General features: G+C 33.4%; 2 protein-coding genes across 2 annotated transcripts; both read left to right on the plus strand.

The window, feature by feature from the left end:
- The first annotated feature begins 21,256 nt into the window (after positions 1–21,256).
- Positions 21,257–28,469, plus strand: LOC112802439 (protein argonaute 1). The gene is made up of 22 exons (XM_025845661.3): positions 21,257–21,552; positions 22,461–23,134; positions 23,213–23,421; positions 23,507–23,656; positions 23,742–23,875; positions 23,952–24,061; positions 24,217–24,323; positions 24,407–24,545; positions 24,622–24,738; positions 24,945–25,052; positions 25,201–25,272; positions 25,798–25,920; positions 26,010–26,169; positions 26,259–26,518; positions 26,626–26,768; positions 26,887–26,949; positions 27,028–27,091; positions 27,174–27,309; positions 27,405–27,478; positions 27,591–27,685; positions 27,824–27,855; positions 27,975–28,469. Exons 2-22 carry the CDS (start codon positions 22,469–22,471, stop codon positions 28,184–28,186), a joined length of 3,174 nt encoding a protein of 1,057 aa, XP_025701446.1. The 5' UTR covers positions 21,257–21,552; positions 22,461–22,468; the 3' UTR covers positions 28,187–28,469.
- Positions 28,470–47,158: 18,689 nt separating this feature from the next.
- LOC112802440 (sucrose synthase 7) lies at positions 47,159–53,136 on the plus strand. Its single transcript, XM_025845662.3, has 15 exons — positions 47,159–47,393; positions 48,233–48,365; positions 48,450–48,604; positions 48,698–48,890; positions 48,983–49,101; positions 49,362–49,578; positions 49,837–49,932; positions 50,044–50,217; positions 50,298–50,414; positions 50,589–50,755; positions 50,862–51,086; positions 51,174–51,740; positions 51,892–52,030; positions 52,134–52,291; positions 52,808–53,136. Exons 1-15 carry the CDS (start codon positions 47,287–47,289, stop codon positions 52,968–52,970), a joined length of 2,730 nt encoding a protein of 909 aa, XP_025701447.1. The 5' UTR covers positions 47,159–47,286; the 3' UTR covers positions 52,971–53,136.
- The last annotated feature ends 18,953 nt before the right edge of the window (positions 53,137–72,089 follow it).

Here is a 72,089-nt window from a genome sequence, read left to right on the forward strand (position 1 = left end):
AATTAATTGCTAATCCCATGGTCAACTAATCGAGAGAAGAGGTAAATAACAGTTTCGATTTTAAGCCACACAATCTTCAAGAACTAGCACTAGCAGAATTATATGTCACTCATTCGAACTAGCTTTAGATAAGTGAAGATTGTGAGACGAATTTTAGGCTAATTCCGAAACTAATTTTCCCAAATATAAAATTAGAATCTAAGATATAATTAGAATATTTTGTAATAGTTCTAACCATTAGTGAGGAAGAATAAAACTCAATTTTGAAAAAGTAAATAAGTATAAGTTGAAATAAAAAAAACAATTACATTATTAATCCTTAAACCAAACAGAGCTCCTAACCTTCAACAGGGGAGGTTTAGTGACTCACGATAGAAAAGAAACTAATCTAATGATGAGAAAGGTGTGTGATCCGCCGATGGATTGGGATCCGAAGATCCTCCTCCCGATGCCTCTCTCTTGTGAACCTTATTCACTTATTTATATCCTAAGTTATATCTAAAATTTAAATTCACAAATTAATTCTAATCTTATTTTTAGGAAAGATAAGATAACTACCAACTTAAATTCAAATCAAATATTAACAATAATTCAAATCTAATCTAAAAACAAATCTTAACAACTAAATCTTTATCTTTCTAGAAGAGATTAATGATAACTAATCTCTTGAATCTTGCATCTTTGGATGAGATTAAGGCTTCTTATGATTTGTATAATTGAGATTGGTCTTAATAATGTTGTAGTATTGCATCTTGGGAGTTGAATCCTTAGGAACACTGGGCTTGCATCATCAAATTTGGGCATGGCCCAATTTATCCTTGTAGGAGGCATGTCGGGTGTGCATGTATGGCTACCAGGCTTGTGTGTTGAGCCGCCGGGTATCCATGTCTTGAAGGCTGGACGTTCGGTTTGATGCTTTTGGGCCTGGTTGGACTTTCCTTGAATCGTATTTGTGTTTTCTTATTAAAAAGGCTTTCATTCTTAGTTATTTGAGACAAAAATTTCTGATAATACAAAAATACTAATACGACTCCAAATACTTGATTAGTTATGAAATTTCACTATAAAATATAAAAAAAATTGATTAAAATCTAAGAAAAGAAATGAAAAAAACCTAAAAACTACTCAAGATGACGTGTCATCACAACACCAAACTTAAAATTTTTCTTGTCTTCAAGCAAAAAAAAAAGTAAACAGAGTTTATCTTAGGTGAAAAGAATTGAAGGTTTGCAAATTTAATTTCAAAAAGTGGGATTTGTAATAATTCTTATGGTTATATTCGAGCTTCTCTTATCTTTGATGAATTTTGCATACTTAGGATTTGAGAATTACCAAAAACTTAGATTCAAAATGTATTATGAGAATTCTTTTGGGCTTATATGACTTGAAGGTAGTTACTTCACATTTAATTCGGAAAAAAGATCTTTGAGACTTTTTACTCTAAGTGTTCTGTCACAAGACAGCTTTTGATGGACTTTCAATCGATAATCTCGGACCAATTGGCCCATGTTACCGGGTGATAAAGCACTCTTCGGATCTAATTACTCAAAGCCCTCCTTGGCACAATCACACCCCAAGCACATAATTAGGAAATTGTTGATCCAGACATCGATGCCTAGAGCATATTTGGATTCTACATGTTTTGTCTTAAGGCGACTGTTAATGTAGGTTTTCAATCGATAATTCCAAACTAATTGGTCTAAGTTACCAGATGATAAGACATCTCTTAGATTTACTTGTCCAAGTTTCTTTTTGAAACAAAAACATCATAAACACATAACTGGACTCTAGTCATTGGTACTCAGAACCTTATAACTTTTGATTTTTTTTATCTTGCCAAACTTTTTTTTGAACTACTTTAAGAAATTGATTTCATAATACGTCTTTAAATTTTTGTTTTTGAAGATTATCCTTCCATTTTTCCAAGATTCAAATATCTTAAGTTTATTAAATGTAACCATATATCTTTAAGCACTATCACTTTTGTTTTGAATTCATTATTCAATTTATTTTATGAAGATATCCTCGAAGAGCAAACATTCAAGCTTGAGCTTTAAAGAAAAAGAAAAGTAAACGGAATATGCACATATAAAAAAAAAAGAAAAAAAAAAAGAAAAAAACGAAAACAAAGGAAAAAGGAAATAACTAACCACCAAAAAAGATTACCATTTTTCATCTTTCTCATCACCTTAGCCTTTCTTTTTGTTATTTTCTTGTTGCGTTCTAAAATTTTTGTTTCTCTTCTTACCGCTAACATCGAATTTAAAAATTTATCAAATTTTTAAATTTAAATATTTTAAGTGGTACAAAAATGTATGTATTTACTTGGACAAGAAAGACGAAAAATAGTGAAAAAAGGACAAAAATAATGATAATCATGCATGCAAATCTTTTGAAAACTAATTTTAAAAATTAAAATCAATAAAAAATTATGAGTAAAGAGTAGAATCTAATAATATTAATTTTTGTTATTTTTTTAAATTTTTGAAAAACAACTTAAACAAAAAAAAAAGAGAGAATAAGAAAAATACAGAGAAACAAAAAAAGAAAAAAATGCAAGTATGGAATGTTTAAATGAAAAAGAAAAAAAACTTTTTTAATTAATTAAAAAAAAATACTTAAATAAAAAAAAGAGAAAATGATACTCACTAATTAGATTGTCTATCACATTTTTATTACTTCTTTATGAATAATTTTTTTTATTGTTGGATTATTTTTTTTTGTGTTTGCACTGAAAATTTAGAATCTTTTTTCACTGAGATTTTATACACGCACATAGTAAATTTATTCTCTTTGTGTTGTTTGAGAATGTCTTTTCTGTTAAATAAATATCTACTAACTTTTTTTCTTTTTTCTTCTTAAATTATTATGGCGAATTAGTTAAAATCTTTTTATTGGACACTTCTTAATTTAATGATGAATTAGCCAAATCGCTCTTTATAATTTCTTCTGATTTATTAAGACATGAACCCTTATATTTACTAAACAACATTTCTCGTAGTTATATATAGATTTTTGGTAATTCATGCTTGGAAAAAAGAATAATAATAGTGTCTGACATATAGAAAGAAGCGAGACTAATTTGTTTAGTAAAAATAAAAGAAAAATGTGCGAAATTTGGTATATAAATAGTGTCAATGTGAATGATATAACTTTTGATAGGAGTGATGAGATGATTGCATAACTTGTGTCAAGCTACATTGACATTGAATTCCTATATAAACAAGTTAAAGTGCTACGTACTTGGATAATTTCTACTAAATCTAAAAGGACTTCACTAATGTAAGGGTCGTTCAGTGTGGATTATTGTATGTATAAACCGAAATTTAAATTTATAATATTTATTTAAATTGATTCGTGAACTAAAAGTATAATTTGTTAACAATTCTTGTTATTAACTAAAAGTATAATTTGTTAGAAGTCGGATTATATATTTACAAATAAAATAACTAAAAAAACTATTGAAATATGTCTGTCCAATAAAAGTATAATCTGTACTAACCTATCTAATATCTCACGGAAAATGCGATAAAAAGTAATGATAAGTGTCCAACTGTTTGTTAGGCTTGTGGGGAGTTCATTAACTAAAAGACTAATGAGTTCGACAATTTTTATGGTTATGAACCTCGAGACAAATTTATTTTGGATGAGAATCAGTATTTTTTTAAAAAGGAAAAAAAAGTTTAACGACAATTTAAGTTATCTCTAACCTATTATATGCAGTTATGCACTAACCTCTAAATGAGATAATAATAATATTATTATTCTCGAATTAGGTTCTTCTGGATGTTTAGATTTCTGGTATATAAGGTAATGGTTGGAAGTTGTCTTTATAACATAAATACAAAAATATTGAAGATAATAAAACTTATTTTAGTAAAAGAAAGTAATACGTAGAGGAAAAAAAATATTTTTTCAAATAATTAACTTATATATTTTTTGATAATTCAAAAAGTACAAAAAACGAGAGAGACGAGACATTCAGACATAAATTTCTTCAAATAATATCCTTATAAATTTTTCATTTTTCTATTTTTCTATCTCCTCAGTTTTTCTTACATATAATTATTTTTTCAGTGAAAAATTTTATACCATAAATATTATAGAAATTAATCTTGATCTCATATCACAATATTTTATTTTATTTTATTTTATTTATTTTTTATATCTCTTACACAATTAGAGTAAAATTCTATATAAATTTTTAACTATTGAATTATAATTTTTTTATGTATTATATAAAAAGTAGGTAATAAAGATATGATTTGATAAGCACAGGATGTTATTAATAAATTGGCAAAATACTAAGATGAGAAAAAACAATTAGATTAATACACTCTTTGATATATTAAATTAAATTTTTAAAAACTTAATTAATATACTTAATTTAGATTTCTAAATATATGCACATTAATTTTTTTTATTATTTTTATCCTTATTACTAAATTTTTTGGCTCCATAATTGGTGTCACAGGAATTTTAAAAACAAAACCATTTTACGATTGATTTTTTTAATTTTTAAATTTTTAATAATTTACCCTTAAAATAATAATAATCATAAATAATTAAACTACCAAAAATATCCTCCAAAAATTTAGTAACAAACAAAAATATTTTTAAAATATATAAATACAAAGATATCCCAAAAAATTAAAAAATATAAAAAAAATACTGAGATAGATTATTTCAGCCATAGTATGGTTCTTTCATTTGTTATAAAGTAATATTTGGAAGAGAGACGGAGACTACAAAATAGAAACTAGAAAATAGATATTGAGAGGCAGAAATTTAATTAAGTCTCTGTATTGTATTTTTGGTGTAAGATGTACATGACTGAATTATATTTCAGTATTTTGTTTGACTCAAAATAAATACAGAGATTAAAATGAGTGAAATGACTAAATTACCCTTAGTTATTAAAATGAATACAGAACTAGAAATCCTTAAACATATCGCATCTCCCATCTTTTTCGCCCTTTTCACTCAAAGGTGCCAGAGTAGAGCTTCACCATTGGAGAAGCCCATCTCACCGGTGATACTCACCTTTTCTGACGTCGAGTTTACCTCCGACGAGGAAGGCTTGCCATTATTTTTTCATTTCTGCAAAGACGGTACTCTAACCTTTTCTTTCGTGTTCTCTATCGTAATCTGTCAATCTCTCTGTGGTCGTTGATTTCTTCTACCTCCATTCTCTGTTTTGTTCTTATTTGTCCTTTTTTTCATATGAGTTTTTTTCATTTCTTTTGTTGGTTGCACGTGATAGGATAGAATCCATGAGGCAATTATTGAATATTGACATTGAATAGAAGTAGAATATTGTAGGTGAGTTCTTTTGTACAAGAGATTATAGTTATGTATTGTGAACTATTGAGAATTTGAGTTGTTGATGATTTTCGTATGTCTTTTATTTGATTTTTTGGATTTAGTTAATCAAAGGTTGTGTTGGAGTGAACAATTGAATGGAATTAAAGTTATCAGAACAGATTTGAATTGAATAAAAGTTAGTAGAACAATCTGTCTTATTTCATATAATATTTTCAACTTCATATATTTGGCTAGAGTGAATATGTGAATAGATACGTTATTACAACAGATTTGAATGGAGTTAAAGTTAGTAGAATAAACTGTCTTATTTCATGTAGAGTTTTTCATATTTCATATGTTTGGTTAGAGTGAAGAATTGAACAGAATTAAAGTTATGAGAACATATTTGTGTTGAATAGTAGTATACTAAACAAAATTTGATAATCAAATGTGTGCTAGGACTAATTGATAAGTGGTTAGCTATCTGTATTTGGACTAACTCATACTAAACATGTTTATATTACTCTTTCTTGAATGTTTTTTTGAGTTTTGTCTATTCTTACAAGTACAACAGCCTATTTAATAATGACATCTAGAAATAGAATATTGGCAAGTGGTTCCTATGGTAGCGATAGTTCTAATGTCATGGGAGAACGTTTTGGCAATTGTGGTTTGAGAGCCTCGTTACAAATCTCAAATAGTGTTGCAAACCCAGGTAGAGAGTATTATTCATTTCCTGTTAAACGATGTGGATGGTTTAGTTGGGCTGGCCCGTCTTATCAATGTCAAAGTGTGAATTATACTGAAAGAGGTGCTAAAGATCGCTCTTGTGATGTTACTTATAAGATGAAGCTGAATGAACGAGTTGTAAAACTAGAGAATGAAATGCTATTACTAAAATTGTTAGATTGTTTTCTTATTTTTAGTTTTGTAGTTTGTATGCTTTTTTTATCATAGTCTTATTTTTTAAATTCTAATAGGTGATTTGGATTGTATTAAGCATATGAACATTATTATTGTAAAAGCTAGATTCTTCGATGAAATGGCTTTGTGTTCTTACATCTTATGGCTACGTTGAATAACCATTTTGTGTTTTAGATATTGCTAAGAGCAAATAGAGTAGTGATGGTACATATTTAAAATTATATGAGTATAAGTGTCTCCATGCTTGGAGTTACTGAATTAGTTAAACTTCATAGCTAATCAATAGCAGGAAGTCACAGACTATTTTAAGTGCATAAATTCTTGTTACATAATTCCATACATATTATTATTATTATATCAAGAAGTCAGAGATATTATGTGCGAGTAAACTACCAAAATTAATACTAAAAAATTAAAATGCTAACAAAACTAACCATATAAGAAGGAAAACTAACTTGTACCCATCAATGATGCCCTCCACGTGCTAAATCTAACCATTCCCTAACTAGGGCTGAATTTTGTTAATTAAGCATCCTATGTGTAATCTCATTGGTGATTTTAGCACTCGCTGATGTAAAAAATTGAATTAAAAATTTAAATTAAATAAAAAATATGAACACCATAAACCTACATGGTTAACTCGCCCTGGATTGTTTGGAGACCCAACCTAACCTTGCTATTGTGACCTAAATTTTATTTGTCTAACCACCTTGAACTTGATTCACAATGCCATATCCTTTAACTCTCTTCCTTCTCTATCATCTTCCAAACATCACTTTTGCCAGAAACATAATCTACTTGCAATCTTGTCTGATTCATAGTATCTTTATCTACATCCAATTGGGTACTTGCAGATTTTGATCCATATTTTTTCTACTCCATCTCCAATAACGCAAATGGGTGAATATTGCGCTTCAACTACTCTAACCCTGTTCCGTTACTACTACCACAACCCACCTACATTCAATAACAATAAGTCAATAACAATAACAACAGAGACGAGTGAGACAAAGAAAAAGTAAATTGAAGTTAGAAAAGATCAAATTAGAGGAAAAAAGAGAAACATTGACAGAGTATGTGTGTGTCACAGAGAGAGAGAGAGAGAGAGAGAGAGAGAGAGAGAGAGAGAGAGAGAGAGAGAGAGAGAGAGAGAGAGAGAGAGAGAGAGAGAGAGAATGTGTCGAATGAGGAGGGAGGGATAGATGGTAATGGCGGTGGCTCGTCACCCCTAACCTTTGTAACTTAATCACTATCCTTGTCTTCCACGACATGATCGGCATCAACCTCTCCTCCATCAATGCTAATGTCATCAATGGCACCACCTTTTTCAAGGTACCAAAGATCAATTGATCTCTCTCCATCAGACTTGCTTGATCTATTTTTTTTGTCTTTTTTTTTTAAATCTAAATACTTTTGTAGTTTGATTACTTTGCAGTTGTTGTTAAAGGATGAAGTAATTATGGTTGTGATAGTAGAGAATGAGGAAGATGGGACTGATGAGGTGGAACGACTGGAAATGATGAAAGTGGCATGAGGGGAGAAGGTTTGGGGTTTGGTGGGCTAGGTTTTGAATTTTGGATTTGATTTTTTGAATTTGATTGGGTTGATGACAAAAATATACTTTATCTTTTATTTAATTTAAGTTTTTAATTCAATCTTCCATGTCAACAAGTGCCAAATCACCAATGAGATTATACATAGCATGCTTAACTAATGAAATCCAACCCTGGTTAGAGAATGGTTAGATTTGGCACGCGGAGGGCATCATTGATGGGTATAAGTTAGTTTTCCTTCTTGTTTGGTAAGTTTTATTAGCGTCTTAATCTTTCAAGGTCAATTTTGGTAGTTTACTTACATAAGTTTACAAAGCATTAATATAGATGGCTGCAATAACTTGCTAATAGCATAAATGGTAGGAAACTATGAATTTGGCATATTGAACTCATCAATATAAATTCACAAAGAATTAATAATTGGTTTCATATCATAGTCTAATAATAACTTGTGCATACTTAACAAGTATTAAGAAGTTTCACCTAATATGTACTTGGATTTTGTGCATACTTAAATCATCCTATGTTCCAAAACCAAATCTTAGATCACATACTCAAATACACATGACTTCACAACTTGAGACAATCATCACTTATTCTACTTGAGAATGAATTGCACTAAAGCACTCTTTTGAGAATATGTTAAATCCATAAGCGCTTTTCCAGCTGTGGGTTATCAGAAAACATCAACATGACCTACATCACCTCATCATCACTGAATCCAAGTTGTTCATCCTTCTAATCGATCTTAAACTTCTCATTCACTCCAGAATTTCATTTTGCTCTCGCTTCTTTCCAGAATGCCTTCCGCTAGCTGCACCAGCATCAGAGTGTGAAGCTGCTGCTTGCCCTTCATCAAAATTTTGATTTGCTAACATTTCAAAATCGTCCATAACTGGACTATGATCTTTTTCCTTCTTATGAACTTGCTCCTGTGCGTCAAAACTACTGACTGTACCTGCACCCGTGGCTCTATCCTTTCTGAATATACCCTCCAGTCGGTTGAACAAAGGAAATGACTTACCAAGAGTATAGAATTTGGTCGGGTGTGCCTGTGATAAAACTTATAGAAGTTAGTATACATATTCTAAAGTGACAAATCAATTAACTTTAAGTAATTTTGTTAATAACCTTCATCCACACATCAAGAACGTCTCTATTGTCAATTTTTACACACTGTTTATCAAAATTCCACCCAAATATGCTACAAGTCAGCATCTCATAGCCATATTGATACTTCACCTTTAGTCACTTATGCTTATTCTTGTAATTCTTGGCGGTTAGCATACAAGTTGGAAAGGTCTTCAACATTTTTAATACTAGTTTTTCAAAAGTTTTTGGTCTAAATTATCCACAATCAGGTTTTAGACCATCAACAATAAACTCCTCCATAAAACAGATGCTTCAGTTTCTTCATTAGTCCATATGCATTTGTCCATTCTCACCTAAGAAGTGTAATGTAAATAAGTTGTACAATCCAATAACTTCAAACAACACGTCTTACAATAGAAGACAAACAAAAAATATCAAACAACATAATTGTAAGTCATATTGATACTTTAGAAACTGTTACAAATAAGTCTTACAATAACCATTTATAAATTTTAATGACTATGAGTTTAACGGCATAATAGAAAGTATTACAAACACAAATGAAGCTATTACATCACAAGTGCCATGCCAATTTAAATAATGAGATTCAAACTGGGTTTATAAGCTAATCCTATTCCGTACGACTAGTTCGACACTCTTCATACATCTCATTGCAATGTTGTCATGTCATCATGTTCACTCATTCGTATTTTCAACCACATCAATCAACTCTTCTGCATATTCCTTTCTAACAAGCAGAAATTCATCTAAGAGGCCAATTTACTCTTCCGGATATGTATCCATATTCATCCGAATAAAGTTTTGCAATAAAAAACAAGTAATTATAATCTGACTTTGTATTTTTAAAGAGTAAAAGCTAGGACTTCTTAATATTGATCATCTATTGTTAAGTAAACCAAAGCATTTCTTAATAATGTTCTTAGCAAAAGAATGCTTTTTATTAAAATACTCTTGGTAGTTATGAGGTGTGTGTGCTCTTTGGACCCACTCTCTAACATGATAGCGAGTGCCTCTATACAATTCTAGGGACCCAGGACTATTTGGTAACCAGCATCAACTAAATTATAATTATCTATAAAACATTAAACAGAAACATCATAAGCTAAACTACGGTGAACTAAAGCTCAATGTCAAAATCTAACTTGTGGCTTATAAATTAAGTACTACCCTATTGTATTTTAAGACTATTACGACGAGTGATTGCATCTCCGGGTATTCTTGAATTAGATACCGATCCCTCAAATCTACTAAGTACATAAACAAAGCTCATATTTCGGTTACACACTCCTAGGACTTTGGTATATATTTTACCCTTTCTTGTTCAATATCTTTGCTTATTAGACTTTGAGACTGTCACTTCTATATAAGTGTCGTCTAACGATCCCAAGCAACCGTATCATTCATAGAAAATTATGAATTTTAGATAAACAATCTTTCTTGTAACAACCTAGTTTTCTGCGAAACGAAACCTTTTCTGAAGAAACAGAGCTTTTTCAAAAGTTCAGTGAAGCAGCCACCTCCAAGCACCTCTACTGCTCATCAAGCACCTCAATGTATAACATCATTATGTCATCACTAATCAAGCACCTCTACTGAGTTAAGCTCCACGACGCGATTGCGGAGAACCTAGTTTTTGAGCCGTGTCCGTTAGGAATTTTAGATTCTAGTTTCCGTAATTAGTCTCAGTTTGACGAGCCGAACTCGATTCGCTAGAGAAGAGAAATAATAATATAATATTATTATTATATTAATATTAGATCTGCTTCAGTAATATTATAATAATATTTGATCTACTTTAGTTAAAAATAGGAGATAAGTTAAACCGAGCTTACAATCTACTGGTGCAGGTTAATACCAATACTCTTAGATGACTTTAGCAATGCTAATACCTCATCATATATCTTCTATTCTCATGATTATCATGTTACTAGTATCATTTTATTAGTAAAGTTCATGCTTATACTTTAGTAATGCAATCTAATGTATCTAGTTTTAGTAATTATCATCAGAATGATATTTTATAATTAAATTTTGATGAATCATCAGCTTATAACACATGGAGCTCCTAGGACCAGCCACCACATGCTTTCTTTCTTATTCTCTAAGCTAGGATTTTTTGAGAGCAAAGTAAGGAAATACTTGTGTTCTAACATAACTAATTTTAGTAATTATCTACCTGAGATATTTTTCAAACCACCTCCCAAACTGGCCAATCACCATGAATCACGCCTTTCCCTTTTCTCCAAGTCACTTTTTAGATACTAATTTCGTTCCTTCTTGGCCAAAAATCAAGAGAGAAGAAAAGAGAGAAAACTCCATGAACACTTGATTTTCCAAGCTTGATTTCTTTAACACCATAACTCAAATTAAAATTCTGAATCGATTAAAGTGATCCTCTCTTCTTCCTCTTCAAAACCATGTGATTTATCATGCCTCATATTCAGGTGAGATGGCTGCTCTCCCTCCCTCTTTGGTTTGGCTTCAAGAAGACTAAGTTAAACTTGTGTTTTCTTGATGTTTTTCCGTAGATCTCTTGCTTAGCTTGACTTGTGGGTTAAAAAACTTTTTTCAACAACTTTAAAGTGATGATAACCTTCTTATATGGCTGCTGACGTTTCAGTTAAGCATGCTTTATGATAGTTAAAGTTGTTCTTGATTGGATTTAAAAAGAAAAGTGAGCTAGAAAAGCTTTAATGTACAGCCAATTTTTGGAGCTTCAGAGAGAGATAGGTGTTTGATGAAATTAATCTTGATTAATTGTGTTTGAGTTTTGTGATTATTGTATGGTTTGGTTATGCTTGAAATTGATTGTTTATATGAGTGATTCTTGTTGAAAATTTGATGAAAATTGGTTGAAAATCAAGTTTGTGAGTTTGGTTTATAGCTGCTGGAAAAATGAAATTCCGGCCCGGGTTTAGCCTCAAATTAATGATAAATTTGTGCTGAAATCAAGTAAAAATCATGGGACTTTAATGGCTGCAAATTTATTTTGAAGAAAGAATTTGATAAATTTGTGAAGAACACAAAGAACACATTGAATATCACCAAGAACACTCAAGAGCAACTATTTGATCTTGTTAGGGGGTCAAAGTGCAAATATTTTTATGTTTTGGGGGAGCAAAGTATAAATATTAAAAGTTTAGGGAGTTAAAGTATAAATATTAAAAATTATCAAAATATAATTTAATAAAATTTTGGGTTAAAAATATAATTTTCGAAAATATATAATAAAATATTATTAAAAATAATAAAATAATGGTAAAAAGACAATTTTTCTTAAAAGTCTTAGCATGACAACTTTAAACTCAGAATTCTATAATTACCTTCATAAAACACCTAGGGAGTGATAAGAATATGTTTGCGAGGAGAAGATAAAAGAAAGATAAGATAAAAGAAAGATAAAATGTTGAAAAATAGATAAAAATCGAAAGAAAAAAAGAAAGTAAAGCTTTAAAGACAAAGATAAATGCCGATTAAGGAAGCAATCTAGGAGCAACATAATTAGTGCTTGATTGCGTTTGGGGCTAGGTATTATATGAATTTCTGAGATTTAGAAAGCATGATGAAAATGTTAAAATACATAAAAACCCACGAATTGATATTCATTGATTACGGGAATAACCCATGAACTATTGTATGTTGATCTCGGGGATAGTCCATGAACTGAGGATCGCTGTTTTGTTGTGTGTTGATCTCAGGGATAGCCCAAGAACTGAGAATTACTGTTTTGTTGTGTGTTGATCTCGGGGACGCTCACAAACTAAGGATCGTTGTTTTCCCTTATGCGTATATTATGGCCTCGAGCTTTGCGCCGACTGTCGGTAGTCACGAAGGAGCGGTATTCTTAACCACCTACACGTATGCATGAAAGATACAACGGAAAATCATATCTAGGACTATTTCTTAGGTAATGTCAGGCTGTAGGGTGTAAACCGTCACGTGGGCTCATAACATGCATAGGATAGACATGCATGATACTTGGTTGCGCATTCTCTCTATTATGATTGTCGTATGAATGTATGCTTTCTCTATTGTATTTTATTCTTTGTGTTTACTGTGTTCTATTATCTTGTATTTCTCTGTTTATATTCTGTTTCTCAGTTTTCTCTATTTATCTATTCTCTATGTTTCTTTCTGTTTACTGTAAAATATATTACTGACTGATAAGCACAACAAAAATGATTAACATGACTAATTAGCCTGACTCTACTAAGAACTTCTTAATTCTTACCCCTTCTCTCTCTTCCCCCTTCAGATGGAAGCAGAAGTATTATGTCGTGACTTACGAGTGATCGTTCTGCAAAGAAAATTCTGCTCTAGGTAGTGTTTTGAGTATAGGGTAAACTCCATTCTCTGTTTATATTAAATATTGAGAGATCAGCTAATGTCTGTACTCCATTTGAATACGAACATTAACCTAAATTCTTTGTACGAGGTTCCTGTTATGAGGCTATTTGATGAAATGCCAGTGAGTTGCCCTATGACAACGTATGATCGTGCAGAGGAGTAGTAGATGATATTCTGCCTTTTGATGGTGTTCAACCTGACCCAAATTTTGAAGAACTAGAACGTACTTTCCTCGCTTTCGTAGTTTAGAGGGACTAGGTGAGTATAGAGTCTAGGCTAGACTGGGTGTTAGGTTAGAGACTTTTTGAATACATCAAGGCCTAGGATTTTGTATGTATATATATGTATATAGTTATTATCTAGCTATTTCTAGGGGTGTTTTAACTAAGATTTATGCTCAAATAATGGCTGGATAATTGCATGTTATTTAATTGTTTAAGATGTATATAAGTGTGGTTGTTTATAACTGTTGTATCTTTTATTATTTGTGAAATGATTATGAATGATTCCGTTTAATAATCCAAATGTTTCAAAAAAATAAAAAAACTCACAAAATAACTACGCTTTTAACAACAACTCAGACTCATATAATAAATAATAGATCATAATAAGGAAGAGAAGTTGGTAGCACTCAGTTTCCGGTATGATCTAGACATACTAAAAATCGGGTCATTACATTTCCAACCGAAAAACAAATTACACACATAAACCATTAGCTATACCTTAAACTTTCTCCATGTTGGGTCTACGCAATTCTCTTCAACTAGTAAGGCTTTGGTAAACAACATGCTTTGGATACGTATAATAGCCTTTAAAGCCTTATTGAAATACTTATTAATTGTTTTCTTAGATCTACAAAATCTAACTTGTGGACTATGATTTCTCTTATCGTGCTCTAAGATAATTAAAAAACTTGCAATTTGCTCCGATAAACTATTTGGCCATCCTCTCGAAGTCCTCTTTGGACTTGAAGCAACTCACACAAATTAACAAAAGTATTTGTGTTTATTTTCAACTCCCAAATATAATTTCTATCACCATTGCCAATAATATACTTTAAAGCATCACATTTAATACTACTATTCATTCTTTTGCCTAATGACACTTACCTATTATCTCTATTTCTAAAGTACAGAAATAATATAAGAACAAATAATAACATAAAATTATTATGCCTCAATCTCATCATTTGATAAAAAGTAACACATTGTTTAATAATTTTCGAACACTTTATTTTTTCATATCAAAATAATTATTTCAGTCAAAATAAGTATAAATAATCAATTAAGTCTGCTAAAAATGAAATTCATAACATTCACTTTGACACCTATCAAGAACTATTCAATTACTATCATCTATAATTACTAATGCTTCTACTTATTCTTCTACAAGGACTAATGCAACAACAATAACAAATAACAACATGTCCTTGAGTCCCATTTTCCTTTTTTAAAATTATATTCAAATAAAGATTATGTTGTATGTCTTAGAAAATTATATTTTAACTTTCACAACTAAAATCCAAGAGTTTTTATTTAAAATGTCAATTGTAAAAACTAAAATGGCTCTCATTAAATTATTAAAAAAAATAGTTCATTGATTCTTTAAAATATGACATTGATGTTTTTAAAATAAAGTACAATGAAAATTCAATTAAAAAAGAATATAATATAGCATAAATAGCAAGCATCGGACATATTATTCCTAGCAGCAGCAAAGCACATCACATATTATTCCTAGCAATTTTGTCTTGTATCAGTAAAATAATAGTAGAAATAATAATAAAAACTCTATCAAGCAAAAATTTCATATAACACCTCTAGAAAAGACAAGTAAAAACTTGAACAAAATCGACAAGTAAGTAACTAAACAAAATAATAGTAAAAATTCATATAACACTTTTAGAAAAGACAAGCAAAAATTTGAATAGAGCAGTACAATTCTTCAAAAAATTTCATATAACTTCATATAACTTCGTATAAAACCACAACAAGAACAAACATAATCAGAGAAGACAAGTTGAGAAAGAGAAAAAAAAAAGAGAAGACAACACAAACGCAAATATGGAGGAGAAGAGAAGTGAAACAGAAGGTTAAGGAGGATAACACAAACTGAAAAATGTGCCTACAAAAATGAAGGTGCGACGACAACTAACCTATTCATTATGGGTCTGACGACGGCGACGTGGTGGTGGTTGGGGCAACAATGAGAGGGGCTAGGCTTCATCATGATCTTTTTGATGGTGAACAGCAATTGATATGACAGGGAGGTTAGAAAAATTGAGGATGCCTTAATTAAAATAGCACAAAAGATAAATTTGGAATTATAAGTTTGTATGAAGATATTTTTGGAAGAAATTATTAGTTAAAATTTAGTCCCTGTCCCCCAAAAATTTAATTCCCTTACATTCCCACTTTCTAGAGGTACTAAAGAGACCAAAATTTTGTGTTTTGCCACTGAAATTTTAGTTTTAGTTTTAAGTCAACAAACGTCGTATTTAAATTCTCAAGTAAGTGTTATGTATTGCTAGTGCTCATGAAATTATATTTGTTAAACTGTGAGTGGGACAAAGTCACTGTCTTCACTGTGGACAGGACGAAATCATCATCTCCAAATAATCACAAAACACTGAGCAAGTGAGACAAAATCACTATCCTTACTATACACATAATTATTTAGTTCTCATACTAAATATTTTTCTTAAGAGTCTTTTATACTCCTTTTTCTTTATAATTAATCTTTTGTCCTTATTATATTAGTCTTAATATTGATTATGTCCTTAATCTTTTATCTTGAGACTTTAAGCTTTCTTTAGTTATAATTACTATTTTGCCTTTAAAATTTTATAATTTGACCATTATGTCTCTTATTCTTTTAACACACATTTTTTCTCACTTATTACTTTTATACCCTCACTTCTCAATTTTATACATGTATCTTTATCTTCAATCTTTTATAATATGTTCTTTATGTCCTTAGTTTTTTGTAATTACTTTTTTACCCTTCCTCTTTATTCATAATTACTATTTTAATTTGTATCTTTAAAGTCTTTTAATCCATTTTTTCTCCTAATTACCTTTTTGTCCTTAAAATTTCATACCATGACTGTTCTAACTTTTATTAGTGAAAATGATCATTTTACCACTTATTGTTTTATTCTTATTTTATTACTTTGTTATACTTATACTGTTATCCTAAACTCTTCTAAAATTAATATTTGTGCTCGGTATTATATCCTAACTATATTTTGATCCATTTTTTTATATAATTATATTTTTGCTCCTAAGTATTCTATATTCATAATTTAAGATTAATATTTTGTTATTTATACTTTTAGCTTACTTTTATTTTAAATTTCGTTCGAACCAAGTTTGGTGCATCATACATTTTTCATAGTCCTAAACTTTGTGCTTATAATTTTCTTAGGCTCTTTTAACTTCTTTCTTTCAATCTTCTAGTCTTTTACTTGATTAACTCCATCAATTATCACTTTATGAGTCCTTATAATGGATTTAAATTTTTAAAATTATAACTTAATTCTAGGAGCATAATTATATTCCATTCTCATCATGAATGTTTTTATGATATTTTCAAGTCTCCTTAAAGTATTTTCTTATATTCTTTCATCCTTTTACTCTCTTAAACATTATAAGTATCATCTTATGATTTCTTCTCTTGATTATTGATTTTTATGAAGGTAAGCTCTAATCCCAAGTGCACATACAATTCGGCCATCATCATCATGATACATATTCATGAAACTATGAAAGATTCATATCAAGCACTTACAAAACATATTATTAACTCATCAATTACTCAATCATTTTTAAGAACATTCATATTCATCAAGCATCATCAAGACATCATCAAAACATCAATATAACATATTCAAATTTGAGACTTTCTAGTTATCCTAATCCTTACTTTTTTTGTTAGTCTTCTCAAGTTGCTTTCTTAGCCCTTCTAGTCACCAAGAATTTCCTAAATAAAAACAACACATCAAATAATTAAAATTATGCCTCATGGTCGAGACCTCAATGAAAGGAAAGGGAGTAATTTTTCACCCTTTTGAACTTGAATTTTGATATCTTAGATATTCCTCTTGAGGTTCCTAGTGTTAGCTTGCTACACAAGAAAATGAACAACATAAGTCCTTTATGAATGGGCATGAAAGTCGAACTTGCAAGGAGAGAAAGTGAAAGTATTCTCTTCACTAACCTTAAGAAGTAGATGAGAAGAATGGTATTTGCTTCTTTGTTGCTTGAGATTGATGTTATTCCTTACTCCTTAAAAGATCTAGAGATGGTTTCTTATACAAGAAGATGATTAAAACTATAAGAAAAACGTTGAGTACCGTCGAACAAAATCAAATGGTATAAACCTTATTGGTAAATGTATACTGTCAGAATTTTTTCGTCCAATAATAAGACAAATAATATACTTGTCATACATTTTGAGGTAGTATAAAAATATCTTAGTGCCTATATTTTCTGGTTACATTAACTTCAGTGATATCGTAGTCTTTATGCTTTCGTATTTTTTGTCGCAAACTTGAATCATACCATTTACATTTAAACATGCACACCTTGTAGGTAGTGCGACAGAAATACTAGAAGGGAGTGGCCAAACTTTATGAGAAGAAATTTGGGTGAATTTAGATTTCATTTTATCTTAATTTGATGAGTGGTTAATCTTATCTTTAGGTTAATTCACCACATGGTGAATTAATCTTGTGGTGGACAAGAAATGGTAAAAGAAGATGAATTTAATTTCTTTTCTCTTGTCTACTCTTGATCTTATCTCATAATTTTCTTACTTAATTAGCAAGGCAAAATTTAAGCATGGGAAGTTAAAGAAAGAGAGAAAGTGATTGGTTTTATGTGAGGAGAATAGTGAAGATTTTGTGTTTAGGTAACGTAAATTGGAGTAACATCATCATCCTTATCCATGATTAATTGATTATGTATAATGATGGTTGATTGAAAACGGTATTATTGGAAATTGGGATGAGAAAGGATGTATGACATGTTAATGTATTTGTAAATTAGCCATTTGATTGAGATGGGTAAAATGGTTGGATGGTAGTTTTGTGAATTGTGATAAAGTGTTAATGTGTGAGTTGAGGATGCTTGATGTTGATTTTGGTATATTTGATTGATTTCAAAAAGGGATGAAATTGGTATGTTTTGGCTCTATAACTGACAGATGATATCATCAGCCACTAGGACAGGCATGCATCATATGCATCTATGTGACATTGTTTGGGTGTGCATATTGTACTTGCTTCGCCTTTGTGATTACTTGTGATTAACTTCTAATTGTTCTACTTGCTGTAACTGCTTGTTTGTGCTTGAACTTTCCTAATTGTGTTTGCAACTGAGACTTTATTGAACTGCGGTGATTGGTTGCTATTTGGGTTGTTTGGGTCTAGAGTCATGGTTGATCATGAGGTGGGTTGAAGGCCATGTCTGGTTGATATTTCTGGTTTGGAAAAATATGAAAGGCTAATTTGGTTCAGCATAGATAAACCTTTTGAAAGGCTTTTAAGTTTTTAAGAATTGAACAGTGTCTCTTTCAAAAAAGGTTTTAGATTTCTCTTTATAATAAACCGTTATTTTTGAAAAGATACATAAGGCGATTATCAACCCTATTATAGTAATTCTGCAACCCTACGGTGAAAACCCTTTCGAGAATGATGTTCTCACCTCTTACAACTTTCCCATTTCAGGATATGGACGCGGAAGTCATGAAAAGCTTATGTAGTTGTTGTCTCGATGTTTTGTATTGCTTTAGTTATTGTTTATTGTTCCCTCGCCTTTATGTATATGTATTCTGTAAGAGAGATATGAATTGTATTGGTTAGTGCTTGTAGAGTTATTTAATATATATACACACACATATGTATGTACTCTTTGTGAGTTTTGTATGTTGTATTGTATGTATGGATGTACGTTACATAACAAAAGTACTTTTGGAGCGATATTGCGGTTTAAAGTTTTAAACATGCTCATATTTTAGTATTAAATAGTATAAGAGTCGTCGTAATGTGCGATCTACCAGAGTCGCGCAGCTGGAAACGTGAGCTTTGATAGTTAGAGTGTTACATAATTCATCACATAATGAATTAATATGTGGTGAAATACCACTTGTCATGACCATTACACCATCGCTATTACCTTTATTATATCCTCGCCATTAGAGTACGTTTGTTTTATGTGCGTGTCTATAAAAGATATAGATATAGATACACATGTACAATGTTTGGTTGTTAAGATACTGATTTTTTAAAGACATGGCAACATACAAACATATATAAAATACATGTATTTGATGTCCTTAAAAAAAGATGAGATATTAAGACACACTAAATAAGACACAAATTTTTACCATTTTATCTTTGATTATTTTTTAAAATACCATTCTTATCCCTTAATCTTAACCCCCTTTTTTCATCTTCTCCTTCCTCATTCTTGTTTTCAAATACTCCACCCTCCTCCTCTTCTCTCATTCTTTCTCCCTATTTCCTTTGTCAGTTCTTTTTCTCTCTGCCACCGCCACTATCGTCGCTGCCGCCGCTGCGCCCTTCTCTCTTCATCTTTCTTTCTCCACCACTTGTTTAGATCCAGATCCGTCTAGATCCGTCACTGTCGCTGTGCTCCACCCTAGTGAACTCATGCAGTTTTGACATGTCCAGAGGTCAGAGGCAAATCTGTTTAGACAAAAAAGAAGATACCATTGCTCCCATGGTCTAGATCCGTCACACCTCCTCCTTATTTGGTCTAGATTTCCTATTACTTTCGCTTTCTCCTTGCCGTCACCTTTCTTTCTTTTCGTTTTTACGGCTTAAACCACCGTCTCTTCCCTCTTCTTCTTCAGTCTGCCACTGCTGCTCTCTCTGATTTTGCTTTTTGTTCATTCTTCCTTCTTTTTGCCTCTTTTTTCATTTTTCTATTTTTTTAAAAAGGGTTCAATTGTTTTTATTATTCATCTCTATTTTTTTAATATTATTGAATTTGTGGATAAAATTATTGAAATTTTATGATATCTGAATCATTTATTTTTTGTTATATGAATGGTAATGGAGAAAAAAAATGAATGATAATAGAATAAAAATCTATGTGGTGATGATGATAAAGGTAGAAGATGTGAGTATTATAAACTTTTTAATATTTTGTGTGTCTTGTATATTTGTTTTGTCAAACACAATATATATATATATATATATATATATATATATATATATATATATATATATATATATATATATATTGTGTTTGTGTCTTCTTAATATATGTCTTAGTGTTTATGTTTATGCCTAAGATATAACATACTAGACTAAAATATTTTTTAAATAAAATTTAATTACTTTAGATAAATTCACCTTCAACCTTAATAATAATTCAAATAAATTATCTATGATTATTAGGAATATTTTTAAAATTGATTTGATTTAAAATAAATTGAATTGGAAATAAATTATTATATTTATTATTAATGACTTAAAATATGAATTAATTTGATTTACAAATTAATATAATAATTTAATTCTTTATTTTACAATACAATCTTTCACTATCACTGCAGGTGACGAAACTACCCTAAATAAAATATAAAATAAATTTAATTCTAAAATTAGATCAAATTAATTTCGATTTTATTATATTTCAAAACAGTGACATATGTCTCAGTTCTCAAATAATTCAGTCAACATGAGGAGAGACATACGCATATACCTATTGGCTATTGTTGGGAAGAAAGCCTTTCTAGCAAAAATTTTGCAGTCATCTTTTAAATTTTTCTGTTAAGTAAATTAATTACCGTCCAAACTCCAAAAGACCAAAAGAGTCAATTAATGATGGAAATTAATAATAGAATCTTGAGAAATTCATAAAAGAACAGGAAAGTAATTATACTATTTAATAAGAAAATAAAATATATTATAGCAAAATATAGTAAATAGATTTTATTTTTAATGCAAAATATATTTATAATAAAAATATTATTCTGTATTCTCTAATTGGGGAAGAGAAGAAAAGAGAAGAAAAGAAGATTGAAAGAGCGTAGGGACGGAGTGGTCATTTTCAAAGACCTACCCCATCTTTATAACAAACTCACAATGCCCATAGCTCGCACTGCTTCTCCTTCTTCTCTTTCTCTCTCTAACCGTTTTTTGTTTCTCCATTCCCTAAATTATAGTGAGAGAAACTCCCATTCCCTGCACTCTCTTTCTCTCAGTCTTCTTTATTAATTATACACACTCAGCTTCTTCCGCCAACACCTTCGTCTGCTCCAGCGCCTTTTTATTTTTCAGGTGAAAATTGAAATATGAAACTCGATCACTCTTTTTTTTATTCTATTTTTTTCGCCTAGGGTTTGGTTCTTCTGATTTCAGTGTATGATTTTCAGTTTGCCGTTTTCTCTGTTTTTTTTTCCGCTGTTTTTGCTTCATGTGTAGGGGTATTTGTTGTTTTATTTTCACGGTATTTGTGAAAATATGATAATTTATTTTATTTTTTTTCTCTTCTTTAGATCTAGTTGTGTGGACTGTGGTAGATGTTGCTGTTGGTGATTTTGCTTCTGATCTGATCTGCTTCTGATTTTAACGATTACCGTTTGTTATCTTGCGGGCTTAGCTTTTTTGAAGGTTTTCTTTATTTTACTTTTTTTTTGTTACTTGATGCTTGTGTTGTAGATCGTACTGTTGTTTATCTTTGGTTGTTACTTTCTAGGGTTTGGTGGTGTTGATTATGGTTGGGTTTAGTGGTTATCGCTGATGGTGGTGATATTGGGTTTGGTTTTAGTTGCAATGTGTGTACCCTGGATGATGATTTTACTGATCTATTTTTTGACATTCTCTCCATCTGGTACATTTTCTCCTTCTGGAAACCAGTGAATGACTGCTTAGGTTGCTTGCTGTTCTCTATCCTTGTGATACTTGAAGTATTCCAACTTGTAGAAGCTGCTTTCTTGGTGTTTTTTTGTGCTTTTATCATGAGTTGTTTTGTTTATTGTCATGAGCAGTATCCTCGATGGAAATCCCTTGAGCGCTGTACTTGATTTTGATGTTTAGGTTATAAAGTTGTTGGCATGTGTGATAATTTGATCATATGTAGCTCTCTATAAAGTGATTATATTTTGAGATGTTAGGCGTGCCTTATACTGAGGTGCTTATTTATCACTAGTCACAAAGTTGTAACGCTTTTTCCCCTTTGTGTGCAGTGTTCATCATGGTTCGGAAGAAGAGAACTGAAGCAGCTAGTTCTAGTGGGGGTGAAAGCTCTGAGGGCCAACAGCGCCCTGCAGAAAGGAGTGCTCCACCCCAACAGGCTGCTCCCACCAGTGGGCCTGGGCCACAAGGGGGAGGTAGGAGTTGGGGTCCCCAAGGAGGACGTGGTGGTTATGGAGGAGGACGTGGCCGTGGAATGCCTCAACAGCAGTATGGTGGCCCCCCTGAGTATCAAGGTAGGGGACGGGGAGGACCTCCCCAGCAAGGGTATGCTCCACGAGGTGGATATGGTGGTGGCCGCGGTGGTGGTGGTGGTGGTGTAGGAGGCGGTCGAGGCGTAGGACCTTCTTATGGTGGCCCACCACGGCCCCAAGTTCCCGAGCTGCACCAAGCTACCCCCCCAGTTCAGTATCAAGCGGCTGTGTCTCCTCGGCCTCCTCCCTCTGAGGCTAGTTCCAGTTCATCCCAGCCACAGGAGATGCCCCAACTGGAACAGCAAATGGGGCATATAACTCAGACAGAAGCTGCCCCTTCTGGTCCACCAGCTAGCAAGTCATCCATGAGGTTTCCCCTTCGCCCTGGGAAGGGTAGCTACGGCACAAAATGTATTGTCAAGGCCAACCATTTCTTTGCTGAGCTGCCAAACAAAGATCTGCATCAGTATGATGTAAGTTCCACCTTAAGTAGTTGAGAAAATCCCAGTTTGTATGTAACTTGTAACTTATATCAGTTGTTGGTTGCTTAGGTAACGATCACTCCAGAAGTTACATCAAGAGGCGTTAACCGTGCTGTTATGGAGGAGTTGGTGAGGCTTTACCGAGAATCCCATTTGGGGAAGAGACTTCCTGCTTATGATGGGCGAAAGAGCCTCTATACAGCTGGTCCACTGCCTTTCGTGTCAAAGGAGTTTAGGATCATGTTAATTGATGAAGATGATGGAACTGGAGCTCAAAGGTTAGTTTCATGTTTGTTTCCAACTTAATATTCAAATAAAAACTTTCATACTTTATCTGATTGTTTTGTTTGCTTATCATTGCAGGAGGGAGAGAGAATTCAAAGTTGTGATAAAATTGGCTGCTCGGGCAGACCTTCACCATTTAGGGCTCTTTTTGCAAGGGAGACAAACTGATGCACCTCAGGAAGCATTGCAGGTTCTCGATATTGTGTTGCGTGAACTTCCTACTACCAGGTCTTTGATATAGCTCTCTTCCTTTATTTGGTTTCGTTGTTATACCCAAAACTATTGGGGTATAAATGGAGTTTTGTTATTGTAGGTATTCTCCTGTAGGAAGATCATTTTATTCACCCGATCTTGGAAGAAGACAGCCTTTGGGTGAGGGGTTAGAAAGCTGGCGTGGTTTCTATCAGAGTATTCGTCCCACACAGATGGGACTTTCTCTGAACATTGGTACATTATGCTGTCTCTACATACCCACTTCATTTTCTATCATAGATTCCATAAATGCTAACTTTTGGATGTGCAGATATGTCTTCCACTGCATTTATTGAGCCATTGCCGGTGATTGAGTTTGTAACTCAGCTACTGAATAGGGATGTATCCACCCGACCACTGTCAGATGCTGATCGTGTGAAGGTAGATTTTGGTTGACACAAGCTATGCGTGCTTTCATTTGCATTTGCATTTGGCTGTTATCCATTTATGTGGCTTGGATTTTGGGAGACTGCTTGTCACCCTTGATTTAAAAGGAATGAGAAATTGACTTTTTTCTTTCTATTTTTGAATGACAGATCAAAAAAGCTCTCCGTGGTATCAAGGTTGAAGTAACTCATCGTGGAAACATGAGAAGAAAATATCGCATCTCTGGTCTGACTTCCCAGGCTACTAGAGAGTTGACGTGAGTAATAGTCACCTAACATTTATTCTTAAATGGAATGGGTCAAGTCTACTGCTCACTTTTTGGTTTGTCAATAATTTTAGATTCCCTGTAGACGAGAGGGGAACAATGAAGTCTGTTGTCGAGTACTTCTCTGAGACCTACGGGTTTCACATTCAACATACTCAGTGGCCTTGTTTGCAAGTGGGAAATACACAGAGGCCAAATTATCTGCCAATGGAGGTAAATGAGTTAATGAGTAGTAAGCTTTTTATTTTCATGTGAATGTACCTACTGAAGGATTGTTTGTTGGTTGCAGGTTTGCAAGATTGTAGAAGGGCAGAGGTACTCAAAGAGGTTGAATGAAAGGCAGATTACTGCTTTGCTCAAAGTCACATGCCAACGACCTGTTGAAAGGGAGCGTGACATAATGCAGGTCTGTAGAATGTCTTCTTAGCATAATAGTATCATATTCTAATTCTATCTACATGTGTAGTGTGTAGTAATGCATTTCATAGAGGTGTGGGCTTTTGTTGTCATTCTGTATACTTCTCCACAATATATTGATTGAATATATTCTATGTACTTTCATCTGTATGTTCATGTTGCTTCCCTCCTAATTCATTGTTTTTTTTTGTTCAGACAGTACATCACAATGCCTATGATCAAGACCCTTACGCTAAAGAGTTTGGAATCAAGATCAGTGAAAAGCTTGCTCAAGTTGAAGCTCGCATCCTTCCTCCACCCTGGGTATTTTTCTGTACATTATCCTTTGTATATATTTTCTATCCATATCAAATGTGTGAGTGAGAGAGAGAGAAGTGAGTGTGTGTATGGTTTCTTTATTATAAACTTGTAACTGGTCTTTTTAAATGTTTATTGACATTTTGTTCTCCAGCTCAAATATCATGATACAGGTAGAGAAAAGGACTGCCTACCTCAGGTTGGCCAGTGGAATATGATGAATAAGGTTAGAGATATTGTATAAAATGATTCCCTCACTGTTGACTTTATGCTTTTGATTTGTTATTGTTATCAATATTCTTTTTTCATACTTTATTGCCTTTTGATTTGTCAATTGCTTTCAATATTTTATCTGCATATTTTATTTTACTATTCTGCTTTGGTTGTGGTGATGGTGCAAGTATTTTTATTCCAGGGTTGTCTCTTGGGCCTTGCATCAGAGATAAAGATAAAATCCATCTTGAGTGTGTGCCATGCTATTTTTGTGTGAAAATTTAAAAAATTAGACCGAGCTAATCACCTTATTTTTAAAGTATTGATGTTATTAGTCTTAAAATATGCTGAGCTGGAATAGGTGGCATGCTTGTGAACTTGAAAATTGAGATGCCCTTCCCTCTTTTATGCGTATATTGGCATTTTAATATACTTTTAAATCAGATCAGAGTGATGTGATCAAAATTTTACACTGTTATTAATACTGTCCTTGTTGATTGAAACATCAAATAACCTTTTGCTATGGCTTTTATTTCAGAAAATGGTTAATGGAGGAACAGTCAACCATTGGTTCTGCATTAACTTTTCCAGGAATGTTCAAGATAGTGTTGCCCGTACATTTTGTTACGAGCTCGCTCAGATGTGTCAAGTATCTGGCATGGTATAGGTTCCCTTTGTAAATCCTTCTGAAAATATGATTTTGTTTGTAGTTTTCTTGCCATAAGTAATCCTTTTGTTGAATATGATCAGGCATTCAATCTGGATCCAGTAGTTCCCCCAGTTAGTGCTCGTCCTGACCAAGTTGAGAAGGTTCTGAAAACTCGGTATTATGATGCCAAGAACAAGCTGCCTGGAAAGGATCTTGATTTGCTTATTGTTATCCTGCCTGACAATAATGGTTCTCTTTATGGTAATGATTGGATGACTAAACCACGTGTCCTTCCTTTTTATACTCATAATACTACGGTTTATATTAAACTGTTATTTTTTGTGATGCAGGTGACCTGAAACGAATATGTGAGACTGATCTTGGGCTTGTTTCCCAATGTTGTTTAACAAAGCATGTATACAAAATGAGCAAGCAGTATCTTGCAAATGTTGCTTTGAAAATTAATGTTAAGGTTGGTGGAAGGAACACTGTGCTTGTTGACGCCCTTTCGCGGCGTATTCCCCTTGTTAGTGACAGGCCTACAATAATTTTTGGAGCCGATGTTACTCACCCACACCCTGGAGAGGATTCAAGCCCATCTATTGCAGCTGTATGTTCTTGAATTTGTCTAAAATTCCAACCTGTTCTATTTAAGTATCTTTTTTAAGGTATTATTTTTGACTTGATCACTTGAGTATTATCTTGTATGCTGTGTAGGTTGTGGCTTCCCAAGATTGGCCTGAGATTACAAAGTATGCTGGTTTGGTTTGTGCACAAGCACATCGACAGGAACTCATTCAGGATCTCTTCAAGCAATGGCAAGATCCTAATAGAGGACAGGTCACGGGTGGAATGATTAAGTACCCTCTCTTTCCCTCCATTTTGTGATGTTAGCTTGTTAAAGCACATATGTATAGATTCCATGCTCTTGTAGGTTTGAAAGATTAACTAGTTGTGATTTCTTATTCTTTTTGGCAGGGAACTACTCATATCTTTCCGGAGAGCAACTGGGCAGAAGCCACAGCGCATCATATTTTACAGGTAGTTTGATGTTTTCAAGCATGTGATCAGATTTTTATATTTATGGAACCTGGCAATTCTAAATTTTATTATTTGCAGGGATGGTGTGAGTGAGGGTCAATTTTATCAAGTCCTATTGTTTGAGCTTGATGCTATTAGAAAGGTATAAAGTTTTGCCAAATTGTTGACGTATCTGAAATTTTAGATGCTGTTTGTAACTTCTTCAGTCTAAATGTTCCTGCCAGGCCTGTGCATCTCTTGAGCCCAATTATCAGCCTCCTGTGACCTTTGTGGTAGTTCAAAAGCGTCATCACACTAGGCTTTTTGCCAGCAACCATCATGATCGAAACTCTATTGATCGGAGTGGGAATATACTGCCCGGTATTTACTAAAATTTTGATAAATTGTCCTTAATAAATGATAAGTTTGATGCCAAAATGAAAAAAACATAACCCGGAAACTGAAATTTTTTGCAGGTACTGTTGTGGACTCCAAAATCTGCCACCCAACTGAATTTGACTTTTATCTCTGTAGTCATGCTGGAATTCAGGTGAATTTATAGCTTATCATTGTTTTTAGTGTATACACAATTTGACGTTTAAAGTGTGATCCTTGTGTTAAAAAATGTTTAATTGGGTTTTTATGTTGGAAAATGTTATCAGGGCACTAGTCGTCCAGCTCATTATCACGTTCTGTGGGATGAAAACAATTTCACAGCTGATGCTCTTCAGATGCTTACAAACAACCTGTGCTACACGTAAGTAGTAAAAAACACGGTGGAATTTCCATCTTTTTTTTTTTTTCAAGTTGTGTTTGCCACACCTTTTGATATCTAGTACCATCTTTACCTTACCTGACACTTGATGTGTGATGTTCTTTAATGTAATTTCTTCAGCTATGCCAGATGCACCCGTTCTGTTTCAATTGGTGAGTCTTCTCTTAATGCAAATGTTGAGTTTGGGGGATTTGTGTATGTTCATGTTTGTATCAATGTATTGCATGTGTCTAACAAGTTGGTGTTTGTTTTTTGTATGGTGCAATTTCAGTGCCTCCTGCATACTATGCGCACTTGGCTGCATTCCGAGCCCGTTTTTACATGGAGCCCGAGACATCCGACAGTGGCTCGATGACAAGTGGTGCTGCTGCAGGTCGCGGTATGGGTGCAGGACGCAGTACGCGTGCACCTGGTGCCAGTGCTGCTGTGAGGCCCCTGCCATCCCTCAAGGACAATGTCAAGAGGGTCATGTTCTATTGCTGAGTAACATTTTAAGGCAAGGACTATTATTATTTCAAGTCATGTGGAGGACCCCTTCTCTATGTTTTATTTGTTTGTTGGTTTTGTTCCGACGTTGTTGAGACATTGCGAGTGCTGTGTGGTACTTTTAATTATATTGTTGTTGGCAACCCTACCTATGCTAGACCTTTCTACTTTGGAATTTGAGCTTGAAATGGCAGTAATTTGTTGACTCTTGTCATGTCGTGGATTGGCAAGATCTCTAGCCCTGTTTGGATATATGCGTAACTTTATTATCATTTTAACATCTTCCTCCTAGTGTTTTATTATCAATTTGAAATTGTTTTTTGTTTTGTTGGGGATGTTTTAAGGAGTTAAACTCATTTGGTTAACTTGTAATTTCCTTGGGAGGATGATTAGAACTTAGAAGGGCATTTTTGTAGTCAGGGAAATATATAAAGTATGCATAATTATCTGGGGTGATAGGTTTATTTATATCTTCGTAAAATGGATTTTGCATGTAGTGAAATATTAAGAATACATATTATGGATGCATGTGGTGATAGGGTTATAAACTTGTAATAGATGAGTTGAGATATATAGGATTCTTGACGCACTATATAGTTAAGGAAGAATTTGAGGCATTCTTCTTCCAGTGATTTTTAGCCTATGATCAATTTAATAATATATATATTTGAAAATTTTCCTATAGTTAATGTTGACAATGTTCCAATTCGGCCCTTTTATCGCTATTTGTACGCACTTTATTTCTTACAACTGCTCCCTAACCCCAAATGGACTGACCGGTGAAGTTCTTTAAACTTTAGTCAATTGCATGAAATGAGTTAGTAATTAGTCATAATGGCTTAAAAGTTATAATAACCCTAAACAACGAGTTTATATTAATGTTGGGGCAGTGTGTGGTTATAGAAGTTATTGATAATTTATTACTGTCCTACGTTTATTCTTCAGTAATTAGTACCTCGTTTTTATTTCAAATTATCTCGTTATTTATTTATTTTTTTACTTATGCACAATATTTAAGACAATAGTTAGTTTTTATTCAAAATATAAATAATTAGAAAAAGATAAAAATATTTTTTCGTATTATTTTTGTCTATTGATTTATTTTATTTTTTATTAAATTTTATAAGAACTATTTGAATCATATAATAAAAATATTAAAAATAAAAATAAAAGATAAAAACGCAAACTAAATGCATTCTAATTGGAAAGAGTTGAGAGGCACATTTTTATAGTTTTACACGTTTAATTATAGGTAGCTACTCTCATAAACATGTTAAAAATATTTTTTTATGATGATTTTTATTTAAAAAGTGTAATTTATTTGTTCAACATTTTAAATGAAAGTAATTTTTATTTCAAATAAAAATCAAATTCTACAATCTATCATCCAATGGTTAAAATGATATATTTTTACATGACAACAATTATTAAATCTTCATTGGAGTAGCCACCTTAATTATATATCATGATGTTATTAAATTATTTAATTTGATGATATGTTATAAAATAAATCTACTCTGTATATATGTCAAATTATGTTTTGTCATATCCATAAACTATTCAATCAAACTATCAATTGTCTGAAAAGTTTTTTGAATATAATTATGCTCTTCTTAAATTCTTATAAATAAAAAATTGAGATTGAACGATAATCATAATATTAAATTATTTTACATGGACAATTCATGAAAATGCTTTTCAAATTTCAAGAACTAGGCTATATAATTATTAAATGGAAGAGTTAAAGTAGTTACACTTACCGTTGTCCCTAAAATAAATAACTGCACAGTATAGTATTTCTAGAGAAATATTCTCCATGTTCGTTAGGTACGAGTTAAAGAGGTAAAGTGGTGTTACTTCAATAAACCAAACTTGCATTCGAATTATTTGGCTTAATCCCTCCCTTAAATCTTATTTAAAAAAAAAGGGACAAAGTACGTAAAAAAATATGAACCAAATATTACTTTTTGTTTCTAGAAAAACCATTCCACACGCAATGGACTCCCTAGTTCTTACATTTTAGAAAAATCATCTTATGTAGCTGATGTAATAATTATGCTGCTTAGATCTTAGTCCTATTATTTTATTCAAATTTTGTTAATGTTTAAAAAAATGTAATATCTTAATATCGTAATTGTATTGTCAATAAGAATTAAAAAAGATTGAAAATAACAAATAAAAAAAAATGCGAGATGTTGGAGGCAAAATAAATTACAAAAATTAAACAAACAAAAAATTAAAGAGAAGATGAAGAAAGAAACATAAACATAAAAGAAAAGAACAAGTAAAAGTAGAAGACTTTTATTAATAGAAAATGAAAGAAAACAAATTACAAGTGTTTGAGTTTAAAAAAATTACTTAAAATTCCTAATTTTACCCTGCGATATGACAAGAGGCTGAAAGCGTTTTTAAGTATTTTTCAAAAGAACCGAATTCTCTACAAAATATGCCTAAATATTTATTTATAGACTAACTTAATGTATAGTTACCAAGTGAAAATTTGAATGACATTTGTAACTTTCTGCATTCCTCATTTGATACCAATTTAAAAAATCAAAATAAATAACTAAACTGTCAAATGACCTAATTTAATTAAAACAAACACAAGTATTATGTATAGAAATATCAATGTATAATTAATTATTTTATTTTCATATTTTTTTATAAAAATAATATTTTTTGTCTAATATAATGCCCCAAAATTTTTCACTTGAAGTCATATATAGTGATTGAAACTAAAAAAATCTTGTTTATAGCAACAAAAGAAATATATAAGCATGTATTTATTTATTCTTTTAAATTTATTATTATTTTTTATTATATATATATATATTTATTATATATATTTTTTTATTATTTTATTTTATATATATATATATTTAAATATATATAAATAATAAAACACGTATTGAGAGGTATCTTATTTTAAAATGTTAACTTAGAATATCAATAGGAGTACTCATACAGTATTGTACTTTTCTTTTTTTTTGTTATTTTTATTTATTTACCTACCTATTTATTTATTTTTATTCTGACCAAACAAAAATAAAATAGCTCAATATCCTATCGTTTTGTAATACTTCGGAGAGAGAGAATAGATTAGTGTTTAAACACCTAAAAACTTCTTTTTCAATTTTGTGTCTTTCATTCTTCTAAATTTTATCTACTATGGTGGAATTCTTCCACTCACAAGGGTTCAACTATACCTAGTTCTTCTGATATTTCAGGCAAGATTTAATTGCTAGTTTCATTTTTATTTAGCTCTTTTCTATTGTTGATTTAGAGAAACTCTAACCTCAAAAAATGGTGTAAATAATATCTCTTGTATTATCTATGAGTACTAGAATCTTACTCTGAAGAGCATTCTTTTTTTTTTCTTTTACATTTTTTTGACTCAAATTAAGATTTGACTGTTGAACTCTTATTCTTCAATTCTACTATGTTATTTTTTTTCACTTTTTTTATGTTTATTTTCTTAATTTGATTATGAGCTAATTATATTATTTGGTATATTGTTGGTATTTACGATTATAGATAATTTTTTTTAAACTATGATCTTGTTCAATATGTTTTCTATTCTTCAAATTACATGCATGTTCTACTGTATCAAATTTTATGAACCAAACATTACATATTACTTTTTGAGCGTGTTCATGTGGGATGGAATTCAAATGCTATCTTAGTCCTTTTGAATTAGGAAAATAATAGGATATTCTAATGTCTAAAAAATTATCTCTTCTTTTTTGTCCCATTGTGAATTTGAGATAAAATTTTAAATAAGCTCAATTTTTATTCATTTCTTATGCATTACTTTTTACCTTTACAACTTGTTTGTTGATTGTTGACAATCTCGACACCCAATACCTAGATTTTTCAATCTATACTCTTATGGCAACCTCAAGCCACCATCTATTAACAAGTCCTTTTTTTTATCTGAAGTGGTCATTTGTGATAAGTCGTTATAAAAAACGGCAAAGATTTTACTCCTGAACTAGAGGTCTCAAAATAAAAAATGTGGAAATCTCAGGTGCTGCTCTCCTTCACCATTGACGGTGTAGACTCAGCTTTCACTGGCTCTATTATCTCTCTTAAAGTCATAAACAAGATCAAAAATTCTTTTTCTGGTCATTCTCAAAGAAAATATGTTGCTTTTCAAGACTCTCTTTCCATTTGATACTTTGACTCCAACAACAGGCTATTCAGAAATCTCCCAAAGATCAATATTGGAGGCTACCATACTTGGTTAGATAAGGTTGAAACTGAGAAGATGACCTTGTGGAAAGAGATTGGAATATATGATCTAATTTAGCTTAGTAAAAACTCTTACACTGTCAATTCAGGATTAATGGGATGCGCATTGTATTTTTGGGATGAGACTTCTCATATTTTTCACACCCCATACGATATGATTACGCCTACTCTTTTGGATCTAGCTGCTATAACTGGCCTACCTCTCTTGGGAGAGAAAATTTTAACTACTACCAAGTTGACCACAAGAGTTAAGTATGCCATTTATATCTCTTCCACCACCTATTAGAGCTTCATTCTCAATAACAAAGGTCAAGATGAAGAACTTGTTTCTGATAATGAGCACGTAGTCTTTCTTTTCTATTGGTTGAGCGGCATTGTTTTCTATGCCCGGAGTATTTAAATCGAAGACACTTATCTCCCATTGGCCATTATGTTAGCCAAAAATAGGAAGTTGTGTTTAGCCAAATTATTTTTGGCTCGACTATATCTCACTCTGGATTGGATCACAGACCTTATGAGGGAGTAGAAGAGAATCACTAATGTTGACGGTTCCGTTTAGTTTTTTCAATTGTTGATGTCTACCATTTTTGAGTCTAAGCTACAACCGCGTTTGACCCAAAAAGGTCCAACATATTCTGTGATTGCAGGACACCATATACTCAACTTAGTTTTTTCCGACAAGTTGATGGCCTCACATGATAAAATGAAACACTTCTTCCGTGCTTTCTATTACTTGCCATAGAAAGATCACAACTTTAATTTAACTCCTTTTGCTAATTGTCAAACTGGTCTGCATTGGTTGACGCGATCTCTTACCCCAGCTAAGACTTCACAAAAGGAAAGTATCACTATTTGGTCATAATTCTTGACTCTCCAACTACGTTTTGCTGGATTCTCAGGTGAAGATGACCTAAAAACAACGGTCTATATGCCAAATGTCATTTTTAGACTGTTTGGATTAGCTCAAGCCATTCCGTCCCCTTACCATCTTCAAGAGTCTCAATCTTTGCATATCAAAGCTACTTCACCAGAAGATCTGTTGAAATTTCAAAAGGACAATTCTTCGCGGAGAAATAACTTTCACCTATTTGCTTTTAAACCTTGTCTGTTAACCACATACTCATTCTTTTCTTGGTAGAAAACCTATTACTCTTCTATGAAGGTCACTTTTAGTATCTATTGTCAAAGGATGAACACTACTCTTGTAATGCAACAAATGAGGAGAGCATCAATCGTCAAAAAAAGGTAATTACTACTAAATTATTTGTTCATTTGAATTCAAAAAATTATGCTTTTCTTTGTGCTGTTGTTATTAATGTTATTTCCTTCCTGCATAATGCCTTCTAAGAATGACACATGTTTTAATTATTTTTATTATATATATATATATATTGTTACAGAGGAAAAAATCACCTCACTTGCTGCCAATCCTCCTTTGAGAAAGACTTCTGGTAGGCTTGTAGGAAAAAAAGAAATTCAATTTTAATTACTCAAGCCGCCGGATAAAAAAAAGACTTGAACTAATTGTAGTGTCAACATCTTCAAATAGTGATGATAAGAATGACACATCAAATACATCTGATGGCAACCTTGACGGACCGGCAGTCTCTCAGAAAAAAGAAGAGGAAAACGAGAACAACTCGTCTAGTGATAAAGCAGTGAGTAAAATCTCTTCGGAAGATAATGATGTTGATGTCCTTAGCCTCAATGGTCAACTTGCTTATCAGGTATTTTTATATATTCTCACATCCTCCATATTAAAAATAGCATTATCTTGAAGAACTTAAATGATGATGATGCCTCTCATGCTGATTTTTTTAATCTCATTAATTACCTTCATCCTCATTTCACTTCTTGCTTTAGGTCATCGCGACTCCTACTCCTTCACTAATTGTGCCTAGCACTGAAAATCTGATAGCTGCCACATCTGATAAACCTACACCTAATCCCAAAGCTAATAAGGTATAACATGTCATTTAGCCTGATTATTAGTATCTCTTCCTTATATCCTTTTTTTTATGTTGACACCTTCTTTTGCATTTTTGTTTAGCTTTAAAATTCTGAAATACCTCTGAGTGAACAGTCAGAAAAACAAGTGCCAATCATTTCCGTTCATGCTCATACCCCTAATGTGGTGAATGATTTGTTGTCTGACTCAGAAAGCTTGAATGAAGCATATGCATGTAGTATGGATACACAGAAGACCATAGTTGAATCTTGCTCTACCATTCAAAGTAACCTTTCAACAGAACAGCTCCATGTTACACCTCCTATAACCGAGACTGCTGACAAATCCATCTTGCTTTCGTTGGCCCAACAACTCGGTGTCATTCTATCCAAACCTCTTTTGACAGTTGCCACTAATCTGAACCTTAAGACTCAGCTTTCTGATATTCTTCAGACCTTTTGCATTACACCACATCCTGAGACTATTGATCCTTTGTTGATTAGCTTACGAAAGGTTTATGAGGACCTTTACATCAAATTTTATGACTCTCAAGTAGCTATCTCCTCACATTAACACTCAACTGAAGATTTTTCAAAACTTGGAACAGCAGCTGACTGTCAAGAAAGGGATGAAAAATAAGCTGGACCCCGCTTTGAAAAAGAATGAAGGTCAATTTGCCAAAGCAAGCAGCATGCTTGATAGTAGCAATGCATCCTTATAGTCCCTTGAAGAGAAGATGCTTTGCTTACATGAAGCTGCAAAAGAAGCCAGGAACTTCCAAACCGCTCTCCAAACTGAAGTTACTCATTTGAAAGAGATATTTGAAGCTTAGTCTTGTGTTTCTTATTTGAACTTCTGTCATTTTAATATGTCGCTGCAATCTTCACTTTTTTGAACTTTTAGTTTTTTTTTATTTTTTGCTTTTGTATGCACCCTATCTTTATTTTGTAGACTGGTTGACACTTGTTATCTTTGGAAAGTTATTACATTACTTCACACTGAACCAATTATTAATATCACAGTGACCTCTTTTGTATTTCATTTGAGATGACCTCCATATCTATTTATATCAGGTTGCACTGGTGCATGTCATCTGGTGTGCATTCGCCTCAAGTGCTGTCAAAGTAAATCAAATGTGCATTTGTTGACATGCTTCTAGCTTTACACAGGTTTATTCACTAAATCTTTTATTTCTATATGTTGGCATGTACTATACTGTACTCAAAGAATGGTAAATTATTTTCTGTATTGACTCTTATTTTAAATTAATACCTTGGACACATATTTGCATCATAAACTTAATGCTTTATACTGTCAATGAAACTTGCAATTCATAGAAATCACATGGGTATGTTAGTTTTTACAAACTAAATTACAAATATAAGTTAGCTCTTTATTTTAGCCCTTAACATTTTAACTAGACATTTTTGTATCCTTAAACATGTGGAATGTTTATCTCATGAATGTCTGGCCTATATACTTTTAAATACTTGCCATTTATTGAAAGAATTCTTCTTCCTAATCCGACTTCAATAATCTTATAGGCATTTTCAGAATAAATCTTATCAACCATATAAGGTCCTTTCCAAGTTGGAAACCACTTACCATAAGTTTTTGACTTTTTTTCTATATGCAAAATTGCTTTCCACACTAAATCTCCAAATGCAAATGTCTTTGCTTTAACTCGGCAGTTGTATGATTTTAACATAATCTCTTTTTGTTGAATCACCCGCTCTAAAGCTCTCAACCTTTTGTCATCTAGTTCAACGAGCTCATCATGCAAAGAATTCCAATAATCTACTACTGGTATCTCATTTTGTCTAGCCACCTTTATACTTTGCAAATTGATATCAATTGGCAACACCGCATCATGACTGTAAACTAACTTATATGGAGTGGTTCCAGTAGAACCTCTTGGAGAATTTCGGTAAGCCCAAAGAACTTGACAATGAGTTTGGTGCCAATTTCTCGACTGCCTTTCAATGTATTTTTTAATTAATACAATCAAAATTTTATTCGCTGCCTCTACTTGTCCATTGGCTTGGGCATAATACGGTGTAGAAGAAAGTATTTTTATATCCCTAGACTTAGCATATTCCATGACTTTTTTTTCCAATAAACATGGTTCCTTGATCAATAGTAATAGACTGAGAAATTCCAAACTTATGCATAATATGCTCCTCTATGAAATCAATTATTTCATTGTGAGTCACATCCCTTAAAGGGATAGCCTTTACCCATTTAGAAAAATAATTAACACAACCAAAAATGAACTTATGACCTTTAGAAGAAGGTGGGTGAATCTGCCTAATCAGATCTAAAGTCCATCCTCTAAACGACCATGGTTTAATTATAACATGCAATTCTGACACTAAAATATGTTGAAGGCTTCCATGTTTTTGGCATTCTTCACATGACCTAGCATAATTTATACAATATCTTTGAATAGTTAGTCAATACAATCTTCTCCTATTTATCACCCCATTTCATTTTTTCCTGATTGATGGGCACCACAAATTCCCTCGTGCACTTCGGCAAATGCCAAGTACGCTTCTTTTTCTCCCAAACATGTCAAGAGATTTCCATCAACAGATTTTTTAAACAAGACATTATTCATTAGAACATAACTTTGAGCCCTATATTTAAGTTTTCTATCGACACTAAAGGCTTGGATTTTCTAAATATTCCACAATTGATACTCTTCAATCTTCTGGGTCTAGTTTTTCTAATAACAACACTTTTCTCTTTCTCTCAAAGACATAAATATGTCCTTTATCCTTACCAATTTTTCTAGTGTTGAGGACTTGATCTTATATCTTGAAGCAATTTGAGCTAATTCATTTGTTTCTTGATTTAACTCCCTTGGAACATGCCTTACAATGACATTGTCAAACTCGTTCAACAACTTTGTAGCCATATTAAAATTCTTTCTTAAATTTTCACTAACACACCTATACTCAAGTAATACTTGACGGACTACAAGCTGTGAATCTCCAAAAATTTCCACATTTTTGACTCCTCTTTCTAATAATAATTTCAGTCTCATTATTAACGCTTCATACTCTGCCTCATTGTTGGAACATGAATAATTCAATTCAAAGAGGAATTTACTTGGCTCGCCACTTGGAGAAATAATTAAAATTTCTATACCAATACCACCTTTATAGTATGAACTGTCAAAATATAATTTCCAAGGCACCAAATCAAAAAAACCCAGTAAACTCTCATTAATGTCACTACAAGGATGGTCAACCAGAAAATCAGCTAGAACCTGACCCTTAACGGCTCTTGTAGGAACAAAATGTAAAGAAAATTCTGTTAAGGCAAACATCTATTTTTCTAGTCTACCATGTAATATTGGAGAAGACAACATATATTTAAGAACATCAAATTTAGAAATTATATAAACATTCCTAGGAATTAAATAACACTTAAGTTTTAAACAAGAAAAATATAAAGCTAAACAAAGTTTCTCAATTGGAGAATAACGGCTCTCAACATTATTTAGTGCACGAATTAGGTAATAAATTACTCTTTTGTTGCCATTTTCATCTTCTTGAGCCAGCATTCCACCAATTGTTACTTCAGAAGCTGACACGTAAAGTTTTAAAGGTGCTCCGTGCCTCGGAGGTGTCATAATAGGATGATTAGTCAAGTACTGCTTGATGTTGTCGAAAGCTTCTTAGTGCTTTGCTTTCCACTGGAACCCTTCATCTTTTTTTAACTTGAACAGAGGCGCAAAAGCCTTAGTTTTTTCTAACAGATTGGAAATGAACCTTCTAAGGTAATTGGCCTTCCCTAAAAATGCTTGTAGTTGTTTTTTGTTAGCTAGAGGAAGAGCCTTTAAGATAGCCTTTGTCTTGTTCTTGTCAATTTCAATCCCTTTTTTCTATATCAAGAAACCAAGAAAATTCTCTGCACTCATACCAAAAGCACATTTTAAGAGATTCATTTTCAATTTATATTTTCTCATTTTTTAAATATTTTTTTAAATTTTCTAGATGCTCTTTTTTAGCATTTGATTTGACAACCACATCATCAACATAAATTTCTATAAAATTTTTAATAAAGTCATGAAAAATTTTATTCGTTGCCCTTTGGTAAGTTGCACCAACATTTTTTAGCCCAAATGGCATCACAACCCATTCAAAAGTTCATAAAGCACCTGGACACCTAAATGTAGTTTTTGACACATCTTCCTCAGCGATGTATATTTGATTATAACCTGAATATCCATTCGTAAAACTTAAAATTTCATGACCAGCAGTAGAATCTATCAACATATCACCTATAGGCATTGGATATTCACCTTTTGGTGTTGCAGAATTTAAATCTCTATAATCAATGCAAATCTTTAATTTTCCATTCTTTTTCATGATAGGAACAACATTAGAAATCTAGTTGACATACCTTGCTGTTCTTATAAACTTAGCTTTAAGAAGTCTTTCAATCTCCTCTTTAATCTTCTTCACGACTTCAGGAGCAAATCTCCTTGGTGGCTGCTTGATAGGTTTGACATTGGCCTTTAGTGGCAATTGATGCTCTACTAATTCACGACTCAAACCTGGCATTTCTTCATAATCCCATGCAAAACAGTCACAATATTCCTTTAATATCTCCACCATTTCTTTTTCAAAATCATCAGACAACATCTTGCTCACATATGTTGGTCTAGGATGATCACCGTTACATCTACCTCCTCCAAAGGATCCTGCACCTCAACGTTTTTCACATTGTCAGTATTATTATTCTCAAAACCTAAAGGACCATCATCATATATACAATCATAAGGTACACTATCAATGCATCCTTCTCTGTCTGCCATATAGGCTAACAGCTGAGCCAATTGGCTCGTCAACCTCATCATTTAAGTCTCTCTTGAGGCCGTATTTGCCCCGGTCTTAGGGACCAAAATAAAACCATTCATATCTATTTTGCACATCTCAATATTTTCAAAATTAAATGCCTTGGTGTCAACTGTCAATGGCTTGACTCCAGGATTATACATCCTGAACTCCACATGCATCTCATCATAGTAATAGGTACTATTGTTAGCAAGAACTTCTTCCACTACTCTATCTTCATTCCAGAAAATTAATTTTTGATGTAGAATCCAATCACGTCCTAAAAGCAAGTTAAAACCAGCTTTAGATGGAACAACAACAAACAGAGTTGGCCTATTGATAGAACCAATCTTAATTGACAACAGAACCACACCTCTAACAAATGAAGTCCTTCCATTAAAATATGTGACCCTAATGCTACTTTTGATCAAATCCTTTTCAGTCTTTCCAAGCCTTCCCATCATTCTTTCTGGCATGAAATTGACAACAGCTCTCCCATCAACCAAAATCTTATTGACTATCCTTCTATCAACACGAGCCTTGATATGTAGTGGACGCAAATGTTCCATGTCATTTTCAGTAGGTTTCTCAAACAATCCTCCACCACACATATTGTCATCTAGCAATAAGCATTCGCTTCTAGGAAAGACATCATAACAATCATCCTCTAATGATTCCACTTCTCGGACTTGACTATACTCCTTAGACAATATTGACACCACAGCTATAGGTTGCTTAACACCAAATATTGCTTCTAAGCTGTCATCAAAACCAGTGTCAAAATTATCAGTAATTAAATCTTCATCTTTTTCTTCCTTGTTTTCAACCATTACCTTCTTTCAAGTCAGATTCTTCTTTATATTTTTATTGTATTTAGGGTGATTGGAAGAATTGCCTGTTTTTGCAGACTTAGCCATGGTTGGCAAAGGAGGAAAATCTGCACCGTACCCCTTGTATAGATCTAAAGGAACATACTTAGATATATTTTCTTTTTCCTCAAAAGTTGTAAAAGGAGAATACTTTGAAATATTTTGACAATTTGGTCAAAGAGAATAACTAGGAACCTGCGGCATGTTAGGATTATAACAAGAATAAATTAGCTTTGAGAGAATAGGTATATTTTTTGGAATATATACACTACCTTCATCTTGTGCATGATTCATGTTCCATAATTGGGACTCATAATACTTGGGCTTAAAAGGTCTAGGCCTCACCCACTTGTTTTTTCCTCTTGAGAAAGTAGTAGGTTGATTCTGCACATTTTTCACATTTTGGACCCATTTATTGTTTGAAATTTTGGTGGGAGGAATCCTTGTCATTTGAGAAAATCCATCGAGTTTTCCATCAATCATGACTATAGTCGTCATCTTCTGGTTGACCGGTTGTATCCCAACGTTGTCGACACATTTGTTCAAAGAAGTCTGACCGCCTAACTTTTGTTTTTCCTTTGCTACCTTTCATTTTAGCTCATTAGTTTTATTCTCATTTTCAACAATATTCTTTTTCAACTCAGCCTTTTCTTTCTCTTCAACTTTATACATTTTAAATTCTTTTGCAACTTTTTTGTCAAAAATAGCACTGCACTTTGGGCACATAACAATGGTGCTGTCAGATTCTTTAAATTTCAACAAAAAAGTCTAACAAATCCTCACCAGGACGAGGATAAACTGGCTTCTTATCTTGCTAAAAAATCCTCAGATCTTTATTTTCATCTTGAGCACTAGTCATTGTAGCGTCAATTCCTACCTTGTTGACTGTCAAATTAAATAGCTCAACATAATTTGAATCAGCAACAAATGGTTCAGTGTCCACCTTCATATCAGTTTTATCCTCAAACTTCAACCTTACCTCCTCAATGGCTTTTTGTATCAAATCCCTGAAACAGACGCAATTATTAGTGGTGTGTGAGAATACCTGATGAAACTTACAAAATTTTTTATTCTTTATTTCATCAGTTGAAGACATCCTTTTTCCTTCCAGTAAAATAAGCTGCTTATCTTTTAATAAAATTTCAAATATTTGATCTGCCTTAGAAATATTAAAAGAATAAGTCTTATTTTCAACTTTGGAATATGAAGAAATTTTTTTCCTTTAACAGGCTTTAAAGACTTGCACACATAAGGAGGACCCCCTATGTAATTCAACAATATAAACCTCTTTCTCATCTGAATCACTACTATCAGAAAAACAATCAACATATGCAATCTTTTTAGAACCTTTTTTGAAATTCTCCTTTTTCTTCTTAATTTGCTCTATCTTTCTTACTGTCTCAGCTAATTGGAAAAGATCTACAGTATGTTGATTAAAAATTTTTTTCCTAACTCCAAATTCTAACTAATTAGTGGCCATTTTGACAACTTTGGTTTCCGAAATTGGAGTAAAACACTTATTTCTCATGTTTCTAAACTGTGCTAAATAAGTGTCAATGGATTCTCCCTCTGCATGTCTGATAGAGAATAAATTTGTAAGGCTAACTTTCAATTCACCTCGAAAAAATTGATCATGAAAATTTCTTTCTAACTGAGCGCAAGAATGAATAGAATTCGGTCTCAAGTTGGAGAACCACGTAAATGCATTTTTTGTTAAAGAAGAAGGAAAATATCTCATCTTGAGATATTTATTAGAAGCTGCTTCTCCAATTTCAACAGTATATCGAGCAATATGCTCTACTGTAGATTCATTTTCTTCTCCAGAAAAATTTGTAAGGGATTTTGGAATTTTCCAACCCCTTGGAAGCTCTGCTTGTTGGACACATTAAGAAAAAGTGAACACAAAATATGGCCTATTTAAGTAACCAACATTAAATTCTAAACGGTTTAAAACTTGTTCAACGTTCCTAGCTAGATTATAATGCCATTCTAAGTTATTTTGCCTAAGTCTTTTCAACATATCATCAGCATTTTGACCATGTCTAGGCATATGAACGTCATAATTAAGAATTGCTCCACCATGTTGGTTGACATTATCAAGTCCTAAACCAAGGTTATCATTTTTTTCTATTAACTTGCCTATTTAATTGTTTAATTTTAGTGTTTGTGTTTTCCAAGGTTCTGAAAACCGAACCGGTCATCGAACCGCTCTAGGTACTGGTTCACTGGTTCATAGGTTCAACCGGTCTGACCGTGGTTGAACCGTAAAAACCGTTTTATAATAAAATAATAAATAAAATATAAATAAGCACATGAAAATATAATTATAGTCTAATCTAAACTTTAAAATATCATTCAGATTAAAAGTACTACATAAACCAAATGTTATAATCTCATTCAAATACAAATTCAAAGTTCAAAAGTCAACAAACAAACAACCAAACATAACATAGCAGCATCAAAATGAGCCAAATTTGTCATCAACCATCAAAATCCTCCATAATTTGCTGCAGATTTGCGTCATTGATTTCATCACCTTCATTTCCACTACTTGGACTAGAAAAAGCAAGTGGTGCAGCATAAAATGTACTAGTACTACCACCACCACCACCTTGATCTAAATCAGCATCAATCTCATATAAGAAAATATAACACATTATCAATAAATTAAAGATCAAAGCTATTGTAATTTATTGTCTGTTCAATAAACTATAATACTCACCAAGCAAGTCTTCAATATTACTTGGAAGATCAGGCTCTTTTTCAACAACCTCTTCCGTCACCCAAAAATCAACCTTATCAATAGTTTCAATATCGATTGGATCATATTGCAACTTTTGCTTTCTTTTTTTTCTTTCATTCCTAACAAATTAAATACAATATATGATAAGCCTAGTATATTAGCTATACAAAATCTAATGATATGAAATGAAAGGATGAAATATATATTACCTGGATTTAAGACGCAAATTATATGTAACATACACAATATCACTTAGCCTATCATGTTCCAATCTATTCTTTCTTGCTGTATGAATTTGATCAAAAAAACTCCAATTCCTTTCACACCCTGAAGAAGCAGATGCTTGGCTAAGAATGCAAACTGCCATTTTTTGTAAACATGGAGCAGAACTACCAAATAACCTCCACCATTCATCTATAAATTACAATCCCATATCTCATGTATTAGTTATCAAATTAAGGAAATCAAAACATAAAATAAGTAAATAACTAAAGCTTATTATCAAACAGATATTATTACCAGGTTGAAGTTTTTTTGCAGCTGGAACAGCTTCAGGCCTATCAAAGCTTTCCTTTCGATCTCAATATAAGTGTATTTCTTTCATTGCCTCAACTGAATCTAAATTATTAACCTTGCAATGCAATGTAACAAGATCAAGTAAAGCTCGCATGACATCAGGTGATTCTCTATAATTTTCAGAAAAAAAGCAATCAGGATTCAAGAAATAGGCTGCTGCGTGAAGATTTTTTTTCAAATGTTTGTCCCATCTTGAGTTGATAATCTATGTGTAAGGTTGATATGTACTCTTCCTATGCTTGAACATTTCTTTGATTCCATTTTCTGACCTCAACATACCTTCATAAACAATTCCCAATGATGGTTTATCATCGGCATCTACCAACCTCAGCAATTTAATCAACGGACTCACAATTTGGCATACAGTAAAACAATCATCCCAAAATTTATTGTCTAGGATAATTGCACTCACAGCTCTACCATTAGCACTCCTTCCTAATTTGTGTCCGGTAAAGTGTGTATCAACAACCAATTGTTGTAATTCCGATTTGTGCTCAAAGATACTCATCAACAACCTCCTTAGTTGGTAACTGACTCAGAGTTTGTTGTTCCTCTTGCGCTATTGCTTCATCAATTGCATCCTCACACTCATCGGTACCCTCTTCGTTGAAACTTACTTTCCTTTTACTAGTTTTACTTTTCTGAATCTCTTTCAATAAACCTTCTATTTGTTTTTCTACATCATACGGGACCTTAGAACACTTCTTAATGTCTCCACCTATCTTCACCAAATGATTTTTCATTCTATTAATTCCCCCGCCCCCAAAAGTACTCAGACAAAATAAGCATTGGTAATGCGGTTTTCCATTTATATTCTGTAAAGCAACGTATCTCCAAGCAGGATCAGTTTTCCCCCGAACACTAGAAGTTTGTGACTGATTTTCGTTACTCGCGGGAGGAAGAGAACGTTCATTCGAAGCAGAATTATTTTCAACATTATTATTCCTAGGTAGGTCTTGGTTGATACTTTCTTCCATACCTAAATATTACCAGCAATCCAACCCAATAATCCCAACTCTCAAGTTCACAACAAATGAACAAACAACATCCAAATTCCAAAATCAGAGTATACAAACAACGTCTCAGGTTCAAAAAATTCTTTGTTCACAAAATCATCTCTCAAAATCAGAGTATACAAAACCAGAGTTCACAATGACAAAATCATGTCAAAAAATCAGAGTTCACACAATCAGATTTCACAAAATTAGAATTCACAAAATCATGTCACAAAATCAGTTCATATTTCATCACAGAATCAGTTCATATTTCATCACAGTTTCATCAGAATTCACAGAGTTCACATATCACTATATCAGTTCATAACAGTTTCAGAGACTCAGAGTTTCATCAAAATTCTTTGTTCACAGAGTTCACAGAGTATCAGATTTCATCACAAAATCATGTTCATAACTAAATTAAAATTACCTGGAAATGAGGAAATCTACTGCTTTCTCTCAGAGCTCGAAGGACTTCAGGATTTAACAACGCTTCAACGCTTCTCTATTGCTTTCTCTCAGAGGCAGAGCTCGACGGAGGTGACATGCGAAGTGGCTGAGGGCGCAACGGAATTGAGTGCGCGACGGAGCTGACGGCGGGACGGTGCTGACTGCGCGAGGTATCTGACGGCGTGACGGACCCAACGGCGCCATGGAGCTGACGGCGCGACGCTGCTGACGGCGTGACAGTGCTGAAGGCGCGACGCTGCTGACGGCGTGACGGTGCTGAAGGCGCGACGGAGGTGAGTGCATTGAGGGCTTCAGGCGTTCTGTCTCTCACAGTGGTGGGTCGTGGTGGGTCGTGGGTGTTGTTTTGTCTTCTGTGGGAGTGGGACGCTGGAGTGAATCACGAAAGTGCGATCTGCGAAGGAGAAAAGGGAATTAGGGTTCCCATAGCCCAAAACGGCGGTGTTTTGCTGCAAGGTTAAAAAACCGGCCGGGTCCCGGTTTGGTTCGACCGACCGGTAATCGGCCAGTTCGTCGGTTCAACGCCGGTTTTCAAATTCTGCAATTTTCCTTGTTATCCGAACCGCTTTAGCGTCCGGTTCACGGTTTGACCGGTTCGATCGGCCGGTTCGAACCGGTTTTCAGAACATTGGTGTTTTCTAAAAGCGGATTTAAAACTGTCACCATTTGATGAGTTAACATGTTTACTAGATTATGGTGTCTTTTATCCATTTGTTGCCTAATATTTGCTAAAGATCCAACGGTTTGACTAGGTTGATTAACAGGCATTGCTCTTGACATATCAGGAAACACAAACATGAAATTGTCTACCCTAGTAACAGTGGGTATAGTAGAATCAGATGTGCTGTTATTTACTGTGTTAATAGCATGTGAAAAATTTTGTTGTGACATATGTGAGCTTGATACCCCAGAAATAGGTACATTTAATATGCCATATGGATTCTGATAAAGAGGATTTTGAAAAGTTGAGTAGAGAGGCACAGACAATCCTTATGTCACCATGGTAGGGACATACTCCGGTGGCAAGCCATAAGGCGGCCGCCCCACGGTATTTATGTGAGTTGCATTTAACCCTGGATGGGCATGACCAATGCTTTCATGTCTCACTGATAGCAAGGTAGGCTCTGTATTTAAAATCATGGGAGAATTTCCAAATTCATTTCCTCTAGTCTCATCGCTGGAAGTAGAAGAAGATGCTGCAGATGCATTTGACATGTCAACTAACGCTGATTTCTTGGTCTCTGAAAACACAATCTTCTCACTACGTAACCACATGAAAATTCAAAACTCTTGATTTTTCTTTTGACAAACTACAATCTATTGACAAAGTTCCACCAAGCGTGCCAATTTGTTTTGCTCGAATTTTGTTAATGTTTAAAAGAAAATGTAGGTATCTCAATGTCGCAATTATTGTATCGTCAATAAGAATTAAAAATTATTGAAAGTAACAGATAAACAAAGAAATACGAGGTGCCGAAGGTAAAGTAAATTACAAAAATTAAACAAACAATAAATTAAAGAGAAGATGAAAAAAGAAACATAAACGTAAAAGAGAAGAACAAGTAAAAGTAGAGAAATTTAATTAATTGAAACTGAAAGAAAACAAATTACAAGTGTTTGAGTTCAAAGAAATTACTTAAAATTTTTAATTTTACTTTGTGCTGCCAAAGGGTTTAGAGCATTTTGGGTTTCTAAGTATTTTCTAAAAGAATTGAACCCTCTACAAAATTGCCTAAATATCTTTTTATAGACTAATCTAATGTCAACTGACAGTTACCAAATAAAAATTTGAATGGCATCTGTAACTGTTTTTGCACTCCTCGTTTGATACCAATTCAAAAAATCAAAATAAATAATCAAACTGTCAAATGACCTAATTTAAGTAAAATAAACATAAATATTATGTACAGAATATTACTATATAACTAATTATTTTTTTTTCATAATTTTTTATAAAAATAATATTTTTTGTCTAACACCTATATATATATAAAAGAGAGAATTGAGAACATGTTTGATTTGATATGGAATAAAGAAAAGAACAAAAGAACGTTACCTTAGAGGGACAACTACTTGTTCATCATGATGTTTAAACATTCTTTGCCTCCATATTTAAAAGTTAAAACAAACGAACAAACACATAGGTGTAATTATCATATATTCTTTTCTTGCTTTCAATTTAAATCTTTTCTTTCTGACAAAACATAACCCCAAAATTCATTCCTTGTGAATATTATTATTCAATAATAATGGGATCACCTCACAAGTCAAATCCAATACTATAAATATCATAAGAACATGGTCCAAACAACACGGTGAGGAAGTTTCTAATTCATTGAACTTGATTAGTTGTTCGTTTGTGTTTTACTCTTTGGTTCAAAGTTATTGCAAGTTTTTACTAGAATGGATTCTAGCTCGGGCCCTGTGTTGAAGAGGGCAGACACTATTGCTGATAGCATGCCTGATGCATTGAGGCAGAGCCGCTTTCACATGAAGAAATGCTTTGCAAGGTACTAATATATAATATCAGTATATAAAATTTAATATTCGTGTAGCATCAACAAGTTTTAAACATAAATCTAATTATGTAACACTATCTCAACGAAAATAGCTATTTTTTATATTTATTATATGGATAATCATTAAAAAATAAACCGAATATCATTGAATAACCATATAAATTTTTTTATAACATCATTGTATCAATAATAAACTTTCTACATATAGTGATTTCAGAGTCTCATGACGTGAACATTAGAATTAGATAGTTGAAAAGAAAAATAAAAAGGATATAGAGAATATTTTTGTACATAATTTCGTAATCTTTAACTTTTGAGTGTTTTTAAATATTGATATGATATCTGATTGGTTGGAGTTATGGATGAATTCATGTGTTAGGTTGTGTGGACAAGTACCCCTAATAAAATTTGAAAATTGTTTTAGTAGTAAATAATAATTATATTTATTTGTATCTATTATATTATTAAAATTAATCTCATTATATTAAATTATTATAAAAATTAATTTATTGTTATCATATATACTTTACTTCCAATATCAAAATGTTTAGATTCGTCATTGGTAGGAGTGGTAGGGAAATTAATCTCTTTTCAATAATCCTGAGTCATAGTATATTCTTCATCACAGATTTATTAAATTCATAATAATAAGGTCCAAATTACCAAATACACGTGGTAGCAAAAAAAAAAAAAAATTGATGGAATGGTTATAACTAGCAAAGGATTTTTTTTTTTTTAAGGAAATAATAACATGTCTTGTTCCACTTCCGTAATTTGTCTCTTTCATTTCTTTTATAACATTTTTTTGTGGATGTAAAAACATGAAACAGGTTTGTTGCAAGAGGGAAAAGGTTATTGAAACACCAACAAATAATGGAAGATTTGGAGAAAGCAGTTGAAGACAGAGGTGAGAGGAACAAGCTTCTAGAGGGCTTGTTAGGTTACATCCTCAGCTCCACTCAGGTTCCATGAAACAATGATCCTCACTTCTCTCTTTTCAGTGATCAAAAGGGTGTTCATATTTATAAACTTTGAATTGTGTTGCAGGAAGCTGCTGTTGTTCCTCCTTATGTTGCTTTCGCAGTCCGGCCGAATCCAGGGTTCTGGGAATTTGTTAAAGTGACTGCAGATGATTTGCAAGTGGAAGGTATTGAGGCCACAGATTACTTGAAATACAAGGAAATGATATTTGATGAGAATTGGTAAGTGTTAAAATTTCTCTCCAAAGTAATACCCTATAATTTAATCACAAAAATGTAACAGATTAGTGAAACTTAAGTTGAATATGGATGCAGGGCAAGTGATGAAAATTCATTGGAGATAGATTTTGGGGCTATAGATTTCACTACGCCACGCATGGCGCTTTCTTCTTCGATTGGCAACGGACTAAACTTCACCACGAAGATCTTGAGCTCAAGGTTGAATGAGAGGTCCCAAAGTTCAAATGCATTGCTTGATTACTTGTTAAGCCTTAATCATCAAGGAGAGGTGAAAATGAAAAGCATGCTACTATAAAATTCTTGAACAAGATAAATAAGAGAAAGCTGAATTCATGTTTTCTTCTTTTACCGTTATGGCAGAACCTTATGATTAATGACAAATTGAATAATTTGACAAAGCTTCAAACAGCACTGAAAGTGGCTGAAACATATGTTTCTGCTCTCCTCAAAGATACACCTTACCAGAGATTTGAAGAAAGGTCAACATCTAACTCTTTTATTTTATTTCTTTAGTAACTTTTTAGAATTTAATTTTGATACATTGTCAGTATGAAACAGTTTTAGACGTGCATCTAATCATATAACGTCATATTAACAAAAATTACTACTTTTTCTATTGATTGTGTGAATGGTCGTCTAAAAAAACGAATGTGATTGAATGGCTGTGCATGCATCAAAATTAAACTCAACTTTTCAAGGGTATATTTCTTAAGATATGAATTTCTTTTGCTGTGAGCAGGTTCAGAGAGTGGGGATTTGATAAGGGGTGGGGGAACACTGCAGGGAGGGTTAAAGAGACAACGAGAATGCTTTCGGAGGTTCTAGAAGCTGCAGATCCATTGAAGTTGGAATCACTTTTCAGCAGGCTTCCAAATATGTTCAACATTGTTATTTTCTCCATTCATGGCTACTTTGGACAAGCAGATGTTCTTGGATTGCCGGATACCGGAGGCCAGGTAAGAAATCCCTTCCTTTCACATGATTTTGTTACGAGTACAATTTTAATGCACTGACTATTGGCTAAGTTGTTTTTGTTGATATGACAGTATAAAAATACGTAATTAGATGTCTGTGTAAGAATATTGTTATTAGATTTTTCGACATAACAGATTTAATTAAAACCTTGAAGTTGTAGTATTACTCTTTGTTATCTAACCAGAAATTTTATTGAAGTGAATAATCTTTTGATTTGTTGGGGTTATTTTTTCCAACAGGTAGTTTATATTCTTGATCAAGTAAGGGCCTTAGAAGAAGAGTTACTGCAAAAGATTAAGCTACAAGGCCTTAGTGTGAAACCACAGATTCTTGTGGTAAGTTACTGAGGTCTAATCTAGAATATTACAAAATACTAATCATGGTTCAAAAAATGCAAATAACACTTGATTTTCTTTTTTGTTTCTAATTGTGATCCATGCACACAGGTTACAAGGCTCATACCAGATGCTAAAGGGACCAAATGTAACCAGGAACTGGAACCTATCATCAACACTAAGCACTCTCACATTCTTAGGGTCCCCTTTTGGACGGAGAAGGGGATCCTCCGGCAATGGGTGTCGCGCTTCGATATCTACCCTTACTTAGAAAGATTTGCGCAGGCATGTCCAATCATATCTTTATTTCATTCTTCAATCCAGTGATGTTTTTTACCGTTCATGTTATCTTTTATCATAAACAGGATGCTACTATCAAGATTCTTGATCACTTGGAAGGAAAGCCTGACCTCATCATTGGAAATTACACTGATGGAAACTTGGTCTCATCCTTAATGGCTAATAAACTTGGAGTAACACAGGTTGATTTAATCACCTACCTTGATGCATATATAAATAAGAATTAATAATGTACATTAACAAAGAAAAATTAACAGTAGAGACTAAAAAGAGAGTTTACAAGAACCAAAAACTTAATTGACTCTTATTAACACTTTAACTAAGAGTCTAATACTTAAAACCTTGTCTAAATGAAGGCAACCATTGCTCATGCTTTGGAAAAGACCAAATATGAAGATTCAGATGTCAAATGGAATGAATTTGATGAGAAGTACCACTTTACAAGTCAATTCACTGCTGACATGATCTCAATGAATTCAGCTGATTTCATCATAACTAGCACATACCAAGAGATTGCTGGAAGGTATATTGGCTTTATTTTAATTTCTTGTGAATCATACATTCTTATAAATTCAACTCAGATTGACATTACTTGGAATACAAGTAACTTTATTTTATTGTGTAATCAGCACGAATAAGCCGGGACAGTATGAAGCTCACACTGCATTTACCATGCCGGGGCTATGTCGTGTCGTGTCTGGCATCAGTGTCTTTGATCCAAAGTTCAACATTGCCGCCCCTGGCGCTGATCAATCAGTGTACTTCCCTTTTACAGAAAAACAACAGCGATTGATCGAATTTCATCCAGCTATCGAGGAACTACTTTATAGTAAGGATTACAATGAAGAACACATGTAAGTGTTTGTCCTTGAATTTACTGGTTTATTGGAAATATGTCACTTTAATGGCCTAATTCCAAACCTGAAATGTGTTTGGAACAGAGGATATTTGGAGGACAAAAAGAAACCGATCATATTCTCGATGGCTCGGCTGGACAAAGTGAAGAATCTCAGTGGCCTAGTGGAGTGGTATGCAAAGAATAAGAGGCTGCGAAGTTTGGTGAACCTTGTGATTGTTGGAGGGTTCTTCAATCCAGGCAAATCAAAAGACAGAGAGGAAATCTCAGAGATCAAGAAGATGCATTCCTTGATAGAAGAATACAAACTCAAGGGCCAGTTCAGGTGGATTGCAGCGCAAACAGATCGCTACCGAAACAGCGAGCTGTATCGCTGCATTGCAGATACAAAGGGAGCTTTTGTGCAGCCAGCAATGTATGAGGCTTTTGGTCTCACAGTGATTGAGGCTATGAACTGTGGATTACCAACTTTTGCTACAAATCAAGGAGGCCCTGCAGAGATTATAGTTGATGGAGTCTCAGGATTTCATATTGATCCTTACAATGGAGATGAATCAAGCAACAAGATTGCTGATTTCTTTGAAATCTGCAAGACTGATCCTGAACACTGGAACACAATCTCCAAAGCCGGTCTTCAACGCATCAATGAATGGTAAAATTCTTAACCACATTCATAAAAATGTGTTTGGAGAAAAATGCAACAATGTATCTATCTCGAGCAAAACTTTTCTGTCTTGAAACACTTATCAAACACAGCGTCAGGGATGGATTTCTTAATGTGAATTCTTGTGTGTTGTTTGTAGCTACACATGGAAGATATATGCAAAGAAAATCTTGAACATGGGATCAATCTATGGGATCTGGAGAAGGCTAAATAAGGAACAAAAGTTGGCAAAGGAAAGATACATCCACATGCTCTATAATCTCCAATTCAGGAACTTGGTAATTTTCTTATTTCAGACATGGTTAATTCCTTTCACCAAGAATTAATAATTATTCAAAAAAAACATATACATAGATTTAATTGAGTTGCCTTGCATTGCAGGCAAGGAAAGTTCCCATTCCTGGTGAGGCATCCTTTGATCCTGCACCAATGGCAACAACTGTAGGAAAAAAATCTGCACCAGAAGGAGCATCACCTAAGATCTTGAAGCCTGATGTTGCAGCAGCACCAACTTCCAAGATTGAACCTCAGATTCCAAGGCAAGTCACATAGTACAAGTAGTTAAATTTCATTTTAATCATGATGTTCATCTTTCATAACACCAGAGTCTTAACTCTGGACACTCAATGGGCTAAATTATAATATTTTATCACGAGAAATTATTGCATATTCATAAAACAGTTTAGGTGCTATGTATTTCATGCATTTATAAAGGGACATATAAGTATTTATTATAACAAAAATATATTTTTGAATAAAACATCACTTTATGAATTACTGCCGGATAATCTTTTTCAGTATTTATGAATGTTGTATTTTAATTCGTATATTTTTGTATATTTACTTATAATTCATATATATTATTTTTTATAATTTGGTTATTTCAGTTGAATTATAATTAAATCAGTTAAATCACTAAATTGACAAATAATAATTAGAACGGTTTAAAACCTCAAAAAACACACACATTGATAAGATATCAATAAGATTACAAGTTTGTCATAAGCTTTTGTATTTGCTAGTCTTTGTTAACTAAAGTAGGTTTTAATTTGCAGGGATGAGGGTAAGGAAGTAATTTCCCCTCAAGAGAGTAGCATTTTAGGGACAAGGAATCGCTTAAGTTGGTGGATTGGCATGATTGGATCTTTGTTCATCCTTCATTACTTCTTACAGAATTTGGATCGTATATTCACATGGAATAACAACAATCACATGTAAATTTAGTTCATTCGTTCTAGTTTTAACTCAAACACTAATGAGTTTACCTTTCTGTAGTTTCAGTAATCTTATAAAATAAATTGTACCAATAAGAGAAAGTTCGAAAGTGGCTTGTCAATTATTCCAAAACATTAATTAATAAAAAGCTCTCGTCGACATGGATTCATCTTGTTGCATCATCTTTTATTTTTTTTTTCCCCAAGCATTGCAAATCATAATCCAGAATATAAAATTGAATACATGCCAATTATATTATGTGTACATAAAAAATTAACTACTAAATTTCTACATAATATTTTTGTAATTTAATATTTCTTTCCTTGCCATTCAAAATCTGCTCGCTAAAGACTATCATTTAAAAAAAAAAGAAGAACGAAAATTCATACAATAACTAAACCTTATCCATTAGGTGGAATTGGTTGAAAGTTACACTCCATTTTATAAGTCAAGAAAAAATACACTTTATATAAGTTAAAAATTTGATATTATTATTGTACATTCAACTTAGAAACTAAAGTACACCAATAAAAATTAAGGGAGATCAATTGTAGAAGAAGAAAAAACAGATACTTTAAGTTCTAAAAGATGCCACTGAGACTTAGCTCAATTGGTTGAACCATATGCCTCTTAATATGCTGTACTCGAATTCAAACTTTGGCGAATGTGCGTGTTGAATATGAGCCCTTTAGTATTGTGTGGGTGAGTGTGTAATGTGAGTGTGTTGTGAAACTTAGAAGTTACTAGAAGTTACTGAAAAATCCTATATGTGTCAAGTTACTAGAAGTTACTGAAAAATTTTAAAATTTGCAAATTTGCAACTATCTCACATAGTTATCTACATTATCAACTATCAAAGTATATTGGCCATATATATATATATATATATATATATATATGGCAACTAACAAATGTATAGAAAGGGTAACATAAAGAATCGAGCACTAAATGAATGAAAAGAATTATTATTATTGCATATCATCAAAATACAAGTGCCGGTTTATTTATATACTAACCTCAGCACTACTATATTCAATAACAGCTTCTGCATTATGATCGTTGCTAAGCTAATAGAATCTTGAATGACTATTTTGATGTCTTTACAACTCCCGCAAACTCAAGGCGGGTGAAGCACAAGCCTGAGTTTGTCTCTGAACTTTTCGAAAAAATGGCTTAAAAGAGGTTTTGTTAGGACATTCACGATCTGTTCTGATGCAGGGATGTGTGTAACTAGAACCAAGCCTTGATTAACTCTATCACGAACAAAGTATAGATCAAGCTCGAAGTGTTTCGTTCCGTTATTTAGTACTAAGCAAGAAGCACAACGACATGATATCATAGTACACATCAGTGGGGGCATTCATACAAGGTTGATGCGTTTCGGTGAAGAGTGTTCGGACCCATATCAACTCAGCAAAGATTGCAGCAAGCGCTCTGAACTCTGCCTCTGTTGAGCTTCGACTAACAGTGGTTTGTTTTGTACATTTTCATGAGACAAGTTTAGAGCCAAAATGTATGCAATCTCCTAATGTTGATTTTCTATCTTCCAGATCCGAGGCCCAATCGGAATCTGCAAAACCAATCAAGCGAAGGTCATTAGATTTATGGAATTGAAGATTAAGAAAAATGGTACTTGCCAAGTATTGAATTAAGCGCTTTAACGCAGTCCATTGATCTTGTAATGGATTTGAGAGGAATTGACTGAGCAGATTTACTGTGAATGTGATGTTAGGTTGCATTATGATGGTTTCAGTGGCTAAGAGAAGGGGGGGTTGAATCTTAGCCCCTTTTTCAAAAGCTAACACTTGCTGATTCTTGAAAGAGACTTTTCTGTTTTTGCTCGTCACTTGACACGAGCAACTTTGTTTTGTCTCGTCCCTTGCCACGAGACTTTTTGTTTTGTCTCGTCACTTGGCACGAGAAAATTCTGTCTTTTGCTCGTGTGTGATAGAAAACAGAAATGGAGTAGAAAGAGAAGAAGATTGCACCCAGATATATCCTGGTTCGGCTGCTAAGTGCAGTCCAGCCTATATCCAGTCTCCATCACAAACATGATGGAATTTCACTATAACCAATCTGATTACAACTTGTAAAGTGCTAACCCAACTTACAAGGGGATTCCCACAGAATCATGATACACAACAAAGATGTACAAAGGAACTCTAAGACATCTATGGCTTTTTCTTTTAATTTTGCACTCTCTGCCTTTTTCCGCTCTATGGCTTTTTCATTACAAACCTCACTTGTTTACCTTTTACCATGAGACTCAAGACATGACAAAATTAAACAGAAAAATATAAAACAGAGAACATTGAAGGAGAAGAGAAATCTGTTAGCTCAGGTAGCTCTGAGAACTCTGTGCCTTGCACTCTCAAACTTTCTCCTTGCTTCAAACTGTGGTTGTTTCCCCTTTTTAAAGAAACAGGAAACCCTCCACACTTGAAGCCAAAACCGAACCAACTTTCTTCCTCCTTCAACAAACCGGTTCGGCCTCACAAAGAGAGAAGAGATAACCATGCATTAACCAACATGCAATTACCTCTAGTCCTTTCTTGATCATCAACCTTCATCAATCCGGGCTCTCCATCCTTGGCTTGCTCTCCAAGATGGATTTCTGGCCCTTGATGCCTCATGATGATGATGACTTCATCTGCTTCAAACTCTGCCTCCAACCATCACTTCGCCACTCTAGCTACTCTCTGTGGTGGTTGGTCAGATTCGAAGACAAGCCATGCTTCAAGAATCTCCCTCTTGGCCGAATCTTCTTCTTCCATTTTTGAGCATGAAAGGCTCAAGATAGCTTCACCAAATCTAACCACATTTGGTAAGTATCTTAGCCACAGCTCATCTTTCTTTTGGTATGTTTTCTTGCCATCATTAGCTTGATGGTCTTGAAGCATGCAACTCTTTCTTTTTCTTCGTTGAAGAGCTCGGCGTCCATTGTTTCCTGGACAAGGACCAAAGAAAGAAGAAGAAAGAGATGAGAGAGAATGAAAGAAATCTGAAGAAAAGAAAAGCAATGCAAAGAAGTTAAACAATTTAATTAGGCATAGCTTGCTTTTACTTCCCTTAGCATAGAGTGGCGTGTTTGACATAACACCCATCAATCAATTCAGCTGAATTTTCTCTCTCATGTTCCCCATGCATTAATTAACATTGTAATAGATTTTGAAATCCATCACTTTGTTAAAGCTTGGTTCCGTTGGAAGCACTATGCTTTCATTTTTCTTTTATTTCGGACCAAGCATGGAAGCTCTTCTCTTTATCATACTTTGGGCTTGTGATAATGTGGTCAAAGCTGGCCCATTTGGTAAGCATTTGCTTTCCTGATAAAATTGTGTAACGGATCAAGCATGGAAAGCAAACAATAGAGCATTGGGCTTGCAACATTATTATTTATTCTGGCCCATTAATATAAAATTTCAGCCTCATGATATAATGCATGCAACAAGGTAAATTGTTGGGCTTAAGTCAGAAACTCATTTCTCGGCCCAACATAAAACCTGCAACAAAATTATTAATATGTTAAATGAGAATCAGATTAATAATTTTGTAATTAATTATTTTTAATAATGTTTAGTCATCACAAATATTAATTCAGAGTTTTCCAAACTCATCAATCTCCCCCTTGATGACAAACATTATTAAAATTGAAATGGAAAGAAATTTAAAAATTGAGTAAGGAATACTCCCTTTGATTTGAATTTCTCCCCCTTTCAAAATGTCACATGGCTCCCCCTTAATATATGCTATTTTACCAAGGGAAGCATAAACCTGTAACATTTAAATCAAGCTTCAAGTAACAATGTTATTTAGCAAATTTTATAATGCTAAATTGCTTGATTTATGAGCAGTTTTAATTGATAATCAAAACTCATTTGATATCATAAACTGATTTACTGCTCAAACTACAAAAAGTTTCCAAAATATTTTTCAAACATTTTCCTGTTTAGGATATCAGAGCAAATCAACATGATGAAAAATATTTGAAGACCAAAACAAGGCAGTTTTGATATGTTACACAATTAAAGGAACTGCCAAAAATAATTTTTAAACCAACCAGATTATCATGAAGAATCAATCAGCCATGCATCAGACATCATTATCAACCAAATGTTAAAATTGACTAAACATGATAACCAAATGTAGTTCAAACAGCTATGATCATATACAATCAATATGCATAATCATAATAAACAAAAGTCTTTCAAACAGCAATGATCATATGCAATCAACATGCATTCTTTGAACAAGGGTAATCATGAATTTTCAAAAAAATGAAAATTTCAACCCCTGTTTTTCCAGCCCCTGTTTCGTTCCAATTTCAATTTTGGAAACCTAAATTTCCTCCCCCTTTTGTCATCAAAGGGGCACCTGCACAAAGCATGATAAACATAACAAAAAAACAATATAAAATAGCAAAAGTGTATCAAAGCATCCTAAAGATTATCCTAAAGCAGTGAGTATCAAGTCATGCTTATACAAAAAGAGATTGAGCCTAATGGAGCCAATATCAAACAGAAACAAAACACTAATCATCAGAAAATTGCATGTCCTCTTCTTCAGCGCCTCCTTCACTCTCTTCTCCCAAATCCTTGTTAAGTTGTTCCAGCATCAAGTTCACCCTTTCTTTGCAATTCTTCCAAGCCTTCTCATTCTCATAAGCCTGTTTCCGGGCTTCTTTATGAGATCGAAACATCATGTCAGCCATGTTTGAGAATTCTCCCAAGATCAGTTGAAAGGACCTGATTGTTTTGGAAGATTCTGGCCTTACTTCAGGCTCACTGTCCGATTTTTTCCCTTTGGTTTCTTTAGTCACGCCTCCACCACGGATTGTAGACACATCGTTTTCTACTTTCTCATTCAACAAATCAACTTTAAAGTACTCAAATATTCCGGTTAAAAACATACCATAAGGCAGATTAGCCTTTCTGGTGCTTTTAACAGAATCCCACATGTGTCTAATCATAATATAACCAAAAGAGATAGGAGTAGAGGTAACCAAAGCAAATAATATGAGACAGTCAGAAAAAGTTACTCGGTTGTGTGAGCTGCTTTGGGGAGTCAGAATATGAGTGATGATGCGATGAAGCAAGGAATTGACCGGTCCAAGAGCTTTGTGAGTTGGAGTGGTTCCATGCAATCCGGAAAGGTTAGTGCAAATGTGCTGAAGAACAGTTTTGTGAGAAATGCCGACTTGTGTGTCCCATTTTTCAACCATGTAAGCTTTCGGTCCTTCATCCTTGAAGCCCAGGGCCGCTCCAATTGTATCAGCATCAAGGGCAATTTGAACCCTTTTGACATAGGAATGAAGAGTGCCATCGATGAGCCGCATGTTAGCATAAAATTCTCTAACAAGACCTGGGTACACCGGCTTTTTGATAAGGAGCAGAGGCTTCCAGTTGAGAAGTTCAAACAGAGATGGAATGTTGGTGTTCTTGAGATTGTCGAGACTGACAAGATATGTAGTGCACAGATGTCGTTTCTCCACAACCTCTTTGTGGAACTCATATGAGGTGCATGAGTTAAACCTGCTTGGATCATAGTGAGAATGAGATTTGCGAAACTTGTCTCGGAATTCCATGGATTCCAAGTTCGCAGGTTCGGTTGTGTTATTTAGTGCAAACCCTTGATCTTTCTTTGAGCCTTTTCCGGGGGTTGTCTTCTTCGGTGATGAGGGAGGAGGAGAAGGAGTAGGAGAGGTATGAGACTCTTGCTCTTCTTCTTCGACTGCCGGTTGTTTGTTCTTTCCTCGGCCTGAGCTCTTGTGTGCAATAACTTTCTTTCTCATGGTGGTGGTTCGCTTAGATGGTGGTGAAGGAGACGATGATGAGGTTGAGTGAATGTGGATATGTGTGTGGGTTTGAGGCGTTGGAGATTTCTGAGAAAGAAGAATTCTCTCACTCTTTCTTGGCGCGGTTTTCTTTTTCATATTAATGGAGGAATGAGAATATGAAGGGATGAGGTTGACAACCGAGTGGAGTTGGAGAGAAGTAAGGTGGATGAAGCATTTAATGTGTCATGGAGAGAGAGAGAGATGGAAATAATGATCATTAGTGGGGGTTAATGACCATTATGGGCGGTTATTGCCCAAAAACTGATTTCCCCCTTTTTTAAATTTTGAAATCAAAAACTGAAAAGTGGTTACCTTAAATCTAGGGATTAGATGGAAAGGAAGGATTTGATTTGTCAATAACCACTTCCAAGAAGATATTATGACACAAGAAGGAAGATTCTTAAGTACATAGTGAGATAACTAACAAAAGTGTTATGGCGGGTTCATGAAAATTTTGGTGGGGCCCATAAAATTTTGAATTCTGCGTTGCCTCCCCCTAGACCACAGCTCTTCCATTGTGCCATTTATTTTTGTCTCGTCCAAACCTACGAGCAAAACAGAATAGAGTCACAAATTCACAGATTTTCAATACAACTCAAATCAAACATTCCCAAACTTTTTCTCAATGTACAGAATCTGTCTTCACAGAGAGGTTTTGTAAAAATATCAGCAATTTGGTCTTCAGATTTTACAAATTGAATATCAATAGTACCCTTTTGCACATGTTCCCTAATAAAATGATATTTTATCTCAATGTGCTTAGTTCTTGAGTGCAGAACAGGATTTTTTGAAATGTTTATAGCACTCATATTATCACAAAATAAGGGTATACTATTGATCTTTAATTTGTAATCTTCCAATTGTGTTTTTAACCAAATTAATTGTGAACAACAAGCAGATGCGGAAACATATTCGGCTTCAGCAGTGGATAGAGCCACTGTGGCTTGCTTCTTGCTTGACCACATGTTGAGTGAGCTTCCAAGGAAGCAACACATGCCGGAGGTGCTCCTCCTATCCACCCGATCTCCCGCATAATCTGCATCACAAAAACCTACTGCACAAAAGTCATCAGTTTTAGGATACCATAACCCATAATTACAAGTTCCCTTAATGTATCTAATGATGCGTTTAACGGCTGTGAGGTGTGATTCTTTCGGATGAGATTGAAACCTTGAACATACACCCACACTTTGGACTATATCCGGTCTAGAGGAGGTAAGGTACATGAGTGAACCTATCATTCCTCTATACCTTGTTTCGTCCACATCTTGGCCATCATCATCCTTTTCAAGTTTAGTATTGGGATGCATAGGAGTGCCCATTGATTTGGAATTTTCTAGGCCAAACTTTTTGATAAGTTCTTTTGCATATTTTCCTTGGTGAATAAAAGTACCACTAGGAGTTTGCTTAATTTGGAGGCCAAGAAAGAAAGTAAGCTCTCCCATTAAACTCATCTCAAACTCGCTAGTCATGAGTTTTCCAAACTCTTCACACAAGGAAACATTGGCCGAACCAAATACAATGTCATCAACATAAACTTGAACAAGAAGGATATCATCATTAGATGTCTTAATGAATAAGGTAGTGTCGGTGGTTCCCCTTTGAAAATGATTTACCAATAAGAAGGCACTAAGCCTTTCATACCAAGCTCTTGGAGCTTGTCTAAGACCATAAAGAGCCTTAGTTAATTTAAAGACATGATTTGGAAATTTTTTATGTTCAAAACCGGGGGGTTGAGCCACATACACTTCCCTATCAATAAAACCATTAAGGAATGCACACTTAACATCCATTTGAAACATTTTGAAACCCTTATGGGCAGCATAGGCAAGAAGCAACCTAATTGCTTCCATTCTAGCTACCGGAGCAAAAGACTCATCAAAATCAATACCCTCTTCTTGATCGTAACCTTGGGCCACTAATCTAGCCTTGTTACGAACAACTTGTCCATCCTCACCAAGTTTATTCTTAAAAACCCACTTAGTACCCGTTACCTTCTTACCATCCGGATGAGGTACTAGTGTCCAAACCTTATTCTTGTCAAATTGAGCAAGCTCCTCTTGCATTGCTTTGACCCATGATGGATCCTCAAGAGCTTGTTTGACATTGTTGGGCTCTATTTGTGACAAGAGAGCAAGATTGCTAGGTTTGGTTGGCCTTTTGGTGGATGATCTTGTTGTTACACCTTGAGAGGGATCACCAATGATGAAGTCATGAGGATAGCCCTTCATAGACTTCCATTCTCTAGGCTTTCGGACAGGTGTTGAGCTTTGATGAACTTCTGGTGGTCTCACTGTTTCAGTTTCTCGTCCCTGCTCAGGAGACAAATCGGAAGTTTCTCCTTCAATCTGACGAGACAAAACTGGACTGACAGATTCTTCATTCTGGACAGATTTGGGATTTTCTTTGCTTATTTCAGCTCCTTCTCCATTTGAATCATTATCTATCACAGTACTGGGAATTAAGTTAGAATCACAAAAAGTAACATGTATGGATTCCTCTATTATCCTATGTTCCTTGAGATAAATTCTATAAGCTTTGCTTGTGGTGGAATATCCAACAAACATTCCTTCATAGGATTTTGGATCAAACTTTCCAAGATTTTCTTTATTGTTAAGCACAAAGCATTTACATCCAAAAACATGAAAATACTTAAGATTTGGAGGGGTTCCTTTCCATAGCTCATAAGGAGTTTTCTTTAACCCTTTTCTAATGATTGTTCTATTCAAAATATAACATGCAGTGTTCACAGCTTCAGCCCATAAAAATTTAGGAATTTCATTCTCACATAGCATGGCCCTAGTCATTTCTTGAAGGCTTCGATTCCTTCTTTCAACCACCCCATTTTGTTGGGGTGTTCTAGGGCATGAGAAATTATGAGAAATCCCTAAGTCATCACAGAATTTTTCAAAATCTTGATTTTCAAATTCTCTTCCATGATCACTTCTTAAATGGGCAATTTTCAAATCCTTTTCATTTTGAATTTTCTTACAAAGGGTGGAAAAAGCATAAAACGCATCATTCTTATGAGCAAGGAAAAGTACCCAACCGAATCTAGAGTAATCATCAACCACAACAAGGCCATAATGTTTACCTCCCAAACTTTGAGTTCTAGTAGGACCAAAAAGATCAATATGTAACATTTCCAATGGCCTTTTGGTTGAGATTCCATCTTTTAATTTAAAAGAAGATTTTACTTGTTTGCCCAATTGGCAAGCATCACAAGTAAGATCCTTATCAAACTTGATGTTTGGAATTCCTCTAACCAAATTCCTTTTGACTAGCTTGGAAATTTGGTACATGCTAGCATGTCCCAACTTTCTATGCCAAAGCCATTTTTCAGATTCAAGTGAGGTAAAGCATGTTACATTTTGTTCCTTTAAATCCTCAAGAGTTAATCCATACACATTATTGCATCTTTTAGCTTCAAATAAAACATCCCCAGTTTTCTCACAAACAACCAAGCAAACAAACTTCTTAAAGATAACATCAAAACCTAAATCACACAATTGACTAACACTAAGTAAGTTATGTTTCAAACCATTTACAAGAAGCACATCATTTATACAAGAAGAAAAGTTTTTACCAACTTTCCCAACAGCCACTATTTTTCCTTTTGCATCATCACCAAAGGTAACAAGTCCTCCATCATATTCATCAAGCTTTATGAAGAAGGTTGTCTTTCCGGTCATATGCCTAGAGCATCCGCTATCCATGTACCACATATTTTCCTTTTTCTTGGATGCTAGGCAAACCTGATCTATCTCATTTGCCATGAGACAGTGCTGTGATTTAGTCTCAGACTCTTCATCATCATCATCTGAGTCATTTTCCAAATCTTCCCATGTGGCCATCAGTCCCTTCTTCTTCATCTTTTTCGGCTTTTCTTCCTTTTTCAACTTGGGACAATCAGATTTGAAATGACCCATTTCCTTGCAATTGTAACAAGTTACTTTGCTAAGGTCTTTCTTCATCCTCCTTGAGCTGCTGCCTTTGCCTTTGAGCTTTGCCATTTTCCTGAATTTTTTTGCAAACAACACAAACTCATTTTCAGAAGAGTTATCACTGGATTCATCATCCAGAGGGTTAGTCACAGAGGAAAAAGCAATTCCTTTCTTCTTTGAATCCTTTTTTAAATAAGAGTTTTCAAAAGCTAGAAGATTTCCTCTCAAATCATCAAGTGTCATGGAATCTAAGTTACTACTCTCAGAAATAATTAAAGCTTTTGTTTCCCACTCTTTTGTGAGACATCTCAACACTCTTCTCACTAGCACAGATTCTGAATGTGTGATTCCAAGAGCATCTAAGCCAACAGTGATGATATTGAACCGTTCGAACAGTTCATCAACGGACTCTCCTTCCTTCATTGCAAACATCTCATATTCTCTATTTAACATGTCTGTCCGAGACTTCTTCACAATGGTAGTTCCTTCATGAGTGATTTGCAATTTGTCCCAGATTTCCTTTGCCGTTGTGCATCGTGATACTCGTCGGTATTCCTCAAAGCTGATAGCACAGTTGAGCAGATTGGTTGCCTTGGCATTCAACTCCACCGTCTTCCTATCTTCCTCGGTCCATCTTGCTTCTGGTTTAAGAGAGACTACCCCTTGAGCATCTGTGGTAGTTGGAAATTTAGGACCTTCCAAGATGATCTTCCAAAGTCTATAATCCACGGCTTGTACAAATATCTTCATCCTCTCCTTCCAATAGGTATAATTTTTCCCATTGAAGAGGGGAGGTCTGTTGCTTGATTGACCTTCAGCCAGATTGTATGATAACACATTTGTGCCACTGTTTTCCGCCATGAGGATCTTTACTCCAAGCTACAAAGCTTGATCTCTTTGAGACCAAGCTCTGATACCAATTGATGGTTTCAGTGGCTAAGAGAAGGGGGGGTTGAATCTTAGCCCCTTTTTCAAAAGCTAACACTTGCTGATTCTTGAAAGAGACTTTTCTGTTTTTGCTCGTCACTTGACACGAGCAACTTTGTTTTGTCTCGTCCCTTGCCACGAGACTTTTTGTTTTGTCTCGTCACTTGGCACGAGAAAATTCTGTCTTTTGCTCGTGTGTGATAGAAAACAGAAATGGAGTAGAAAGAGAAGAAGATTGCACCCAGATATATCCTGGTTCGGCTGCTAAGTGCAGTGCAGCCTACATCCAGTCTCCATCACAAACATGATGGAATTTCACTATAACCAATCTGATTACAACTTGTAAAGTGCTAACCCAACTTACAAGGGGATTCCCACAAAATCATGATACACAACAAAGATGTACAAAGGAACTCTAAGACATCTATGGCTTTTTCTTTTAATTTTGCACTCTCTGCCTTTTTCCGCTCTATGGCTTTTTCATTACAAACCTCACTTGTTTGCCTTTTACCATGAGACTCAAGACATGACAAAATTAAACAGAAAAATATAAAACAGAGAACATTGAAGGAGAAGAGAAATCTGTTAGCTCAGGTAGCTCTGAGAACTCTGTGCCTTGCACTCTCAAACTTTCTCCTTGCTTCAAACTGTGGTTGTTTCCCCTTTTTAAAGAAACAGGAAACCCTCCACACTTGAAGCCAAAACCGAACCAACTTTCTTCCTCCTTCAACAAACCGGTTCGGCCTCACAAAGAGAGAAGAGATAACCATGCATTAACCAACATGCAATTACCTCTAGTCCTTTCTTGATCATCAACCTTCATCAATCCGGGCTCTCCATCCTTGGCTTGCTCTCCAAGATGGATTTCTGGCCCTTGATGCCTCATGATGATGATGACTTCATCTGCTTCAAACTCTGCCTCCAACCATCACTTCGCCACTCTAGCTACTCTCTGTGGTGGTTGGTCAGGTTCGAAGACAAGCCATGCTTCAAGAATCTCCCTCTTGGCCGAATCTTCTTCTTCCATTTTTGAGCATGAAAGGCTCAAGATAGCTTCACCAAATCTAACCACATTTGGTAAGTATCTTAGCCACAGCTCATCTTTCTTTTGGTATGTTTTCTTGCCATCATTAGCTTGATGGTCTTGAAGCATGCAACTCTTTCTTTTTCTTCGTTGAAGAGCTCGGCGTCCATTGTTTCCTGGACAAGGACCAAAGAAAGAAGAAGAAAGAGATGAGAGAGAATGAAAGAAATCTGAAGAAAAGAAAAGCAATGCAAAGAAGTTAAACAATTTAATTAGGCATAGCTTGCTTTTACTTCCCTTAGCATAGAGTGGCGTGTTTGACATAACACCCATCAATCAATTCAGCTGAATTTTCTCTCTCATGTTCCCCATGCATTAATTAACATTGTAATAGATTTTGAAATCCATCACTTTGTTAAAGCTTGGTTCCGTTGGAAGCACTATGCTTTCATTTTTCTTTTATTTCGGACCAAGCATGGAAGCTCTTCTCTTTATCATACTTTGGGCTTGTGATAATGTGGTCAAAGCTGGCCCATTTGGTAAGCATTTGCTTTCCTGATAAAATTGTGTAACGGATCAAGCATGGAAAGCAAACAATAGAGCATTGGGCTTGCAACATTATTATTTATTCTGGCCCATTAATATAAAATTTCAGCCTCATGATATAATGCATGCAACAAGGTAAATTGTTGGGCTTAAGTCAGAAACTCATTTCTCGGCCCAACATAAAACCTGCAACAAAATTATTAATATGTTAAATGAGAATCAGATTAATAATTTTTTAATTAATTATTTTTAATAATATTTAGTCATCACAAATATTAATTCAGAGTTTTCCAAACTCATCACATTATCATCACATATTGTAATATTCCAACCAACGACTTAAACATAGTTGGATCTTCAAATGGTATGCTCCCTGAAGATGTCAAACGGCACGAGAAATACATAGGAGTATTCATGGCTTTACATTCGAGCATTTCTACTTTGGATAGCAATTCTCGAAAACGTACTTGGACTGGTTCAGGGAGATAAGAAAGTCAGTGTGATGATTGACTTCAATTTCGAGGAAGAAGTTCAGGTCACCAAGATCTTTTAAAAGAAAAATGGAGTGTAGCTGGTTAATAGTCTCTTGAATCTCTTGATTATCACTTCCCGTGACAAGCATCTCATCTACATAGATGAGTATGTAGGTGATGGATTTGGATGTTAATTTGATGAAGAGGGAGGGATCTGATATTTAATATTTATTAAAATGTTACTAATATACATAGGTAATATTTTAATATGATTTGGTAATATTTTTTAGATATTAATAAAAGTCAAATATACAGTAGTATAGTGACAATCTTGGAATGGAAATCAAAATGGAGGTTAGTTATGCTGTAATAAATACCATGTTGATATTGGAATTTTAGATTGAAGAGAAAGAAGAGAAGAACATAAATTATGAATAATTACAAAACAAAAATACACACTATAACAAACTACTAAAATCAGCTATTATGTAATTGTATATGAATATACTATAATTTAACATATTTTTAGTGTATATTTCATATTGTAGTATTTTACAAAATTATTACAACATCCTTTATTTGTGATTATTATAGTAAAATCCGAATCCTATAACGAAGTATAGTTAAGCAATAAATAAAATATCAAACTATCCTAGGAGATATTATTTGATCTGGCAAGACATAATAGGCTATATTATCTTTATTTCTAGCAAACTAAAGAATATACATATAATCTTCAAAAACTTATGGTAGCTCATATTCAAAACCTGAACCCAACATTGACCTAAAACATATATCAGGACACTTAAATATTTGTTCAAATTTTTTACCATTTAATCTTTTACACTTCGTATCTGAGAGATTAAATGATAAAATATTAGAATAAATATTATCAAATAAAAAATTAATTATTTCATATGTAAAGGCTTTTATTTCGTATGCCCTCTTCTTAATCTTGATGAACCCAAGGTATCATCCCTAAAACTTTAGACTAAATCTAATTATTCTTAACCCACTCATGATGAGTTGAACCAAGCTAACCTTATTAGAATTAATAACAAGGATTCACAAGGCAAAACTCCCTGAAAGGGAGAAAACAATGCATAGGTTCTATCCCAGCGTTTGGGATAATATGGCATTTCAATGCACCTAATTTAGTGGGTACATTAGAAATGTCACCGAGATTGTGCCAACAGTAGAATGTTTTGATACATTATTGAGTTGATTTCTCACATCTTCATATGAATATATGTGTGTTCATCTTTATCATCATTATCGACCATCTTTTTCTTTCAAGAGCTAAGATTTTTTTTGGAAGGAATTTGATAACTTGTATGAAATTTGATGTAGGCATATAGTTTATATAGATGCAGTTAGCTTACTAACGATAAGGTTAAGGGAAAAGGAAATAAATTTTAGGGGTTGACCAAAAAAATTACGTATTCTAATATTTGAAAATTTTATAAAAGCTTAACATTCTGAAGGATTTTGTATAAAATTTATTTCTATATATGTTTTAAACACTTATGATAAGAATTAGATATTCATCTCATTTTGAAATTCGTTTCCTTTAATTTAATTCATTGTGAACATTTGGAAATAACCATCAGTTTTGATTAAATTTGACAGAAATGCTCTACAACCAAGTTAATTATCCAACTAAGTCCAACCAAATTAGTATAACCTATTTAACATCCACGCGCTACTATATGTAATTGTCTTTTGACTAAACGCGCCATTATATATAACTGCCTTTTGATGTAAATGGCTTCTTTCTCTGCGAATTTTATTTTTTACCAATTTCTCTACATTCTCTGTATTCTTTGCGTTCTCTATGATTACGTTCAATGTTGTTTGAACTGAATTGAAGATTAAGATCAATTTTTTTAAAGTAGTGAAATCAGATTTGAATAGATTTTTTATTTTCGAAAATGATGAATGATTCAAATTCAGATCAGTTAAACCAGGGTGAATTGGATCATTCTTCTGAATTGAATCAAGTTGACAAGGTTTGATTGTTCTTATTAATGTAGTTTGTTATTAGTTGATGTTTGTGTAGTTGTTTTCTCTACAAGTTGAATTATTTTATTTTTCTTTGTGCAAATCAGTTTTCATGGTCGAAGTTTTGAATTTGAATGGAATGTAGGAGTTTTGAATTGTTTTTTTATGAATCTATTTATGTTAATTCTAATGATAGTTTCGATGCATTTTAAAACACATTTTGGTGTAATCTAGAACTATTTTCGGTGTTGTACTTATAAGCTTTCGGCATTTTTTCAATTTCTATGTGATGTTGATGAGCATTTTGTACCAAATGTTAGGATGACTTTTAACACACTTGAAGAAGCTAAAAAATTTAACAAAAATTATTCTAAACTTGTAGGTTTTTCTACCAAAATAAGGAACACAAGCCAGAAAGAAAATGAAATTAAGAACCAATTGATTACATGTAATAGAAAGGAAAAATGGAAATCGAACATATCTCCAATTCAGAAGACAAATTCCTCAACTGGAGTAAATTATCATTCACATTGTTGTTATCCAAATCTAGTGGAGAAGCTTAAACAGCATAAGCAGTTAAGTATGTTTGTACGTCGTACAATTGAGAATAGTGATGGAGTTGGAATTAGACGACCAAGTATGACATATCAATCATTTGTCGCAGCATCAGGGAAGTCGTACAAGGGAAGTCCATAATGTTTCTAAACTAGATGATGCCAAAAAATTTGGAAAATACTTATTAAGAATGAAAGAGAAGAAATAGAACTTCTTTTATGAGCTTGAATTTGAGGTTGATCATTCAATCAAAAATAATTTTCGGGTTGATGCAAGAAGTAAGATTGCTTGTGAGTATTTTGAAAATATTGTTTCATTCGATATCACTTAAAATACAAGCATGTAATTTTCTATTCTGGACAAATTATGAATTATCAATTCAGATATCCAAGGCAATAAAATAGCTTTTTTGGTGTTTCGTTGTAAGCATTTCGGTGCAATTTAGTTAATGTTTTTCTTTTTTTTTAATGAAAATGAGGTTTACTTTATGAATTGTGTTGTGTTGTGTTATTGCATAGTAACTATTGGTTTTCAAATTAATTTCTACAATTGTGTGATGGTAAATAGTTTCAGGTGTGAATGTGAACAAATTTTGATGCAGGTGTTGTTTCTTCAATATATTCAATCTAATAAGTGTGAGTCTAAATTCATTCAAATTAATAAGATTGTAATACAGTACAGAAAAAGAGTTAACTTGACGGTAAAGAAAATTTGAAGTAATGATTTGTGGTTGAAGAAGTGCGAGAATGATAATGGTGTTATGAATAATGACAAAATTGATGATGAATAATTGATATTGAATTATTTCTTGGCTTATGCACTTCCACTTATCTGAGATACGAGTTTCTCTGGGTAGATACAATGGCTAGCCACCACTCGCTCCTGATTGAGACTCGATACTCTGTTAACCCTACGTCGTAAGATGTGGTCGGAAATTTTAACACCTCGGAAATTACCCCAATGAGCTGAGTTTGATGATTGATTGTAAAAACCTATGCATATACTCTTGGGGATACGCATACGGAGTCCAAAGTTAGCTACTGGACATGTTGAGTTTGGCTATATAACCAACAGTGAGACTTATTAGCCATAGGACAGGCACACATCATTTACTGTTGTCTGTTTTGTTTGAATGTGCATTACTCGGGTTTGCCTATTTGACCAACTATGCTTACTTTCTATATGTTTTACTTGTTGTAACTACATCTTACTTGTGTTTTTCTTGTCTATATTGTTTGTCTATACAACTGAGATACCCCTTGTCTGTCGGAAGAGTGAGGAGGGTAGTTCCACCGGAGTTTCGGAGGGCTGGAGGAAGCAGAAAGTGAGGGGTTAAGTTAGAATTAAGTATATATCTTGAAAATCTTAAATAGTCTACCTAAATTATGGTTTAGCTTATTCTCTTAAGTTTAATTCTGCGTATCGAAATTCTAGGATCGTCTCTGGACTTTTCCGGGACCTTACATATTATGTATGTTGGCACCATTACCATGTTGAAAAACCCCGGTTCTCATTCCATACATATGTTATTATTTTTCAGATGCAGGTCGAAAGGCACCTCATTAGGTGTCTGGAGTTTCCTTGGCAAGCAACGTTAAGATGCTATCTTTTGTACTTTTGCTCTATGAATTATATGTCTAGTTCTATAAATTCTTTTATTTTTAATACTTTCTTTAACACTTTTTAATGATTTTCTAGTTTTAGTATTATTTATCGATTTTCTAACTCTCATTATTTTTTTGTTTAACTTTTTTATTTCTTTAGTTAAATCTGAAGATTCAGCTTCTAATCTTCTTATTTTCATTGCTATTGCCATCATTCTTGTTTTCGTATTTCTTCTAACCAACTTTAAAGCCTTAAGCCTTTTATGAAATTCTTTCATATTGTGAATAACATAAATGATAAGTAAATTAATAAAGAATAATGATTATAAAGAAAGAAGAGATAAGATAGTAAGCTTATAGAGATGAACTTGTACTATTAATTGTTGTAAGGTTGATACAATCTTGAAAATGATTATAAATATTTTAGAGGATCTTTGAAGTAAGAGAATATGAGAATAAAGAGAGTTTTAAAACTTTCAAGTTTTTTATGCCTTGAAATAAATGAGACTTTCAGTATTTATAGGCCTCAAATGATTACTATTTTGCTAACTTTTTACTATTTGGCGACAGTACTATTTGCTTTTACTATTTGTCGACATTTACCGTTTTGCCGACATTTACTGTTTGCTCTTTTTTTTACAGAAATAATTTTCTTTGTAATTGAGCTTTTTACATTGATTTCATATACTGTTCTTATTGTTGTTCTTTTACATTTCAAAAGGGTCTTGAGAATCTTGAAAGTAATGAGCCAGACTGGATTGGACTTCTTCGTCTTCCCCAAGAAGTACAGCCCGGATTACTTGTAATGAGTTCTGGATATCTTCTTCTGATGTTGCTGCCGCTAGGCTGCCATAATTTGTTGCTTATGAGCTAAGAATTGGGTCTCTTTTTATATGATATTTGTTCACTAGTAGTGCTTGAGGCTGTTATTACTGGACACTTTTGTGATGCCATTAACCATTGGTCAATAGCTGTTTTTCTTAGCAAATTTATATCATATGTATTCCACCATTTTATTTTTATTACTCTTACTAAGTATTGTACACTTGGACATTCTTCATATACTACTGAATTATACTCCCAAATTATAATCCAGCTTATTTCCATGGCTGCTACAAACAAAATGAATTTATATTCTTGTAAAAATGATGACTTGCTTTTAAAATATTCATAAGCCAAGCTGGCTTCTTTCAGGAAAAAGGCTTCTAATGGTTCAAAGGTTTGGAACCATTTAGAAAATTGTAATGATAGGTGATAGGAATAATATATGATTCCATGCTTCTTGGTAATCATAATAAGTATAATTCTGAGGTTCAAATTTTAATGAGAAGTTCTTAGACTAATAAGGAGGTAGTTCCCAGTCTTGTAAAGATAGTATTTTGAGAATTTTTATTTTTGAATAAAAAGACTGTTTTGAGAATTTTTATTTTTGAATAAACAGGCTGTTTAGTATTAGGGTCTCTGTAGTGGGTTAGTTCAATAGATTCTATATCTACTAATATGAATTCATAAAATTTTTTGGTTTTTCTTGTAGATTTGTGAGAATGTAATGAAAAGTATTTGAAAAAATGGTTTTATACAGTGTTTTTCTATCTTTTTTCAAGGCTAATATTTTGTTGGGGTTTGATTTTTTCATAATATGAAAATTGCTCTTTTAAGGGTTGAGTGCTGTAAAGGTCAGATGGTTGTAGTAATATAAATTTAATGTTCGTAGTAATTAAAGAGCTCTTAGAAGGTGATGAAGATGATGCTGCTTTTACAACCTGTGACATAGTCATAGGTCTTAATGATAATGGTTTTGCTGGTACAGGAATAATTGGTAATTTTCTCTCTTTTATTTGGTCAAAAGGTTGACCATAATCTTCATTGGAGGCTGTTTTTGATCCATTCTTTTCCTGCAAAAATTCTCTAGTAAGAAAGTCAGGAAGTGAATTTAATTCGACCTTTATATGTTCAATGGTAAAATCAAAACATAATATATAGCCTGCCACCTTACAAATATTTGTTTTAAAACTAGATTTTTGACATTATTTTTTAAAATGCTAGGAGTTGCTTTACAATCCGTTCTTATGGTAAATGTTTTATTGAATATGTCTTCTTAAAATTTTGTAACACATAATACTATGGCTAATATTTCTTTTTGAACTGTTGCATAATTTATTTGGGCTTGGTTCTATATTCTTGAATGGTATTTTACTATTTGTTCTTTTGA

Source organism: Arachis hypogaea, chromosome 5, assembly GCF_003086295.3.
Source record: "Arachis hypogaea cultivar Tifrunner chromosome 5, arahy.Tifrunner.gnm2.J5K5, whole genome shotgun sequence".
NCBI lineage: Eukaryota > Viridiplantae > Streptophyta > Magnoliopsida > Fabales > Fabaceae > Arachis > Arachis hypogaea.

What these genes read in the sequence shown, in the direction of transcription:
- LOC112802440 (XM_025845662.3), top strand. Translation starts at nt 47,287, where the DNA reads ATGGATTCTAGCTCGGGCCCTGTGTTGAAGAGGGCAGACACTATTGCT. An exon ending in TACCAGAGATTTGAAGAAAG is followed by an intron (nt 49,102 to 49,361) that starts GTCAACATCTAA and finishes TGCTGTGAGCAG; the next exon opens with GTTCAGAGAGTGGGGATTTG. An exon ending in ACTTAGAAAGATTTGCGCAG is followed by an intron (nt 50,218 to 50,297) that starts GCATGTCCAATC and finishes TATCATAAACAG; the next exon opens with GATGCTACTATCAAGATTCT.
- LOC112802439 (XM_025845661.3), top strand. Translation starts at nt 22,469, where the DNA reads ATGGTTCGGAAGAAGAGAACTGAAGCAGCTAGTTCTAGTGGGGGTGAA. An exon ending in CAGGCTACTAGAGAGTTGAC is followed by an intron (nt 24,324 to 24,406) that starts GTGAGTAATAGT and finishes CAATAATTTTAG; the next exon opens with ATTCCCTGTAGACGAGAGGG. An exon ending in CACCCGTTCTGTTTCAATTG is followed by an intron (nt 27,856 to 27,974) that starts GTGAGTCTTCTC and finishes GTGCAATTTCAG; the next exon opens with TGCCTCCTGCATACTATGCG.